The 72,089-nt window shown below is 36.3% G+C and overlaps 4 protein-coding genes and 1 pseudogene across 4 annotated transcripts; 3 read left to right on the top strand and 2 right to left on the bottom strand.

The window, feature by feature from the left end:
- The first annotated feature begins 16,016 nt into the window (after positions 1–16,016).
- On the top strand, positions 16,017–19,355 carry LOC131626113 (PHD finger protein Alfin1-like; annotated as a pseudogene).
- A 19,582-nt stretch (positions 19,356–38,937) lies between these two features.
- Positions 38,938–44,373, top strand: LOC131626102 (protein STICHEL-like). Its single transcript, XM_058896926.1, has 6 exons — positions 38,938–41,104; positions 41,238–41,457; positions 41,723–42,259; positions 42,792–43,473; positions 43,855–43,936; positions 44,036–44,373. The coding sequence occupies exons 1-6, from the start codon at positions 39,179–39,181 to the stop codon at positions 44,129–44,131; spliced, it is 3,543 nt and encodes a 1,180-aa protein (XP_058752909.1). The 5' UTR covers positions 38,938–39,178; the 3' UTR covers positions 44,132–44,373.
- Positions 44,374–51,835: 7,462 nt separating this feature from the next.
- On the bottom strand, positions 51,836–56,625 carry LOC131626084 (2-C-methyl-D-erythritol 4-phosphate cytidylyltransferase, chloroplastic). Its single transcript, XM_058896909.1, has 12 exons — positions 56,458–56,625; positions 56,294–56,379; positions 56,037–56,129; positions 55,880–55,935; positions 55,490–55,569; positions 55,324–55,406; positions 54,906–54,983; positions 54,316–54,384; positions 52,983–53,051; positions 52,851–52,897; positions 52,567–52,657; positions 51,836–52,272 (listed from the first exon to the last, which is right to left on the bottom strand). The coding sequence occupies exons 1-12, from the start codon at positions 56,555–56,557 to the stop codon at positions 52,204–52,206; spliced, it is 921 nt and encodes a 306-aa protein (XP_058752892.1). The 5' UTR covers positions 56,558–56,625; the 3' UTR covers positions 51,836–52,203.
- A 134-nt stretch (positions 56,626–56,759) lies between these two features.
- Positions 56,760–57,407, top strand: LOC131626093 (NADH dehydrogenase [ubiquinone] 1 beta subcomplex subunit 3-B-like). Its single transcript, XM_058896919.1, has 2 exons — positions 56,760–56,981; positions 57,164–57,407. The coding sequence occupies exons 1-2, from the start codon at positions 56,796–56,798 to the stop codon at positions 57,182–57,184; spliced, it is 207 nt and encodes a 68-aa protein (XP_058752902.1). The 5' UTR covers positions 56,760–56,795; the 3' UTR covers positions 57,185–57,407.
- Positions 57,408–59,994: 2,587 nt separating this feature from the next.
- On the bottom strand, positions 59,995–61,368 carry LOC131645225 (F-box/kelch-repeat protein At3g06240-like). Its single transcript, XM_058915900.1, has one exon. It carries the CDS (start codon positions 61,366–61,368, stop codon positions 59,995–59,997), a length of 1,374 nt encoding a protein of 457 aa, XP_058771883.1.
- Between the last annotated feature and the right edge of the window lie 10,721 nt (positions 61,369–72,089).

Here is a 72,089-nt window from a genome sequence, read left to right as displayed (position 1 = left end):
TAATTGAAGTAAAACATAAAGATGACAAAGAAAAAATGATTAGTGTTCAAGAAGATAATGTTGCATGCAAGAATTGTGAATCACTTTCCTTCCAAATTGTCCAATTAAAACGTGTTTTAGAAAGATATGAAAAAGGGCAAATTGGATTGGAAAATGTTCTTAGCACACAAAGATACTCCAATGATAAGAGCGGACTTGGTTTCTCTAAATTTGATAAACCAACATCCAACAAGACTATCTTTGTCAAGGCTAGTAACCAACCAATTCAAGAGAAAGTGATCAAGCCTAAAGTAATGCAACATTATCCTAAAAGGAAGAACTTTGTTAAGAAGAAATCTTATCCTCCTAGATATAGAAGTAACTTTGAACCTACTTGTTTTTATTGTGGTATTATTGGTCACACACCCAATGCTTGTTATGTAAGGAACTTTAGTGTTCCTAGTGGACATTATGTATGGGTGAAGAAAGGAACTAACTATGATGGACCCAAAGCCATTTGGGTACCTAACAAAACTTAATTTGTTTTGTAGGTATGCTTGAAGACCACTTCAAACCTATGGTATCTAGATAGTGGTTGTTCAAAGCATATGACGGGTGACTTAAACCAATTTTCAGATCTAAGGTTAAAGGCCAAGGGTTTTGTCACTTATGGAGACAACATTAAGGGAAGAATTCTTGGCAAAGGCAAAGTGGGTGCACCACCTTTCACATCCATTGAAGATGTTCTTTATGTTGAAGGACTAAAGCATAATCTTCTAAGCATTAGCCAACTTTGTGACAAAGGCTTCAAGATCAAATTCACTAAGGAAGAATGCTTGATCATCGATGAAGTCACCAATGAGGTAAAACTCAAAGGTACAAGAATTAATAACATTTTTATGATTTCTTTAAATGATTTATCTTTGAAAGTAAAATGTATTTTGGTAAACAATAATGAATCATGGTTATGGCATAAAAGAGCAGCCCATATTCATATGGACCATTTAAATAAATTAACCAAACATGATCTTGTTATTGGCCTACCTAAGATAAAGTTTGTCAAAGATAAATTATGTGATGCATGTCAAAAGGGAAAGCAAACCAAATCATCTTTCAAACCAAAGAATGTGGTGACTACAACAAGACCACTTCAATTGTTGCATATGGACCTATTTGGTCCATCAAGGACAAGAAGCTTCGGAGGTAATGTATACGCTTTAGTTATTGTTGATGATTATTCTAGATATTCTTGGACTTTGTTTCTTGTGCAGAAAAGTGATGCTTTTAAAGCCTTTAAGAAGTATGCAAAACAAATCCAAAATGAAAAATCATTAAAGATTGTATCCATAAGAAGTGATCATGGTGGAGAGTTTCAAAATGCATCATTTGAAGAATTTTGTGAAGAACATGGTATCTCTCATAATTTTTCAGCACCAAGAACTCCACAACAAAATGGAGTAGTTGAAAGGAAAAATAGGTTTCTAGTGGAACTTGCAAGAACAATGCTTAGTGATGCAAATCTCCCTAAATATTTTTGGGCGGATGCGGTTAGTACGGCATGTTATGTTGGAAATCGAGTAATCATTAGACCTATCTTAAAGAAGACTCCATATGAACTCTTCAAAGGAAGAAAGCCAAACATTGCTCACTTTCACATTTTTGGATGCAAGTGCTTTGTTCTCAACAATGACAAAGACAATCTTGGTAAGTTTGATGAGAAATCCGACGAAGGTATATTTCTTGGTTATTCTCTTTCTAGTAAAGCATATAGAATTTATAATAAAAGAACCTTAACTATTGAAGAATCTATGCATGTATCTTTTGATGAGACTAACACTTCCAAAGAGGAAATAGTTGTTTGTGATGATGATGATCCTTTAGATTTACCCCCGGAAGAACCTTCAAATGATACAATTGTGAAGGCACCGGAAGAACCTTCAAATGATATAATTGTGAAGGCACCGGAAGTACAACAAGAAAGTGTTCAACAAGAAAATGTACAACAAGAATCAAACACCAATGATCTACCAAAAGAATGGAGAACTCATAGAGATCATCCTATTGATAAAGTTATTGGTGATATTAGTCAAGGAGTTGCAACAAGATTAAATCTCAAAGATGCTTGCTTACACATGGCTTTTGTTTCTCAAATTGAACCTTCCAAAGTTGATGAAGCCTTAGGAGACGATCAATGGATAAATGCAATGCAAGAAGAATTAAATCAATTCGAGAGAAATCAAGTTTGGGAACTTGTTCCTAGACCAAGTAACAAACACATCATAGGTACTCGATGGGTGTTTAAGAACAAACTTGATGAGAATGGTATAATTGTTCGAAACAAAGCAAGATTGGTGGCCCAAGGTTACAATCAAGAAGAAGGAATCGACTTTGAAGAAACATTTGCTCCGGTTGCAAGGTTAGAAGCTATTCGTCTTTTACTTGCTTATGCATGTTCATTAAATTTTCAGCTTTATCAAATGGACGTCAAGAGCGCATTCTTGAATGGCTACATCAATGAAGAAGTCTATGTCAAACAACCCCCCGGATTTGAAGACTTCAAGAATCCTTCACATGTCTTTAAGTTGAGAAAGGCTCTTTATGGATTAAAGCAAGCACCTAGAGCATGGTATGATAGACTTAGCAATTTTTTGTGTGAAAAGGGTTTCGAAAAGGGTAAGGTTGATAAAACTTTGTTCATTAAGAAAATCAAGAGTAACACTTTATTGGTTCAAGTCTATGTTGATGATATCATTTTTGGATCGACTAACAAAGAAATGTGTGAGGAATTCTCATTGATGATGCAAGGAGAATTCGAGATGTCTATGATGGGAAAGATGAACTACTTTCTTGGACTACAAATTAAGCAACTCAAAGATGGAATCTTTATCAATCAATCCAAATATTGTAAAGAACTATTAAAGAAGTTTGATATGGACAATTGTAAAGCAATGAATACTCCAATGGGCTCCGGTACATATGTTGATCAAGATGAATTCGGTACTCCAATTGATATTACCAAGTATCGAGGTATGATTGGTTCTTTATTGTATTTGACGGCAAGCCGTCCTGACATAATGTTTAGTGTTTGTCTTTGTGCTCGCTTCCAAGCAAATCCAAAGGAATCACATCTTATGGCAGTTAAAAGGATCATGAAGTATCTCAAAGGAACGACCAACGTTGGCTTATGGTATCCTAAAGGTAGTGTTTGCAATTTAATTGGTTATTCTGACGCGGATTATGCAGGATGTAAAACTGATCGTAAAAGCACAAGTGGTACTTGTCACATTCTTGGAAATGCATTAGTATCATGGGCTTGTAAAAAGCAAGCATGTGTTGCTCTTAGTACGGCCGAAGCAGAATACATAGCAGCGGGTAGTTGTTGTGCACAAATTCTTTGGCTTAAGCAACAACTTCGTGACTACGGACTTGATCTCGGATGTATTCCTCTTCGATGCGACAATACAAGTGCTATAAATATTACAAAGAATCCGGTCATGCATTCAAGAACCAAACACATAGACATTCGACATCATTTTCTTCGCGATCATGTGCTTAAAGGAGATGTTGAAGTCACTTTTGTAGATACTCATAATCAACTTGCGGATATCTTCACCAAGCCTCTCCCAAAAGAATCGTTTTACAAAATTCGACGAGAGCTTGGAATTTTAGACGAAGGTGATGTTTAAAATTTTTTCGTCATTCTCAAACATCAAAGGTACACGTTTATAAAATTTTTAAGTTAAAAAGTACCTTATAAATGTTCATTCATTATGTCTTGGTAAATATGTATGATATGTATGCTTTATATTTCATAAAATAAAAGATTTTGGAAATTTTCAGTCCAGGAACCGGTTCCCATGTAGGGACGAACCGGTTCCCCATACTAATTTCCAGAGGCGTGTTTTCTTTGTGTCTCAGGAACCGGTTCCCATGTAGGGACGAACCGGTTCCCACGTACATTTTTCAGATTTTTGCTTATCTTTTAGCTGTTACGAAAATGTTGTGTGGCTAGTATTGTTTTGTATATTTTTTTCTTTTATATCTTATTTTTATTTAATACACATTATATCACTTCACACCACACATTTACACTCATTCACTCACATTTACTCTCATTCAACATTCATCTTCATCTTCTTCAACCTTCCACCTCCATTGTCAACCCAATTCAAAGCTCCACTATCTCACCATAACTATCAAAATTAAATACCCACTACCTCAAAACACTATATAATCCTCCACTCTTTCACACAATTCACTCAAATCCTTCTCCACTCACCAAATCCTAAAACCTCAACTTAAACCCTAACTTTCAACTTCTTTCAACAATGGCACCCAAAGTTTCAAGAAGTGCAAAGGGAAAGAACAAAATGAGAGAGACAAGTGAAGATCCTCAAGAGATCCAACCAACGGTCAAGAGTCGGAGACTCACATTCAACATCTGGAGTCGAAAACTCCTTGCGGCAAAATACGGTAAACTACCCGATTTCCCTAATCACAGCTTCAATTTTCCGGGTAGACTAGCTAATGCAGGGGTCGCTAATTTTGTGCTTGACCATGGTGATTATTATCCGGATTTGGTTAGAGAGTTTTACCACAATCTTAGGATAGTAACCGATGAATTTGATGATTTCACATTATTATCAAAAGTTTCAAATAAGGATATATGCTTAGATGTTGAGGAATTTGGAAGAGTGTTAGGAATTCCATCTCAAGGCTTAGTGCTCCTTCAAGGTAACATACCGGAGGATTGGCAACCGTATAGTAAGATTGATGTTTTTGTGGATATGTGCCGACCAACTCAACGCGACTCAGTTCGCCAACAGCTTGCTATCAAGTTTAACATGTTCGGTTCAAGCTTATCGGTGAGTGATAGGATGCTCCATCTTATCATTGCTTATGTTTTATTTCCAAAGAATTCTAACCATTCCAGGGTCAATGAGTTCGAGTTGATGGTTTTGCTTGCTCTAAGGCGTGGCATTGAAGTCAATTGGGCGCTTTCAATTATGCGCCACATGCAGCTTATGGCTTCCCTTAAAGGAGGCTTACCTTATGCAAGGGCCATCTCTCATATTGTTCGGAATGCTGGTGTTCTCCTCCAACGGGAACCAAAGAAAAATATGGATGAACAAGAGTGTGCTATCACCACCGCTACCGCTCTTAAAAATACAGGAATAGTTACGGATCGTGAAGGTAGATTCGTTTACAAAGTTGATTTTGAGCCAGCCGTGCCACAAGATCCTCAACGTCCCGAAGGTGGATACACAATGGATATGATGTTTGCCAAGCTTTGTTCTATTCAAACATCCATTGATAACAACAAGAGGGAGAATAACTATGAGCATAACCTTATGAGAAGACAAATGCGGGAAATTCAACGGACTCAAAGGCGTATCTTAGCTCATTATGAGGGAGAGGAAGGAAGTGATGAAGAAGAAGAAGAACAAGAGGATGATGATGAAGAACACATGGATGAAAGTGACTAAATTATGTGCTTTAATTTCTATGTAATGTTTTCTTTCTATTATTCGTATTTTACTTATGCTTTCTAGACAATGTTCCATTTATGTTCGTGATGTTTAGGACTACTTATGTTTTGTGTTGTAATCGTAAAAAAAAAAACTACGTTTCGTATCGTTTAAATCATGTTATGTTTGTAGTATTTCATTTTTGTGTTATCTTTGTGGTATTTTACATTGTGTTATATTTCATACACTTTTTATCTTTTTCCCCATCCTTTTTGATAATAACAAAGGGGGAGAAGAATATGCATGTGTTTTTGTTGTTGTTTTGTTTCAAAGATAAATGCAGGCCATTGTTAAAATTATCAAATGAAACTCATCACCATAAATCAAGGAATCATGGATTTAGGGGGAGTCTCTAACATAGGGGGAACCTTGCATTGTTCAACATAATTTCAAAAGCAAAACAACTTTTTCAAAACATTTTCAAGACTTGGTTGTCATCATCAAAAAGGGGGAGAATGTAAATACAAGCTTCTCAAGCATAGTGTGTTTTGATGAAGACAATATGGACATCAAGCTTTTATAAAGGATGTGCAAAAAGAATTTCAAGTGTCAAGCAAAAATACATCATTTCAAAGTCTTGAAGAATTTGTGAAGATTCAAGGATCAAGCTAAAATATCAAAGGTATAAACAATACTCACTTTGACATATAATTGTTCACAAATATATTTTCATGCATATCATAATCATACTACAAAGTGTCATCCCTCAAAAGTTCATTTAAAACCTTTCTCATAGTTAAAATTCAAAGTAAAGGTTTTAGGAACCGGGTTGTCCCTATGGGGGAACCGGTTCCCAGCATTCTCAATTTTCAGCATTCTGTGGTTTACTATGGGGAACCGGGTTGTCCCTATGCAGGAACCGGTTCCCACGTTCAAAATTCAAATTTTCTGCTGTAACGTTCAGCAGGAACCGGGTTGTCCCAGGCAGGAACCGGTTCCTACTGAACCAGTGTGTTTTTTCATTGCATGATCTTATTCAAACGAATTCTTTTTCATACCACTTGATCATTGCATTGTTTCATGGAAAAATAACCATTCAAAGAGGTGTTTAACACACTATAAATTCTACATATTTCAAAATCATTATTCACCTTCTTCATTAACAATTCATAAACCATATATTCTTCATCTTTCAATATTTCCAAGTGTTCATCAAATCTTATTTTCAAGTGAAACTTTCTATACACATTTTCATTGAGAAATCCATTTAAAGTTTCATGCATACATTGTGAACACTTATATTCATTTTGAGAATTGTTTATTTGAAGAAGAAGATCAATCCAAGATTGATAGTGCTATACAAACTTCATCTAAATCTCTTGTAAAAGTTCAAAGAAAATTATCTCCTTACTATCCAGGATTGTTGGAAGTAAGTGGTGTGTTTGAAGAGGATTGTTCTTCATTCACATTAGTGTTGATTGATCTTAAAGGTGTTAAGAACCTTTGATCACCCTATAGGTTAGATAGTAGGCATAGGCTTGTACAATAATTCTAACTATAGTGAAATCTCTTTCGTGTTTGAAAGGGGACTGGAGTACTCTCGGATTGTGAGGGGAACCAGTATATATCGTTGCGTTCTTTACTTTTCCGCACTTTATTGCATTCATCACCATTACCAAAGAAAAGAAAAGAACTTTACAAAAACCTTCAAACACTTAACCAAAAATTATTAGAAGTATTCTCATAAAACCGATTAAATTTTTGAAAACCTAATTCACCCCCCCCTCTTAGGCGCAATCTTATACTTACAGATGCATCCTGACCTTCCTATCTCCTATTGAAACAACTGACGTGGTAAACAATATATTAAATAATGTTATGTTGAAACTTACGCACGAATCTTTAAGTATTGTTCGATCTAAGATGCTAACAATTATGACTTCTATGGAGATGAAGGCGGCTATTAGAGAAGTCTTTTACGAAGAAATGGATGAACTTGCTCTCACAACGGCTATCAAACCTATAACCGCTTTTGCTATCGATCAATTGTGTGATCAAATAGATAAAATTAAAATATAGATCAATTGTAAAATGAAATATAGGTGTAAGATTATTTTATATAATATCATATATTATGTTAAAATTATGTCAATCTTATATTATTCTTTCTTGAGAATAGTGATCGTATTTATTTCTTTTTCAAAAGTTTTTTTGTTTCATGGAGGATCTGTTCTGACATCAAGTGATTTCAGCCATCTCCCGATCGTTATTACGGGGGACCGAACCGTGTTCCTTCTTACCAAGTTCAGCGCAAAATTGAACCAACTAACAATTGGTTTCTTATCCACAAATTTTAATGTCAATATACTTTTTGGTTTATTTTTTTCTCTCTAATTGATGACCAATAAATGTTTTGTATAACAAGGTTTCTTAACATATTTGGGTAATTATATGAGTTATTTTAACAATTTTGTATTAAAAATTTGAATATTTTAATTCAAATTTAAATTTGTTTATATTTTTGAAGCAAATATATATTTTGAAAAAAAAAATTATTATCTAATTCTATAATGCTAATTTTTTTTTTAAATTTTGTTTTGGTTAAATAGTCTATTAACTAACAATTTACTTTTTAAAAGTGAATAAGTGAAATGTGGCCGCTACAAACTTTCACCTTACATTTCGCTTAACTATGTTAAATTTATTTTGATAACACATTATAGTCATCATGATTGATATTTAAAAATCATAAAATAAGAAGAATAAATTAATTTTAAAAAAAAGATTCTGAATATTTTATTAGTGGCATAAATTTATAAATGTATGTATTAATGTCAATTATTTAGATATAACAAATATTAAATTTAAAATTTATTTTGATGATTCTATTATTTAATTTGAATTCACCCAATTTAATAATTTAATCATAATATTTGGTTTAACTTTTAAAAAATTGCACATATATTTAGATTTGAGAGATCAGTCAAACACATATTTGTTTATTGAAAATTTATTGTATTATTTGGAGGGATCTCAAAAAATATATTTATTTTGATATTACATTTATATTATCACGATCGATAATAAAAAAAATCATAAAATAAGAATAAATTAATTTTAAGAAAAATATGAACCTTACATTTATATTTTATTTTTCACTTTTAACTATTCTTTCTTGAGAAGTGTGATCGTATTTATTAGTTTTTTTGAAAAGTTTTATTTATTTTTTGTTTTCACCACAGGTATAGTTTGGCACGGGGGACAGCTATGGCATTAAGTGATTTCAGCCCCCTCCCGATCGCTATTACGGGGACCGAACCGTGGTCCTCCTTATTAAGTTCAGCGTCAATCACCATTGGCCAAAATTGAAAATATTATATGCAAAATCAAATCAAAATTTTTTTCTTCAATCGATGGTTTGATTCTTTCCAAATATTATTGATCTGATCTCACCCTTTATATATACTCAATCATTCAGCACACAAGGGACGGATCCTTGCCTCAAGAACACCTCTCAAACTTTCAAAAACTCAAAAAACTATGGCAAGCAAAAAATCTTTGTAGGAGCCATTATTCACAAGTTCCAGGCACGTCATCATCATCCTGAGGATACATGGAGTTCATCCCTACCCTTTGTAAAGCTCAGAACGATCCAAATCGTCCCCTCAAAGACTACACCAATTGGTAAAGGTTTTTAACTTCAGGTTTTGTTATTTACATAATATGAATCAGTTCTATGCATGCACACATGTTAATAATGATCTTTAGAATCGTTTTGAACCTTTACTTTTGAGTTTACATGTAGGAATAATAAAGTACCAATGTTAGGGCACAAGGCTTGTATCTATTCGTATCACCACTTGCAGGACGTTGCAGATCAAAAGGACCTCACCATTGAATTTGTGAGGTCCGAATTAGTGGACAATGGTACTTTTGGTTTCCGTTTTGTAGCAATGTTGCAGGTGTTGGCTAAACCTCCCATCAAAAAATATGGAAGAAACCACCGCCGGTGGTGGTTTGGAAATTTCAGGATCCGGTAAAAGCACGCGTGGCACCTCCGTGTGTTACCATTGGTCGATCAATCCTTCCAGACTCTCTCTCCGTTTCTGATTTACTGGTCAATGCCACATGGGCCCCATGCTGACTCAGTTTTTGAATTAAGTAATTTGATCATTTATTTCTATTTATTAATTTGTGAGTGTCTTACTAACAAATTAAAAACGTAGCTCAGCTATCAATAAAGGGAGATGTACTACCGTTGAGACCTGGGTTCGATCCCTGGGTGTTGCATATAATTTCTTTTTTTTCAATTTGTTTGTTACATTTGTTTCACAGATCCAACGCCTATAATCAACAAGAGCCCATGGTACGCCCTCGCATCTCTGCCACTGGATCTTTATTGATCCAGATCTAAGGATCCAGAAAGCGCTTTCCATGATGCACTCCGAGGAACCAGCCACACTGGATCACACGCTTTGGGTTCTCCTTCAGCATTGGGCTTTCTGTTCACACCCCCTTTTTTTCCAATGCAGACCCATTTGCTTTTTCTTCGTTACTTTTATTTGTTTTTTTTTCCTTATTTTCACTAACTTATTTTAATTTCATATTAACCAATTAAAAATCACCAAAAAATATCTTAATTTTAGAATTAAGTTTTAAAAAATGTTTAATTAATTTTAAACACAAATAAATTTTATTTTTCTTTTCATTTCAATTATTTTTATAATTAACTTGTAATTAATTTAGAAATTGTTTTTCTTAATTAAAATCAAACCACAAAAACATCAAAAAATATTTTCTCTTCTAGTATTAGGGTTTTAGAAGGTTGTCATATTTTTTTAAAAATAATTTTCTCTTTATGCTTTATTTTTATTTTTAAAAATTAAAAATTGATGTATAGGTTGCATGGTTGTTTTTTTGTAATAGCGTAGATTTACTTTCCTCGCATTTTTCACTATTTTGTAACTGTTCATGGGATGTAATAGCTTAGGCAAATTTATTTTTCCGCACCTCCCGTTATGTAACTGCCCGAAATCCCTGTAATAGCGTAGGATATTTTACTTTCCGCACTTTACTTTCCTGCAAATACTTAACTGCTTAGATGTATGCTAATTAGGGTTTGCATGGCAAGATATAAAATCAATCTTAGAATAACCATAATCTCGAGATAAAATATCTGAAAACAACACACTCTTCACACTTGCACCTTTAGGGTACCCTCTCTTTGTTGCCTTTCGATTATATGGTCAAGTCCCTCGAGCGTAGGGGTACCTTTAGCAAACGTTGCCTACAATTAATATCATCATAGTCCCTTCGATATAAAGATCATAGTCCCTCGATGACCCTTCGACGTTGCCAACAAAATATGGTTTAGTCCCTCGAGTTGCCTACGAAAATGATAATAGTCCCTTCGAATTGATAAGGTATCCTTGCATGTTGCCTTCTATGACCATTCGATGGCCCTTCGATGACCCTTCACATCCAATGCATATGACTACCTATCCACTAATCGTATGGATAGTATTATCACTCAGGAAAAGCCATAAGTGCAAGAAAGTGTTAGAACAAGATTTGTTCTGATCAATATTCTGTGTTTCGATGATAACATTATATACGAATTTTGTATAAGATAATGTGGTACTCTGATCCTTTGCATTTTCCATTTCAGGAAATACATAAAGAGTATGCACAAATCAGCGCTCAGAAGCACTGACTCAGAAGGTTCTGGATGGCTACATCAGAACATGCTCTGGCAAGACATCAAAAGATGGTCAAGCAGAATCAGAACATGAACTGAAAGCATCAGAAGAACGAAGTCAGAAGCAGAAGCACTGAAGTTCTGATTGGTATCACGCTCAAGCTCTTCAAAGTCAGAAGACAACAAGATGCTCTGCACCAAGCTGTTGACTCTGATATTCAAACGTTGTTATATACAAAATATGAGTCCAAAAGAAAGTACAAGATGAAAGACTGAAACATCTAATCTCTGACTGACAAAAGGAACGTTAGAAGCTGCAAAAGGCAAAGTCAGTAAAAGCAGGAAAAACAAGGCTCGAGGTAGTTGACAAAAGTGTGAAACATTAAATGCAGAGTTGTACTATTCACGCAAAGCATTAAATGCTCCCAGCGGTCATTTCTTCTCAATGCCTATAAATAGAAGTTCTAATCAGAAGCAAAGTAGAACACTTGTGCATAATACTGAAACGCTGTCAAATTCAAATCTCACGAACTTCATCTTCAACCTCACAAACTCTTGTAATATTTAGTGAGTGTTAAGCTTAGAACTTAAGAGAAATATCACTGTTGTGATTACAGCTTTATTAGAAGCAATCTTACTCTTGTAAACATTATTTTACTTTGTTTGTAAAAGGTTCTTAGAGTGATCAAGTTGTGATCTGTAGACTCTAGAAGACTTAGAAGGTTACTAAGTGGATATTTCCTAGAGTGATCAAGTTGTGATCTGTATACTCTATAAGACTTAGAAGTTTTCTAAGTGGATAAGCATTGTAATCAATTGGATTAGTGGATTAAATCCTCAGTTGAGGTAAATCACTCTAAGAGGGTGGACTGAAGTAGTTTCGTTAACAACGAACCAGGATAAAAATAATTGTGTTAATTGTTTTTATCTTACAAGTTTTTGAAGTCACACTTATTCAAACCCCCCCCCCCCCCCTTTCTAAGTGTTTTTCTATCCTTCAGAAAGACCTTACAACTCAGGGTAAGTAGTTCCTAATTGCTTGCTGACAACCAATTCAAATCTTCAAATACTTTTCACACCTCATGTTTTTCAAAACATCTTTCAAGATAATACTTTGTATATGTTCATACAAGAACCACTACAAAGTTATTTCTTTTGCAACACTTTCTTTTCAAAATATCTTTCAAGATAATACTTTGTATATATTCATACGAGGATCATTACAAAGTTAATTCTTTTACAAAAAATGTTTTTCTAAACACACACCACATTTCAAACAAACCAAACAAGTTAAACAAATGTGAGCTAAGCAATTAAGAGCCAATGGACAACCATGGATACAAAGGGTGCTAATACCTTCCCTTTGTATAACCTACCCCCCGAACTCAAAATCTTTAAAGGTCTTTCCTGTTCTTTTTGCCTTTCCTAATTGGATAAAATAAAAGTCAGTGGCGACTCCTGCTAACCGCAATATGTTTTGCAAAAACAAAATAAAAAGTCAGTTCTCCCACCGTATTACACTTGGTATCCTTTCCAACTTTATTAGCTGGATCATGAATACTCTACCTAGTGTTTCTTACAGGTTCAATATTAATGGCTCCTTATCCAAGATTCTGATTGCTAAAAGAGGAATTAGGCAAGGGGACCCTATTTCCCCTTACCTTTTTGCAATTCTTATGGAATATTTGCAACGATGCCTTCACCAAATGCAGCTTGACCCCAATTTCAACCATCATGCTAAATGTGAAAGATTACACTTGACAAATTTAATGTTTGCTGATGATGTTTTACTGTTCTCTAGAGGGGATTTCATATCCGTGGGGATGATGTTGAAGACTTTTCATAAATTTCTGAATTCTACAGGTATGAAAGTTAACAATTCTAAGAGTAAATTGTATTTTGGAGCTGTCCATCCTGACTTGAAAGAGGACATGATTAGGTTAACTGGATTTAAGGAGGGCACACTTCCTTTTAAATACTTAGAGGTTCCCATTACATACAAGAAGCTATCTATTGATCACTACTTGAAACTAATGGATAAAATTCTGCATAGAATAAGGCATTGGTCATCCAAGATCCTGACTTATGCTGGGAGACTTCAGCTTATCAAGAGTGCCTCCTTTGCTTTGGCCAACTACTGGATGACTTGTTTTCCCTTGCCTAAAGTTGTTATTAGTAAGATTGAATCCATTTGTAGATCTTATCTCTGGATAGGTAAAGATACCATCAGTCGCAAGAGTCTTGTAGTCTGGTCTACTGTGTGTAAACCCTTAAAGCAGGGGGGCCTTGGTGTCATTGATCTGAGCCTGTGGGACAAATGTACTTGATCGAAGTTGCTGTGGAATATTTGTAATAAACTAGACAGCCTTTGGGTCAAATCGGTTCATGCCTATTTACTAAAGCATTATAGCATTCTTAAGGTGCAACACAAATCCACGAGCACTTGGATTATGCATGAAATTTTGAATACGGGAGAGGTTATGTAGGATCATCAAAATTTATGGGATGCCACGTGTCTAAAAGGTAGATTCAAATGTGGAGCTGACTACCATTCCCTCACCAATAATTCGTCTGTGCCGTGGAGTAGAATCTGTTTCAATAATCCCGCGAGACCGCGTGCTATCGTAATCCTTTGGCTTCTTTGTCATAGGAAACTATCTACCAAGCGTAGATTTCTGAGGTTTGGCTTCCTTAGCAATGATAAATGTGCTTTTTGTGATGAAGAGGAAACCACAAACCATATTTTCTTCGACTGTGCTGAATCTAGGAAAATTTGGTCAGTTATTTTGGAGTGGATGCAAATTGTGAACACTCCTAGGATATGGGTTGAAGAGTTGTCGTGGATTATAAGGCTTGGTAAGGGCAAGGGATGGAGAGCTAAGATTTTCAAGCTTGCTGTAGCAGAAACGATTTATGGTGTTTGGGAACATCGGAACAAAACCTTTTTTGGCAACCATAGTGATTACAATCAAGTTGTGAATGGGATTGTAGAGAAAATTGTGTATATAGGGTGGTTTTGTAAGGAAATTAAAATCCATATAGCTTCCCTTATGGCTATTTAGGTTGTCCTTTGTTTCCTAGTTGAATTGTTAGCTGGATCATGTGATCGCTTTGTACTTCTTTATTTTTTGGATTTATAAAGTATTCTTTCTTCCACAAAAAAAAAAAAACCTTTTTAATCAACATTTATCACTACTATTTTATAATCTCAAAATATTTTTTAAAATTTTAATAAATTCTATTGTAAAGACTATTCTTAACTATATAATAATAAATTTATACTTATAGAAAAGTGAGTTTACAATTTTTTATACTATGTTTAATTTCTTAATTATATATTTTTTAACTTATAAAATTACTAAAACTTATAAAATTACTAAAACAAAAGAAAATATTTTCAAATTAACTTTATAATGGTAATCATGATAAAAAAAATGATAAATGGTATTCATGAAAAAATATGTTAAATCGTATTCAAGAAAAAGTAATGATAATGAAAAAAAATATAGAAATAATAATTAAAAATGATTTTATGGATTTATTTAAAAAGTATTATGACATGATATAAGAAAAAAAAAATTAACTTCTTTTAATTTAATATGACTTATTTTTATTTCAAATCTAATAAATTAAAGCAAATATTATTTAATATTAAACCTGATTTACCTTAAATGTTATTGAATTTATTTAAGTTTTTCTTTTTAAAATTTTAGTAATATATTAACTATAATTAAAATTTTAATTAAAATATAATAAACTATATTAAAATTTCAATTTATCAAAAAATGTTTAGTATTTTTTAATGATAAAACATTATCATTTATACTAAAAAATATTATAAATATTTATTTTAGATAAAAGAAGATGAGGCAAATGATAGAAAAATACATAAATTTTTTATAAAAATTATTATCACTCTTTTTACATCTCTACAATGATGTATTATCATTTTATGTAATTAATACACATAACATAAAGTTTTATCACTGCATCAAAAGTAAGTTTTGTCTATTTATAAAAATATAGAAAATAAATTTTAACGAGATTTTATCATACATTTTAAATTTATAAATTTGAAATTTGATAGAGAGCTAAAATATATTTTAGGTTTGAAAAAATGAGCTAATATATAAAATAGGCTTAATAAAGTTTTAGAATTAACTCATTTCAACTATGGTTTGTTAACTCATCTGTATTCACGGGTAGATGTGAACGTATTTATGAAATATCAGCGGTAGACGGTTCATTTTAATGCGCATCTTTTAAATCTTTGGTTTGATTTGTTTAATATAATTGAAGTTAGAAATTTTATTGTACAGTTTATTATAAGTATTATTATATGGGTCATGCTAACGAGTGCCCCAGGGGCACTGGTTAAGCATTCATAATAAAGAAAATATCTATATTCAATGCATTGAATATACACAATATTCTTTAAAAAAAAGTTAATTATCTATGTTTTCATGCATTAATTACATATATTTTAGGTAAAAAACTTACATTTTTACTTTATTAAATAATGTTCAACTTACCTTTTTAATCTCTTAACCAGTGCCCCTGGGGCACTCGTTAGCATTACCCTTATTTATTTATTTTTAAATTCAGTGTATATTGGTTACAGTTTTCCTTTAAATCTAGATGGAATTGAATTTAATGTAATGTTTAATTATTTAATTTAATAATAGAAAAGTAATGTGAACGATGAGTAGTGGCACGAACGATGAGTAGTTTATTTTTGTTTTGCCTTACATTGCGTGCGTCGCCTTATTATTCATCATTCGGATAAACACACGACAACACAAACACCGTTTTCCGTTCAATTTTTTTTTTTTTGCTATCACGTTTTCCGTTCAATTTTATTTATTTAGAATTTAGAATAGAAAAAAGACAAAAAATAAAAATAATAATAAAACCCTAGGTAAGAAAAAGAAACGAAAAAATAGGTAGCGTAGTAGTAGTATATAATTGAAATTGAAATTGAAATTGAAAGCGTTGATTGGAGAAAATGGAAGGAATAGGTCAGGCAGTACCTCGAACTGTTGAAGAAGTTTTCAGCGATTATAAGGGTAGACGCGCCGGTTTGATCAAAGCCCTAACCACTGGTACTGCTCAACTCTACTACTCACTGCTTTTTCTTCTTCTCTCTTTCTCGCTTCTTTTTTACTCATTCCTCGTTCTTGATTTTGCAGACGTTGAAAAGTTTTACCAACTCTGCGATCCCGGTTAGTTCATTTTTGTGCTTTTCACAATTCATACCCATTTTCTGCATGCCTACTGTTCGACTTTACTTCACTATGTATAATTTATATTTATTATGTTATTGACGGAATTGGGGATTGCAAGTTTCACTTCAAAAAATTTGTCAAATAATAGCTATGGCAGAGTGTAATGGTAGGGTTTTTGCTAACCGCTATGGACAATTGCAGACAAAGAGAATTTGTGCTTATATGGATATCCAAATGAAACATGGGAAGTCAATTTGCCTGTTGAAGAAGTGCCTCCCGAACTTCCCGAGCCAGCGTTGGGTATTAACTTTGCTAGGGATGGCATGCAAGAGAAGGACTGGTTATCACTGGTTGCAGTTCACAGTGACTCCTGGCTGCTTGCTGTCGCGTTCTATTTTGGTGCTCGCTTTGGATTTGGTAAGAGTGAAAGGTAAGGATTTCTGTTCTCTATTATACTCAGGCAAAAACTATCAAGTCTATAAACCTTAGAAATTGCTTTGTTATTCTTATAGAACTCTCAACTTCTTCAACTTATTGATTTTTATTTTTCCCTCAAGTGTTTGACTTGCATACACCTGCTAGTTTTGAACTTCTTTAATACATCTAGGTGGTTTAGAATCATTCATTTCAAGCAGAGTGCCCAGCATATGCATTAAGTTTTGTTGTCAGTTTAATCTATTTGAAATTTGCAGTGTACTTTTTGTATGACTGAGTAGTAATCCCCCACACCCCTGTTGAGAAACTTATGGATTATGTTTTGCTTATAACACAAAAATCAACATCGGACATGCCTCTGTGATGTATATTCTTTCTCGTGTCTTAAGGTTTATGCTTTGTGTAAGTTACATATTTGTTCTCACATTGCCAGAGGTTTAAAAATATAATGATCCTCCATTAATCCATTCATTGCAAAGACTATGTATGTATTATACTTTTTGCTGTCCAATTAACTTTTCAGCCTGATAATGTTACAATGGACTAGTGGTTCCATATGATTAGGAAATGCGGTATAGTCTTGCCTTAAGTTGTTTTGAGTGTAGAATAGATGGTAGATTCTTGCCTTAAATGTTTTGGGGATGTGTGGAGAAGACCTAAGGAATCACCAATTAGAAGGGCAGACCAATTGGAGGATGGTCTCATTCTGATACATAGAGGTAGAGGGATAAAAGAAAAACTTTTGGTCAAATCATTTAGAGTTGCATGATCTATCGTTGGACTTAATTCATGAAAGGATACTATGGTGTTGTTTGATTCGTGTAAGTGACCTGCCTAGTGGAAAGAAGCTTTTTTGGTTGATTTATATCATTTGTAATGCTAGTCTAAAATCTGTATTTTTTTTCTACTTTCACTTTTTATCTTTCACCAGCTGTCTTATTTTGCTTTGGAGTCATGGACCTTGGAATTTTATGAGGTTCAAACTTGTTTATCTAAGTATTATAACTTTGGAGTTTGGTGATATGCAGCTGATCAATGTCTTAACTAAAAATTATTTTCACTTTTCTTGGATGCAGCTGTTATAATTCCTAAATCTCCATTTAGTATTTTTTGGTTTGTATGTGGTAACTGGTGATGTAGGTTTGAAGTATGGATGTAATTTCTCATTTCAATTTAACGAATATTATATAACATTATTCTGATATTGTCTCTTGAATGAAATAACTCAATGATTTAATTGTGTGATATTGTATATTTTCTTAATGATCTTCTGTGAAAAAAATATTTTGGATGGGTTCAAAGGGCGAAGTTGGGGAGGGTAACAGGGCTAGTGCTTCAGTTGATATTTCGTTCACCTAATCAATGGGAATAACACTAAGTCTTGCTGTTGAATCTCAAGATCTTAGAACATGGAAATGATTGAGAGTTTAATTTGAGATATAACATAGCCTAATGCCAGGATGGTCTTGAAATAATGCATTATTTACTGGTATATCAGCTTTCAGATCTCTAATATAGCTGACACATATCTAGTATGGGTATGTGATATTTTGAATGTTATCATTGCATTTCACTAGATTGTGTAACTTCATTGGGAGTCTTGAAAGTGCTTAAATTAGAAGTATTCTACTGGCAGTTGAAGGAGGGCAACCTTGTACTACAAAGCTCCTATGAAAAAGCAATATTCCTTAAGGAGCCTCAACAAGAAAATATATATTGCTAGAAATCTGATGAATGTTGTTGAGCTCGAAGATTTGTTTGTGATACAATACTTACGAGTTTCTTATAATTTTGGCTCAAATGGATATTTGCAGGAAAAGGCTTTTTCAGATGATTAATGAGCTGCCAACAATCTTTGAGCTTGCAACAGGAACTGCTAAGCAATCAAAGGACCAAACGCCTACTCACAACAATGGTAGCAATAGCAAATTCAAATCAAGTGGAAAGGTATGCAGTTTTCCATTTCATATTCTTATTGCTATGCATGGAAACTCACTTGTGTTTTTCTGTTTGGATGCATCCTTTTAACAGTCCCGCCAGTCTGAATCTCAGACCAAGGGTGTGAAGATGCCTGCACCACCCAAAGAAGAGGAGGACAGTGGAGAAGAAGAAGATGATGACGATGAAGATGATGAACAAGGTGCAACCTGTGGTGCTTGTGGTGATAATTATGGCACTGATGAATTCTGGATCTGTTGTGATATGTGCGAGAGATGGTTCCATGGTAAATGTGTTAAAATTACTCCTGCCAAGGCTGAACACATCAAGCAATACAAGTGCCCCAGCTGCAGTACCAAGAAGCCAAGAATTGCATAGCTCTGAAGCTTTGGACCAATGACAAGATTTAGAATGTTTGATAGCATTTTTATAAGTGAAAGTGAAACCATTGTTGCCTGTTCTAGTCAATGCACTTTAGTGGCTACGCAGATGTAATTTCAAGTTTTGTGATCGTTCATTCCTGCTGTCTACTGTTATTGGAAATTTGCGTCTTTAAGTAGTCACTGGCAACAAAAATATTATATAAATATATTATGCAGATTCTGGATTTAATTTTAATGAATATTTTGTTTATGCATTTTTTTAAAAGCAGCTTCATTTGGACAGTCACCTAGACGAGAGTCCTCAAACGAAAAACAGGATATTGATCATTCAAACATTTATTCTGAGGAGGCTGTTGAGGAAATTTTGAGGGGACTGAAGTATGACAGTTTCAATTGCCGGAATGCTCAGACTCCAATTTAAGGATTCAAATTCTTTTCTATTCAAACTCTTTCACCTTCAATGGATTTTTGGGAGATGTAATATAGAGATTGTAAAATATTAAAGAAATTAGGCTGTAATCAGATGATTTAGGTATGTAATTAGGGTGTACTAGTTCATGATGTCAATTCACGTGGTCTTTTGTCTTCATAATTATGCAATTTTGAATGTTCTTAGCATAACTAGCAAAAAAACAATATCATCGTAATCACTCACATCAACGTTTATTGCGAAGAAATCAAACTTTGTATTTAATGGGTGAAGAGAAGATTTATAGGAGAAACTCAACATCACTTTGAAGAGATAACGGGGTTTTGGGGTCTCTTTCAATTTAATAAAATATTTTGGTTTCTAATTCAGTCATGAACACGTAACAATGTTAAATCTTTTAAAAAGAGTTTGTCGTATTTTATGATACTATAAGACTCGAAGGTTAGTCTCTATGCAATTGCGCATAGAAGATATTTGATTTATAAAAAAATTGTAGGAGAAAAACGGTCCATTTTTTAGTTTTTTTATAGGAATGGTAAAAAACTCTATAATACAACATTATTAAATTAAAAAAAAATGAAGAGAGAGACAATGTAGTCCTTTAAGGATTTTTGAGAAAAATCCATTCCACTTTACAAGGTGTGCCCCATATTTATGAAAATTTGAAAATACACCCATTGTATTTTTAAGATGTACTAGTCAGAGACCCGTGCTGTCGCCCGGGTGTATTATTTATGGTGTAGTCTTTTATAAACGATCAGAAAAAAAGGTGAAGTAAAGAAGTTTGACCAAAATATATTTAAAAAATTGAAATTAACAAATTAAAAAAAGGTTTTACTAATAAGATATTAGTAGTATGAAAATTAGATTCTAAGTTAAAATAATAATTCACAAAAAAATTTGATAATGCTTGATAGCTTAAAAAAAAAAAGTATTATGGTCATAGTGACTCATGCAGCCGCACACATAAATTCGTTCATATCTTTCATCTGATAAGGTTTGATCACTTAAAAGAAACTAAGTAGTATGGTGCTAGTGACCCGCACGCATAAATTTTTTTTTTAAATTCAAAATAAAGATTTTTCTTTTTAAATAAAATTTATTGTTAATTAAAATAAAATAGACATTGTTTTGATATTGACCCGTAAGATTAAACGTTTTATTATCATAAAAATTCAATTATATTAAATAAACATACAAAATAAAAAGAAAAAGGACCAATGAAGAAAGAAAAAAAAGGAAAATTTTAAAGCACAAGTGATTAGACATCCATGATACAAAGTTTCAAAAACTTAAATTTTTGAGCTCCTCTATCAAATATGAAAATGATTAGACATTAGAAAACTTTGACATTATCATTCCAAAAAAAAAAAGCTAATGACAGTATCAGTTTTATGATGGCTAAGTATTTCCACTTATTTATATGTTACAGCACAAGTGTCTATCATAATTATGGACATGACTATAAAATGCAGTGTATACTTCGTATTTATGCCAAAGCCCTTGCAAACTTTCCCTTCCCATGAACATAGCAACCTACATGAAATTCATGAACATAGTAAAGAAAGTAATATGTAGAAAACATAAAGTTTTAAATAAAAATGAAATTGTGTAAAGGTTAGGTTGTTTGTGTTGTTGATGAAGTACTGTTGGCTAAATAATTCAGTTGATACCCTGGACACTGCAGAAATGTTAATAACCCATAAGTGAGAAGAAAGAGTAAAGTATAAAACAACCCTTGAACACTACAGAAATGTTAATCACCCATAGTGAGAAGAAAGAGTAAAGTATAAAACATAAGTTTAAAAAAATCTATTGTTATATTCAAACATATTGAGATAAGTGAATGTGTTTGGGCATCAATTTTTTGAATAGACAACAAACTGATAAAAATGGATTATTACCAAGTGAAAAAATCCAAAGGCAATGAATATAAGAAATAGAAAGTAAACAAAACTGAACCATAGAATATCTATAATCATGAAGTTCTTAACATTGGGATGGAGGATCAACTTCATATAGTTGATTACAAAGTAGTGTTTCACCATTAGCTCTAAAGTTGGTGTTAAATAATCAGCTATTAATACATAATGCAGAAAGAATCTTTCCAATATTAATATATCAACAGACTTGCACATGCACCTAGTTTTGTTACACCTTATGTTCCGGACTGGGCCAAGACTAGGCCCAACACCGCTTTCGGCCCAATAAGCCTCAGAGGCCCATGTATAGTTCATGGCCTTCCGACACGCCTTGCTCGGCACCAACACCGCGCTCGGCGTTCATTCTCCCCCGGACATCATCCTTGCCGAGGACCCTGCTCCGCGCAGGGCTCCTTCATATCCAATCCTCCGAATAACTCGGATCCCACGTGGCTCCTAAAAGACCACGTCCTCCCTTGGACTTCGGAGCGGTTAACCAGGACAGAGGGCGTACACGCACCTCCGATATTTCCGCTCAGGAAACCTGGCAGTCTCCTAGTTGGGCTTGGGAATCCAACCCAATAGCGAGATCATGGCCCAGCGCTGGGGGCTATATATACCCTCTTTAACTAGAGGGTCAGGTATTCAATTCTCACTCACTCTTAGCTAGTACTTGCGCTCCTTTGCTCGTCATCTTACTTTGGCATTGGAGTACCTTGCAGGTACACCCCCCTCCTCCTCCTTCCTAGAAGATCCAGTCCGAGCAGCCTACGACGATTCTTCTGATCAGGTACGATCAGTGGCGCCGTCTGTGGGAAACTTGCTTCCCCATCTTTAAAGAACAAAGATCAAAGCTAATCATCTCCAATCGTCATGGCTGACAACAACAACATCCCAAACGCTGACCCTTTCCTCCTTCACGAGCTGATCGAGGAATCCTCCCGCGAGCTAGCTAATCATCGTCGGGGGGATCGTCGGCGACAAAGGTCCGGGCATGAAACCCAGGACACTCAGGTGTTGCAGGTCCTACAACAGGTCCAGAATGTTGACCATGTTCCTCCAGAAGGGCACGTTCAGAACGGCGAGCAGATCAGAACGACCAACGTGCCGGAACATGCCCAGAATGTGAATGAGACCGACCTCCGAGACGGGCAACATGCTTCCTCATTCACCCACACCTCCGAGAGGCGGAGAGCCCGTCACGGAGAAGAAGAGGAACCGCTCAACATTCCCGAGGATGCTGACCCCATCACCGTCCGCTTGCTCAAAGAAATACAATTGACGAACAGCCTCCTCAGAATTCAGGACGACCGAATTCACGAACTGGAAAGACAGCGACGACGTCGCCCCTCTCCGCGGAGGCACTACAGGTCACGCTCCTATTCCTCCTCGCGCTCACCGCCGAGAAGATACCGTCGGCGTTCCCCGTCCTCTTCAAGGTCTCCCCCGAGAAGACATCGCCGCCGGAGGACTCGTTCCCGTTCTCCACCAAGAAAGAACAGGAAGAACCAGAAACCTGAAACCGCTGAACAAAGAAGCCCCTCCCCCGAACAGGGCCGTCGGGGCCCCTCCAAAGCTGCGTTGGGTGACAACCAAGAGGATTCCCGACGAAACAGGCACTACCATTCACCAGGACCGAGCGACGAGGAGGACTTCCGCAGCCCCTTGTCCGCCAATATCCGGAGAGCCCACCTCCCTCGGGGGATGGAAAAACCGCCAGTATTGGACCAATACGACGGAACCACTGACCCCGACGACCATATTCGGAGCATCGAAGCGGTCATGGACTATCACGTCGTCAGAGGCTCGATCAAGTGCCGCATTTTCCCGACCACCCTCAGGAAGGGAGCGATGAATTGGTACAGGAACCTCCCTCCGAACTCCATCCATTCCTGGACCGAGCTCAAAGAACTCTTCTTGAGCCACTTCACAGCCTCCCGACGACAACCGAAATCGGAAGCCAATCTCGAGGCCGTGGTACAAGGACCCAACGAACCTCTTCGGGATTACCTTGAAAGATTCAACAAGGAGGCCGTCCAAGTGCAGACGGCCGACTACATGAAGAGGTACATCTTGGAGCGAGGACTTCTCCCCGGCAGTGACTTCAAGAAGGCCATTAAGATTGAGAAGGTGCACTCGATGAATGCCCTCCTCCGCAAAGCAAAGGCATTCATCGACTTTGAGGAAGGCGAGGCAGCCGCGATCAAAGCCTCGAGGGGCAGTGATGCCGTTCGCAGCTCAAACCTCGAGGATCCAGGGTCACGCCGAAGACAAGACAAAAGAAGGGACGACAGGTCCCGAGATGTCAAAGAACGGCGAGGACCGGCAGGGCGTTTCAACGACTACACTCCTTTGAACACCTCCCGGGAGAAAATCCTGGCCGACTGCCAGAACGCCGAGTTCAAGAAATCCAACATCAGGCCCCCGAAGTCAAATCCTACAAGACCGGGGACGGACAAGTCCAAGTACTGCAAGTACCACAAGAGTCACGGGCATATGACCGACGAATGCATAAACCTCAAAGATGCCATAGAGACCCTGATCAAAGAAGGCCACCTGGCAAGATACACCAAGAAGGGAGAACCCTCCAGAAGAGACATCCCTCGAAATTCTGACGAGGGGAACTCACCAGACAGCAGACCGCTTCAAGTCGCACTGTCCATAACCCGACCGGAAGACTTCATCCCTTCTGTCGGCGTGACGACCGCCCTCAGCACCTGGGAACATTTCCCCACCGCAATGGTCATCTCCAACGGCGGCGACCCCGGCTCTCTCACCGTCAGTTCAGTCAAGAGAAAGTTCGACGAGCTACTCAGCGCCAATGCCGATCTCGGCCCTACTCTGCGGAAATTCCGAGGAAAGTCAGAGCCAATCACTTTCTACCTCGAGGAACTGCCCGGCGGAGCTCCAAACGCCACCATTCCCCTCCTCGTCCGAGCCAGAATGGCAAACTTCGATGTTCGACGGGTCCTGGTAGATGAAGGTAGTTCGGTCGACATCATGTACTCCCACCTCTTCCAAACACTTCAGCTGGACGACTCGCACCTCACTCCCTATGTGGGTTCCGACCTCCAAGGTTTTAACGGAGCCACCACCAAACCATGGGGCTACGTCGAGCTGATTGTCACCTTCGGGGAAGGGGAAGCGTCCAGGCAAGTCAAAACCAGGTTTTTGGTGATCGACTGCAAAACACTGTACAACTGCATCATCGGACGCCCAACACTGGCCGAGCTAACCGCCGTGCCCTCCACGGTCCATCTGAAGATGAAGTTCTACACGAGGACAGGGAAAGTGGCCACCATCAACGCCGACATTGAAGCTGCGAGGAGGATCTTCGATGCATCCGTCAAAGGACTAGAGCTGATCGCCCCTCCGACCAGCTCCAACAAAAAACCTAGAGCCGAAGACAAGCATCCTCGGGAAGATCAGCTTCCAACGGCCAACGTCAGCTCAGTCGACCTTGACGCAAGGTTTACACAGGAAGAACTGAAATCCGGGGAAGAGACACTATCAAAAGCCCCTCATCCCGTCCGGCCTGTCCCCGACGGAGACTTCGAGCTGATCCCCCTGGGAGACAACCCCGACAGAGCAGTGAAGATCGGCAAAGGCATCCCTGACCTGCCGAAGAAGCAACTCGTAGCCTGCCTTCGAGCCAATGCCGACCTGTTCGCCTGGAGCGCCGCAGAGATGCCCGGACTCGACCCTGAGGTCGCCTGTCACCACCTCTCCATCAATCCAACCGCCAAGGCCGTAGTACAACGTAGGCGTCGGCAGTCTCCCGAGAAAGCGGAGGCTGCCGAGAAAGCTGTAAAAGACCTCCTAGAGGCAAAATTTATTTCCGAGGCCAAGTATTCAACTTGGCTCTCAAATGTTGTACTTGTTAAAAAATCTAATGGAAAATGGAGAATGTGCGTTGATTATACTGATGTTAACCGGGCATGTCCAAAGGACGCCTACCCTTTACCTAATATTGATAGACTGGTCGACAACTCGGCCGGCTATAAACTGTTGTCTTTCATGGACGCTTATTCTGGTTACAACCAGATTCCCATGGCGAAATGCGACAAACAATGCACGGCTTTCATGACCGAATCGGGCAATTATTACTACAACGTAATGCCCTTCGGACTCAAAAACGCCGGAGCCACTTACCAGCGGATGATGAACAAGGTCTTCCGAGGAGAAATCGGCGACACGCTCGAGGTGTATATGGACGACATGATCGTCAAATCTCGAGAAGACTCCGACCACACGCTACATCTCGAGCGGGTTTTCGAGCAGGCCAGGTCCTGCAAGATGCGCTTCAATCCAGAGAAGTGCACCTTCGGAGTGCGGGCGGGCAAATTCCTCGGCTTCTACTTAACAGAGCGAGGAATAGAAGCCAACCCTGATAAATGCCGAGCATTCTCAGACCTCCCTACTCCCACCAACAAAAAATCCATCCAGGTGCTAAACGGAATGCTCACGGCATTATCCCGCTTCGTCGCAAAATCCGCCCAGCATGCACTTCCATTCTTTAAGCTTCTTCGGAAGGAAGCAGCTTTCGAATGGTCCGAGGAATGCGAACGAGCATTATCCCACCTCAAACAAGTGCTCTCCAAACCCCCGGTGCTATCCCGACCAGACAGCAACGAGGTTCTCTATCTCTACTTGGCCGTTTCTGGCGAGGCGGCCAGCGCGGCCCTGATCCGAGAAACGGAAGACGGGCAGAAGCCAGTGTACTTCACTAGCAAAGCCCTACAAGGACCCGAGGTCCGCTATCAACAGATAGAAAAAATCGCGCTGGCCCTAATAACGGCCGCCAGAAGACTGAGGTACTACTTCCTCGCCCACACTATCATCGTCCGGACAGACCAACCGATCAAACAGCTTCTCAGCCGACCAGATATGGCCGGAAGAATGCTGAGATGGTCCCTCGAACTGTCCGAGTTCGACATACAGTACGAGGGCAGGAAAGCGCTAAAAGCCCAAGCACTCGCCGACTTCGTGGCCGAGATGACGACGATCTCCAACTCCCCAACGCCCACCGAGAATAAGTGGACCATCTACGTTGATGGCGCCTCAAGCCACGCGGGCAGCGGAGCCGGTATCATCTTGGAGAACGACGAGGGGCTCCTCATCGAAGTATCCTTAGTCCTCTCCTTCGCCACATCGAACAACCAGGCCGAGTACGAAGCCCTCCTAGCAGGCCTACGCCTTGCCAAAGACGTAGGCGCTCGGGAAGTCGTGATTTATACCGATTCACAACTGGTCGCGTCGCAAGTTAGCGGCGATTACCAGGCCAAAAACGATACACTAGCCGAGTATCTATCGCTCGTCAAAGAAAAGATGAAAGGATTCGCAAAGGCAGACGTCGCTCACATCCCTCGGGAACACAACTCGAGGGCCGACCTCCTATCCAAGCTCGCAAGCACGAGAAAGAAGGGAGGGAACAAATCGGTGATACAAGAAATCTTGTCCGACCCGAGCGTAGGCAAAAACGCGCAGGCCATACAAGTGTTTGCCATCGGAGACGACCATTGCTGGATGACTCCGGTATACAATTACCTCATGAACGACGAGCTCCCCGACGATCCAAAGGAAGCTTCAGCCATTAAAAGGAGAGCCTGCTCGTACACAGTCATCGAAAATAAACTCTATCGGCGCGGCTTCTCCATTCCCCTCCTCAAATGCATCGACGACTCGCAGGCGATGGAAGTACTACAGGAGATCCACGAAGGGATTAACGGCCAGCATCTCGGCGGCCGGTCGCTGGCAAGGAAAGCCCTCAGAGCCGGCTACTATTGGCCGACCATGCAGCAGGACGCCAAAGAGCATGTTCAAAAATGCGACAAATGTCAGCGGCATGCCGACATGCACCTAGCTCCTCCCACCGAGCTCAAATCCCTCTCCTCTCCTTGGCCTTTTTCCACCTGGGGAATGGACCTCCTCGGCCCTTTCCCGGTCGGATCGTACCAGAATAAATATCTCGTGGTCGCCGTCGATTACTTCACGAAGTGGATAGAAGCCGAGGCGCTTGCCAAGATCACATCTCAAAACGTGCTCCGTTTCTACAAACGAAACATACTTGCCCGGTTCGGGGTCCCCCAAGCCATAATCACCGACAATGGCACCCAGTTCACTGACAAAAGATTCCAAGAGTTTGTGGCCAAGCTCGGCACGAAGCAGCACTTCACCTCAGTCGAGCACCCTCAGACGAACGGGCAGGCCGAGGCAGCCAACCGAGTCATCCTCCGAGGATTAAAGAGAAGACTCGGCGAAGCCAAAAAAGCCTGGGTCGAGGAACTACATAGTGTACTCTGGGCGTACAGGACGACACCCCATTCGAGCACAGGCGAAACTCCTTTCCGACTAACCTACGGCACCGAAGCCGTAATTCCCGTAGAAGTCCGAGAGCCTTCTCGGCGCACCGAATTCCCCCTCGAGGAAGAACTTAACGACGAGGCCATGAGGGAAGAACTCGATATGGTAGAAGAGATTCGAGCAGGGTCAGCCCTCCGAGAAGCTAAACTAAAACAGCAAATAGCTCTTCGCCATAACGCCAAAGTTATAAAGCGCGAATTTGAAATCGGCGCCCTGGTACTTCGCAGAAACATGAAAGACTCGCGCGAAGGCAAGCTAGCCCCAAACTGGGAAGGCCCGTACCGAGTTTATGACAAAACCGAGAACGGCGCCTACTACCTCGAGAATCTTCTCGGCGAAAAACTTGCTCGACCCTGGAATGCTGAAAAACTCAGACGTTATTACAGTTAAACATAAGCTAAAACGCCCGGCCTCTAACCCAAACTCGGGCAACGGACGGGCACGGATCCACGTCGTCAGGACGGACGTGAGTACTCCACGACAGCAACGATCGGTTCCTCTCATCGGATAGATGGACCGACCCCTCGGCGGATTCTACACCTAGACCCCCCGTGGAAGTACCTGCATGGCAGAACCCCAGCTCGCGATGGGATCGTTCACGCCGCGAACGCTTGCCCGCAACCGCGGTCTCGCGCTCGCTTAAAGCGCATACCCGCTCTGCGCACCCGGCCCGTACTCAACACGCCCGGGCAATCAATCTAGGTCGAGCATAGCCCACAAAACCAATAATATCACAAGTATACTGGTGACTCTCCGGCATGTCCGAGCATAAGTCATCAGTCACCTAAAACAACCGCAAATACTCTAAGTATAGAGGAAATACCTCGTCATACAAGCACGGCAGGAATGTTATCAAATAGAACAAACATACAGTGATAACGCCGAAAGTAAAAATAAACAGATATAAGCAAGCAGAATTGTAAGACATTAAAATTGCCGACCAACTTGGCCGGCGATGTCAAAGGTTACAATCATTACCGGGCACGCAGGCCCCAAAAATTATCCGGGCATAGCCCAACAAAAAGAATGGCACGCAGGCCGAGAAAAACGGACACGCAGGCCCGGAACTACACTTCCTACTCTTCGCTCCCCGGGGACTCAGGCACCAACACGCCATCTACGATCCTCGAAGAGAGCCCGACATTATCCTCCTTCAAACCAGGGTTCAGAAGCCTCAGCTGGTTAAGAGCACGCTCGAAACCGACGTCGGCCATGTCGGCCAGGCTTATTTTCAGGTTTTCTATCTTCTCCGCAAACTCAGCCCTAGACTTCAGAGCTGCCACATCCGGCGACTCGTCAGCCGAGGGAGCCCATTCGAGTCGAAGGTCAGCCAGCTTCTTCTTCTCAGCCGCGACCTCCGCATCTTTCTGCTTCAGGGCCGCGTCGACCTTCTTCCTCAACTCCTTGCGCTCGACCTCCATGGTCTTCACCTTGTCCTCGGCCACCTTCTTAGCCGCCTCGGCCTCCTTCAGGGCCTCGGTCGAGCCCGAACCTCCACTAGCCAACACTTGGGCCATCTCCAAGACCCTCACCACGGCGGCACTGTCGCACGCCAACTGTTTCTGAAGGGACGGGGGATCCATATCACTGATCCGACGAGCTTCATCCGGTGAGGTAGCCAAGGGGAACTTCTCAAAATAGCCTCCATCCTTGTAGCAAGAAGGCAACACGAAGGCGCGCCCGGGACCTAGGTTCGACTGGTCTAGACGTCCCCCCTCGGAAGCACGAGGTCTCTTGGGTAACCTCTCGTCGACATGAATCTTGTGAGGAGAGCCTGCCGAGCCTGAGTTCTCTCCAGCTCCGGTACCCTGGTTCTTCTTCTTCTGATTCTTCCTCGCATCCAATGCCTGTTTCAGGATATTATCCTCCTTCTCCGGCATAGCCTCTGCAAAGAAAAAATAAACGAGTTAGCAAAATACCGGACAGAGATCACAAAGCAAGGGTAATGGACACAACCTAACAACGCCCAGGTCTCCTCGGGAGTCCGACAAGCTAGCAAAGCCTTAGTATTAATAGGCCGCTGCTCCGTGATCGGCACCCCGTCCTCGTTCAATATGGGATCTCCATTCCTCGTCACCCAACGAGACAGGGTAAAGCTATCCACGTATTTGCAGAGGACCGAGTACGACTCCCGGTCTTGATCATCCAAGTCATCGTCCTCCCAAGCGTAGTATTTCGGAGGAGACGCAAAATGACCCTTCCACCAGAAAAATGGAAACGTTGTGCAGAACTCCCTTACTTCCTGCCCATGTTCATCCCTTACTATCTCCCCCTCGGCATCCCGCTCGGCCACCATATCCGACACCGAAGAATAGGCCGTTGGACTTAGGGGGCGGACAACGAAGTATCGATCCTTAAAACCCTTCACGGAGTCAGTATACATTCCGAAGAGTTTACGCTCGGCGTTCCTGAACGAAACCCAGCTGTACCGCCCGTTTGACGCCTGCCGTTGAACACGAAAACACCTTCCGAACAACGCAGACGTTGCACCTATACCCAAATACTCACAAACAATCTCGAATGCCCGCATAAAGGCAAAGGCATTCGGATGAATTTGGGACGGTGCCAGAGATAGAAACGCCATGACCGAAACCTGAAAATCAGAGAAGGGTAACCGGAAGCCGAGCTCCCTGAACACGTACTCGTACATCGCAAATCCGTCCCCGGCAAACCGAGAGCACACGCGTTCGTCTGGAGACGGGCAACCTATTTGATAATTGGGCGGATCTCCTTCCCCCAGGACCTCAATTTCTGTAAACGCCCCATCCAGAGACGCGGTATACCGAGAAACAACAGACAGAGCCTCCTCGGCTATCCAATCGGGCGCAACGGTATGTTCATAACTGAATAACGGCATAGGAGAAACCCCTCCCTCGGCATTCGAACCAGGGGATCCCGTGTGAACGCTTTCGGCCGCGGGAGTGCCATCTTCCTCAATAATTTCGACGTCGGAACTAGTTGCCGTCGAGCTGTCGGAATCACTGGTCGTCGAGTCGGTGTCCGAGCCAGTTCCTGAGGTAGCGCTCGAATCTGATTCACCTGCACGCAGAAGGGAGAAGTGAATTCGATGGTCTATCAAATCCACCCTTCCACCGCAAGGCAAGCGAAAGGGTAGAGCAGGAGCAGCAGAGCCCCCGGCCAAACCCCATCGAGGAACAACACTCGTCAGCCGAGGACTCACAGATGACACGACAACCGGAAAGCTTATCTTAAGCAGTTTAACGCCAACGTGCTCCGGCCTACCAACCCACGCTGACCCCCGGGCATCGCTTAGATAACCCGGGGAGGATGACGTTGGCGAAGACCTCGGAAGCGAAACACAAATTCTATGAAAAATAGTAAAGCAACGACAGGCTAAACGAACTTACTTGCAGACATGATATAGATGGCCGGGGAGATTCCTTCGCTAAGCAACGATCTTGATATGACGAACGAGCTGGGAAATTATTCTCCGAGGAACCCTTGATCGAAGCCGAGCAGATAAATAGAGAAAGGAAAACTCCCTTATGAGAGAATTCGCCCCCTTTTATAGGAAAAAGGCTCGGAAGGCGAAGCGTCACCTCTCCTGACAGGCGCCGCCTCCTAGACCCTAGGCCATCAATGCCTATGCCACGTCAGCGCGTGCTTCCCACGCGCGACGTTTCGCCCACCACTGGATTTTCCTCCGAGCGCGTATATGTGACGAGGACCGATCCACCGAGCAGCCTACCACGAGAAATGGGGGTCCGAGCGTAGAAGCAAAGTCACAGTTTCTTAACCAGAAAACTCCGACTTGGGGGGCTCCTGTTCCGGACTGGGCCAAGACTAGGCCCAACACCGCTTTCGGCCCAATAAGCCTCAGAGGCCCATGTATAGTTCATGGCCTTCCGACACGCCTTGCTCGGCACCAACACCGCGCTCGGCGTTCATTCTCCCCCGGACATCATCCTTGCCGAGGACCCTGCTCCGCGCAGGGCTCCTTCATATCCAATCCTCCGAATAACTCGGATCCCACGTGGCTCCTAAAAGACCACGTCCTCCCTTGGACTTCGGAGCGGTTAACCAGGACAGAGGGCGTACACGCACCTCCGATATTTCCGCTCAGGAAACCTGGCAGTCTCCTAGTTGGGCTTGGGAATCCAACCCAATAGCGAGATCATGGCCCAGCGCTGGGGGCTATATATACCCTCTTTAACTAGAGGGTCAGGTATTCAATTCTCACTCACTCTTAGCTAGTACTTGCGCTCCTTTGCTCGTCATCTTACTTTGGCATTGGAGTACCTTGCAGGTACACCCCCCTCCTCCTCCTTCCTAGAAGATCCAGTCCGAGCAGCCTACGACGATTCTTCTGATCAGGTACGATCACCTTATATATTAGGAGTTTTTTATAGTTTATTCCTGGGGGATCGAATCTCTAGTAGCATCATCTGAAAACTTATGAGAGTGTTCTAAAGTTAACAGACCAATTTAGCAAACATAAAAAGGATTTCACTTCATGTGTTGTGCATATGGCCAAAAGAACCGAATTGAAGAGATGTAATAATTCTAAGCATCAATACTTGTTGAAACATGCATGAGAATCTAAGTTCTTAAAGATTTGTATGTTCTCATCATTGATAGAAACATTACACATTGTCACATTTTAAAAAATCTATTAAAAGCATAACTTTTGAGTCATATTTTATCAGTGGGGAGGAGACAGATAAGCTTATTGTACAATACCTGGTATGCATCCAGCAGGCAAGGCTGACAATTGAAAAGATGAACTGTTATAACACAACTGAAAAGATGAACACAGAAGGGAAACTCGTCGATACCTTGATTGGCAAGAAATGATAAGAAAATTGTATTGCAAAACCTACCTTGTCACACTGACAAGCCTCGAGCAATGCAACTGTAGGCTCCGTTTTATCAGTAATCAAACTCCATGAATGCAAATCCAAAGAACTTAATGCTTCTGGTGCTGCTTCGTGTGTTGCCCAATCACTACTGGAGATGCAATCATGAATGCTAGATAGCAAATTATCCAAGCTTTATGGTGTAATTGCCCCAGCCTGCAATTGATACTCAATTAACTCTTAATCTTATTTCAATAGTAGTCTTTTATCACAAAATGATAATTTGGTAATCTATGAAAGACAATAACTAACAGCAGCCTGCCGAGTCCAACAAACACATTATGAGGTTAATAGAGCTGAAATAAATTAATATGGATTTCTTTTGTTTTACCACCATGTAGTCAAAAATAAAATTAATGGAGTTGGGCAAATCATCAACAAAAATAACCTTCACCATTAGAATAATTACTTGCAGTCACCAAAATCACTCTCCCAATCCCAAAATCATCCTCGTTGCACATGAGTCATGTCATGGCCATGTCATAGTGAACTTTCTTAATGTCAGGGCTCTAATTTCAATATGTCTATCCAAAACCAGGGCCATTGAAAAGATACTGAGTGATGAAACTATATATAAATTCATAGTATGAATATAATTGTGACTCAAACCTATATATAAATTCATAGTATCAAAATTCTGAAACTATATATAAAAATTCATAGTATGAATATAATTGCGCCACAACTGAATTTTAAAACACTCACAGCAATGCAAATTTCCTTGAGGAAATAGACCATAACCAAACCATATTGTGGCACTCAACGTGAGAGTAAATGACAAATTGAAAGGCATAAACTCAACACTCTTTGTCCTAACAACTTGTGCCTGCATAAAAAATTCAAGAAAATCATTAGCTTCATTAATCAATTCATAAGCTAGGTTATATATATTAATTATATTTAACTATATCTACATACCACAATGCTTAGTGGTGCTGCAAAGACACTAACAGATAGAGAAACACAAATCCATCCAAGAACTTGAACACGAACTGAACCATGCACGACATAGTTTGTCACTAATAGAATCAAAGCAAAGGATCCAACGTTCATTGCCGAAAGCAAGGGATTCCATAATCACTGTCAATCATATTTGTCTTTTCTATAATTTTATCAAACACATGGTGTACGTATATAAAACTGAAAAATAGGCATATATAACATGAAACTAAAAGCAAGAAAAGTCGAACCTTGATTTGGACTGTGATGCCAATTAGGACCTTTAGAGCTACTCGATTGTGATGCCAGGCTTTGAACATAGAGTACATTAAATGAAAAAACAGCAAAAAGAAACACAATTATCAAAGAAAATGAACAACAGTTAATAAGAAACAAAAGGAAACTCACGTTGTAAGATACACAAATCAGTTGTTCAATAGTTCAACATTCAGAAATAATAAGGAAAAACATGAGAAAACGATTTCAACAGAGGAACTCACATTTTTCATATATGGATGTAGCGATGCTCAAACCATGTTATTCCTGCAAATTAGAAATACAGAAAAATCAAAATCAAAAATGTTGAGAAATAACATGAAATGAAGAAAACACTTGTTGCTTACTTGTTTCTTTCTTCTGAAATCAAAACCCCTAACAAAAAAAACACCACAAATGAGAAGAAGTAAACGAAAATAAAATCATAACATCGTAGATCTAAGAATATGAAGGAGTGAAAACGAAAAAGAAATCAAACGAAAAATGAAATCAAACACAAACAAATATTTATCCAACTCTGAATAAAATGAGAAGAAGTGAAGGAGATATTGAAATGGAAGAAGAGTTTCTAAGATATCACAAAATCGGAGACAAAGATTGACATGGTTATATGTTCAACACTGTAGTTTCAGCGGCGCGGAGAAATGGGTTGTATATAGGGTAGAGAAAGGGGTGGTTGTGCTAGGGTTTGAAAGGAAAAGGAAGAAGAAAAAAGAAAACTCATGAGAGAGAAGACGCAGAAAGAACGCAGAGAGAGAAAGAAAAAAGGTTTATGCAAGTACAACAATTGAAAAAACTGACCAATAAGAACACAACGTTTGGCATGTTCTATTTTTTATTTTGTTAATTACATGATTAACCTTTTGTATGGGTAAAGAAATAATAAGGGAAGGGCAAAATGGACAGTTTGGGCAATTTCTTAGTATTGGGTAGATAGTAGATTTAAGATCACCTCATTTTTTCGGATTTCATTCAACCACTTTATTTTTGTTTTTGTGTAAAAATATATTTCGGAGATGTATCTCTATAATATTCTGCGGTGAATTCAAAGATATATAGTTGTAAAATACCTTGGATGCATCATATGCAACAATCTCCTAACTGTCTTTTTTTTTAGGCCAACTTATATTTAGGCCATAAATTAAAAAAATACATACATTAATTGTTTCAAACATACTATATATACATTAAAAAATCATACATTTATTAAACCAAAATTAAAATGTATAGAATATAGATAATTTGTTCTAAAGAGGCAAAAAAATAGATAAACTACACCTGTACTGGGTATGTCTGACCCCTGACTTCTCCTCCACCTGTACTGCAAGACATTACGTGTTTGGGCAATAATGTCTTCTACGAGGGCCAATTAGGGCCTGTCTTCCTCAAAAAGTCCAGCCTCTATGCTCGATATCTACATATCTATAATACGCGGACAGGCCGACAACACATCCTCAATATGGTCATCCCTAGCCTCCATATCTCCTGATTAGATGATATAGGTGGTCTTTCTGGAGCGTCTGATGTCATGACATAATGTGACACCCTATACAATCATGTGATGTAGCTCTCTGCATAAGCCCTACGATAGTCCTCTAGTACTATATGACTATCAAGATCCTCAATTATGGCATCAAGATCTTTACGACGGATGGTGGGAGGAGCACACTCTAAGGGATATCTCAAAATAACCTGCAAATATCAACAAGTGCATCACTCGCTCGGACAGTTACGCATACAACAAACTTGAACCACAAGCCAACCATTCATAATATAACAAAATGATGTCCAGCTGACGTCTGGTGGTGACCGCCGTATGGGCAGAAGGCAATGTCATATGCTATAATGTGGTCAAGATACACCCAAAAGGGATCGATTGTTTGATTCCCTTTATAGGGGAAAAAATGACAGCACGTGGCCAATCATCAGTGTGGTTAGGCACAAATTTCTACCCAAAAATGCGAGGAAAGTGAGAGATGATTCATCCCTAAAAATGGTTCTGATAAAATATTAGTAACGTATGTAAAAAATAGTTATAAAAAAATTAGCAACACTTATAGCCATAATGCTCTAATAGTTTATTTTTCCTTGTACCACTCAAAATAATTGGAACAAGTCTTTTAATGATTGATAACAGATAAATATTAAAACCTCCACTTGTGGCTTGAACAATCAATTATTCATACACAATAACTGATCATCCCAATCAATTATCTACTTAATTCTGCCAATGAATTGGTTCCTTTTTGAGCCACGTTATCTTCTATATACAGGAGGTCTCGCCTCATTCTAAATCAAACTAGAACTAAAAGTTTTCCTATTTCTTACTGTATCACTTTCCTTCTTTCTCAATGATGTTCTTCTTTCACCAAAAGTTGTGAAAATTACTTGTGAGGAAAATTTTGTATTGATGTTGTGCCTTGTTTATTGTTTCAAGAGTGCGATTCTCTTGAAGGTTCTTATTTTGGTTGTAGAGATAAACTAGTGAAAATCTCTGTTTGGTTCTAGAACTTAGCTCGATAAAGGTTATATTTGGTTATTGAGATTAGTTCGTAAAATCTTTACTTGGTTCGTGAGATCAGCCAGTGGAAAATCTCTTGTTTGGTTGGGGGATATAATATAAACTAGTCTCTTGATTCACTTGTAATAATGGTTCGTAAGCATAGCCTGTAAAAGCTAAAGTCATTATTAAAACTTTCAAGAAGATATCTTAGGGACAAGAGTAGATAAACATTAAGCAAAACCTATATACATCCCGGTGTAATCTCTCTAACTCCATCTCTTTTATCTTTGTTATTTACTATGTTGTTTTTATTTTTTTTGCTGCTTTTCTTTGTGTTATTTCAATATTAACACAATTTGTTGTTTTAAGCAAACAAATTTGTAAATTAATCACGAATTTTAAATACCACAATTCACCCCATCTTATGATTGGAGTCACTTGTTCAACAACTTTGACATCTCTTAGATGCTCATCAACGACAACAACTCCTATGACATCTTGTACTCGTTTTTTGTTGTTGAGAAAATGAAACTGAAAAAAAAGAAGTTATGGCCCTATGTAGGATTTGACCTACGAGCTTTAAACGATACATTAACTTATCCTTGGAAGCCAATGGTTACATTTAGCTCATGGTTATCTTGGAAGAAGGATGTTATTTCATGAAAGTAGACGATTTCGTCCACTATAACTTTGCTGGTACCCTAGATGAATCAGATGGTAAACATTGATCCACGTCCAATTCCACGCTTTCCATTGGTAACCACTTCTCTCATTTAAGAGGGAAGGTTCGTCATTTTTGAGTTATTCAAATCAATTTTCATTCTCACACCACTTTTCACTCTTTAACTGAACACAAGAACAATTTTTTTTTTTGCTTTCGCACTCTAGGTCTCGACCCTAGTAATCTATATTGAAAGGTCATGATACTGGTCAAGCCATCACTCCTAAGTAGGAGCTCATTTACCACTCGAGCTCATATAGAAAAAAATTATATATATATATATATATATATATATATATATATATATATATATATATATATATATATATATATATATATATATATATATATGAGTGAGGTTATTCTTACTACAAAAATAAGTTATTAACACTTACTCTAAATCTAGACCATTGATTCTTCTCAATCTAATGGTTAAAAGTAATAAGTAATAATTTTTTATCTCCACATTTAATTATTTAATATTTTTAACTATTAGATTGAGAATAATCAATAGTCCAGATTTGAAGTAAGTGTTAATAACTTACTTTTGAAATAAGAATATATATATATATATATATATATATATATATATATATATATATATATATATATATATATATATATATATAGGGGACGACTCAAGTGAGAACACTTGGTTATTAGGAGAAATGAGAACAATGAATCACGACGATTAAATTTTGATTGTGTTGATTTTAATGGACTGAATTGGTTTCTCTTTCTATGATCCTTAATATTTATTTTAAATCAATATTGAAAGAGAAACCAATCCAATCCATTAAAATCAACAAAATCAAAATTTAATGGTCGTGATTTATTGTTCTCATTTTTCATAATAACCAAGTGTTCTCACTTGAGTCGTCCCCATATATATATATATATATATATATATATATATATATATATATATATTAATATATATATATATATATATATATATATATATATATATATATATATATATATAGAGAGAGATAGAGAGAGAGAGAGAGAGAGGAGGGATCAAATTACACCCGAAGAGTTACACCACGAGTTACACTCGTTCAATAACTACATCTCGAAATAATATTTTTTAAATTCAACCGTTGGATTGAAACATAATATCATATAGATCATTCCTATAAAATTTGAGCTTAATCTATAATGATTTACTATGTCATTGAATAACATCAAAATTAACGTTATATGAAAGCTCATTTTGACGTTAATCTTTGGATATCTTGATGATATAGTAAATCATTATAGATTAAGCTCAAACTTTATAGGTATGATCTATATGATATTATGTTTCAATCCAACGGTTGAATTTAAAAAATATTATTTCGAGATGTAGTTATTGAACGAGTGTAACTCGTGGTGTAACTCTTCGGGTGTAATTTGATCCCTCCTCATATATATATATATATATATATATATATATATATATATATATATATATATATATATATATATATATATATATATATATATATATATATATATATATATATATATTATAATATATATTTTTGACAAATAAATATGCATTAATAATAAAAAATGGATATTAATTAGTGGACCATAGTAACAACATTACCTATTTCTCTATATGACCGTGAAGGAAATAAAATTATGAGATGAAGCTAGATATTGAGTATGATTGATCGAGATAAGACAGGATAATCAATCCTTTATTAGTAATTATTAATCACAATTATTGTAATTAACTCTTTTAACAAAATGAAAACAAGAATAAAAGGAAAACTAACGCAAAACCCACCCAATACTAGCATATATTTAATTATGAATCCTTTAATAGTTAAATGCATATGATAATCGAGAGCGTAAAAAAGGAGAAAGAATCAAAACAATGAATAAATAAAAACAATTTCGAAATATAAAAATTTCCAACAGCAACAAATGCCAGTGTCTTCTTTCTCCGTTGTGTGAAGTTCAGATCTGCTATGGCCGTTTGTAGGTGAACTCGTCCCTGTTATCGTGAATGTAGCAGAGAGAAGAAGAAGATGAATGATCCAAGTAATCTTCATTTGAAGAAGGAGCTTACTCAAATTCGAAAAGCTGCTCGTGTTTTGAGGGATCCAGGTACCACTTCTTCATGGAAATCTACTTCGAGATCTGTTCCTGTTGCTGCTGTTTCTGCTACGACTCCATTGAGGAAGAATCTCAATTCATCTCATGCTTCTGGTAATGGTAACAAGAGTGTTTTCTTGTATAACTGGAATAACTCTAAATCTGTCAAAGACGAAGAACAAGAACAACAACGCATTGAAGAAGATGAAGATGAAGAAGATGAAGATGGAGATGGTTCTTCCTCTTTACTTGGAAGTTTGAGCGATGCACGCAACGGTTGTGATGATTCAAAGAGTGACGGTGGGACCCGCAGTTCGTTTCTCCGAAATCCGAATGCTAGAAGAGCGGTTCCTCTTCATGTTAATAAGAAGAAAAAGAGTAAGAAAAATCGTTATGCTTTGTCGCCGTTGGTTAATAATGATGATTCTGATGATTATTGTAACTCCTTTTCTGGTGCTTCTTCGCTTCTTCTTAAGCTTAAGAGTAAGAATAAGTTTGTTAGAAGGACTAGTTTGAAAGAGGATGATTCTTATTCCTATAGTACCCCTGCATTGTCGACTAGCTCTTTTAATAGGTATCTTCGTCGTTATCCTAGTACTGTTGGATCGTATACGACTTCTATGAATGATGGGGATGATGAAATTGATGAGGGTTTGGATCTGCCGGGGAGTCGGGGGTGTGGGATTCCTTGTTATTGGTCGAAGAGGACGCCGAAGCATAGAGGGGGATGTGGGAGTTGTTGTTCTCCTTCGTTTTCGGATACTTTGAGGAGGAAGGGTAGTAGTATGTTGTGTGGAAGTCAGTCTATGTATTCGAGACACCGAAGATCGTCTTCTTCAACTTCGCTGACGCAGAAGAGGAGAATGTATTTGAAGAATGGTCGTGGAGGAGGAGGAGGAGGAGGAGGTGTTATTCCTTTGCTTAATAGTACTAGCAGTGGTGATGTGAGACAATGTTCGTCGTCAATTGGTATTGGTAGGAGTAGGACAGATGATGAACTTTCTAGTAACTTTGGGGAGCTTGATCTTGAGGGATTGAGTAGACTTGATGGAAGAAGGTGGTCATCAAGTTGTAGGAGTCAAGAGGGTCTGGAGATTGTTCCTCTCAATGGAGGTGATGAAGAAGGCTCCTCGGAAAGTGGTAGAAGTTTCAGCCATAAGTATAAACCTTTGTTCTTTGGTGAACTCATTGGGCAGAATATTGTGGTTCACTCACTCATCAATGCTGTTTCAAGAGGCAGAATTGCTCCTGTCTATCTTTTTCAGGGTCCGCGTGGGACTGGCAAAACATCTACTGCTAGGATTTTTGCCACTGCCTTGAATTGTGCGGCTTCTGATGAAGGTAAGCCTTGTGGTTACTGCAGGGAATGTGCTGATTTTATTTCTGGTAAGAGCAGTGATCTGGTGGAGGTCGATGCGTCTAATAAGAAAGGAATTGATAGAGCTAGGTATCTGCTGAAAAGATTGTCGGTTGGGTCTTCTTCGGCGGCCTCCTCACGATATACGGTTTTTGTTATTGATGAATGTCACTTGTTAACCTCCAAGACATGGCTTGGATTTCTCAAGTTTCTCGAAGAACCGCCTCAGCATGTTGTGTTCATACTTATAACATCAGATATTGACAATGTGCCAAGAACAATACAGTCTCGATGTCAGAAGTATCTTTTCAATAAAATTAAAGATGGGGATATTGTGACAAGGTTAAGGAAAATATCTACTCAGGAGAACCTAGAAGTCGACACAGATGCCTTGGATCTTATTGCCATGAATGCAGACGGTTCACTTCGTGATGCAGAGACAATGTTAGAACAGCTTAGTTTGCTGGGAAAAAGAATCACTACTTCTCTTGTCAACGAACTTGTGAGTTTGCTGTGACTATTTTTCTTTGAAATGTAACGGTTCTGACAATGCTTTTTTCTTCCACATAAGTTTTTCTTTTGGTTATATGTGTATATCATTTACAAATAATGCTCTTTTGTATCCCCTGCAACAGGTGGGAGTTGTTTCAGATGAAAAATTATTGGAACTTTTGGAATTAGCAATGTCAGCAGACACTGCAGAGACGGTGAAAAGATCCAGAGAATTGATGGACTCCGGAGTTGATCCAATGGTTTTGATGTCTCAACTAGCTGGCCTTATTATGGACATCATTGCTGGATCATACGCGGTCGTTGACACCAAACCCGACGGTTCATTCTTCGGTGGTCGGAGTTGTGAGTGCAATCTCTGTTTCCATTTCATAAGATCTTTATTTTTGTTCATCATATTTTTGCATTGATATCGTGGTTAGTCTTCTTTTTTGTGGACCTTAATCTTTGGTACATATTATCAATACACGACATGTTTAGAGAATGTTATATCTGCTTTGGTCATTTTCTCCTATATGTTTTGGGTGCTTTTTATCCTTTTTCATTGTCATACAATGAAAATCATACAATCCGATGATTATTGAAATATGCAATTGGATTTCATGCTCAGTGAATGAAGTGGAGTTGGAGAGACTAAAAAATGCTTTGAAGCTTCTCTCAGAGGCTGAGAAACAGTTGAGGACTTCTAGTGAACGCTCAACTTGGTTTACAGCAACTCTTTTACAACTTGGTTCCGTACCTTCTTCGGATGTTACTCAGTCTAGCAGCAGCAGGAGGCAGAGCTACAAGACAACGGAAGATGAACCGTCAAGTGCTTCAAGGGACGTTACTTCTTTCAAGCACAAGTCAGGCCTCCAATATATGTCTCAAAAATCAACTCCCACTGCTTCCCACCAAAAAGCAGTAAATGGCAGTTCCGGCCTTCAAAATGGCTTGAAATCAAAGCCATCAAATAGCCCGGTTATAAATGATGGCTCCACAGTGGTCTCGTCAGACGATCTTATAGTTGGGAATACAATGTTTAGATGCATAGATTCAGAAAAGTTATGTGACATATGGGCATGTTGTATTGAGAGGTGCCACTCTAAGACATTAAGACAGCTGCTACAAGATTATGGAAAGCTTGTGTCCATATCTGAAGTTCAAGGTAAGCTGATAGTATGCACAAAAAAGATGTTCTTGCTTTGTACTAAGCTCCTTACATTTAACAAACCTGATACAAGATGCTTTTTATTGCTATGATTTTCAAATTCTGAAGCTGTCAGTGATTCACTTACGCGTTGTTTTTAATCATGAAAATTATCCATTGATTGCTTGATATTCATAAATGTTTCTGCATACGTCTCTTTTTCAGTTCAGTTATGCCTAGTTCTATCATTAAAACAAGCTAATGACTCTTTACTGGTTACTAGATATTTTGTGAAATATTATATACGCAAGAGTAATCTTGGATCTATTATTTATTCATCATTATTCCCTCTAATACAGTTTATACATATTCTAACAGCTCTTTCATCTAATATTTTCATTTTTGAAGACCTTCTTTCTCGTTCCTTTGTAGTATAACATCTCTCCCTGTTCTTTCCCCTGATTTAATTCTTTTACACCTTATTATTAAAGTCCGGCTTTTGTTTTGTCATGTATTGTTCCCTCCTCCTAATGTGTAGTTCTTCTAGCAGGTGTTCTTGTAGCATATGTTGCATTTGGGGATGAAGATATTAAACTCAGGGTTGAAAGGTTTTTAAGCAGCATTACAAACTCCCTGGAGATTGTTCTTAGACGCATTGTGGAGGTCAGAATTATCCTCTTGCCAGATGGTGAAGGTGAAAATCAGGTTAATTTGCCGCCAGGTCTAAAGCAAGCTGCGTCATTACTGGCAAGTGAGGACGAACAAAGGCGAGGCCATATGAATGGAACCGTGTCATATTCAAGTTTGCATCAATCTGCCCTAGGTTCATCAGATATTTTGACCGAAGGAAATGGCGTGAAGGAAAGAAGACGGGATAATCCAGTGCAGAGAATTGAATCCATCATCCGTGAGCAGAGGTTGGAAACTGCCTGGTTGCAGGCTGTAGAAAAAGGTTCCCCTGGATCATTGAGTCGCTTGAGACCTGAGAAGAATCAAGTCCTGCCTCAGGATGGTGCTTATTGTGTAAGCTCAATGGAGTCCATGGATTCATTAAGATTTTCCTCTCAACAGCATAGAGAAGATGGCACAAATAGTGATCTTAAAATTTTGGGCCTTAAAAATGGAAGGGTCCTACCGAAGGATCAGATAGGTAAAAGGTCCGACAGTCATCCGATGTCCCCAAGTATATTGCATAACAGCAGTTTAGCAACAATGTCTGTAAAAGATAACCCGTAAGTCTTCCATCAATTGTGCAATCTATTTCTCTTGTACAATATGATTAGAAACTGTATCAAATTGCTTGGTGAAGTCATTGCATGATTGGTGGACAAAGTAGCTGTCATGTTTAGAGTGTGTTTCTTGGATGCACAAACTAATAATTTCTTGTAGGATAGTGGAATAATTTTGTCTTTGAAGAGTTAAAAAACAATTCCAATGCTTTAACTAATCATTTGGAAATAACAATAGAATGTAGAATTTAAATGAAAAATATTGGGAAAAAAAATACTAATGTGTGTAATGAGTGAGATATCTTTTGGATTTTTTGGTTGTTTTTGTCAAAATTCAGTTTATATTTGTTGCTTACTGCCATTCTTAATTGTTTTTTTCTGCAGGGGTTATGAATCGGGTTCAGGAGGTAGAGGTTGTGGATTTTTATGTTGGAATAGAAAGTCCAACAATAAAAGGACAGGGAAGGTAACTACAATCTGAGCTTACATTTTCTGAAAATTCATCTACTTATATAAATAACGAATCAGATGTCTGATCAAACTTGTTTAATTCTGTTGGAAGTAGATAAAGGGCACCCCAGTTGGAGGATCGCGTAAAGTCGGGCGTTCTTCAGTGTTAGGTGACTATGGTAAGCGGAAGAAAAACGAGCGGAAAAGATAAGGGGGCATTATTATACATTCTTTTTCCTTAGTAGAAAATTTCCCTACCTTTACTTTCTTTATTCGATCGGGGCGATTCTTCAAGGATGTGAGTGTAAAAATGTGAAAGGTTTTGTTGTTCAACAGCTTCTGATTATGTTCCTCCTTTGCTCCATCCTTTGTTTATTAAATTAATAAAGAGAAACAGTGTAGTAACTTTTTTTATACTTTCTTCATAATTATAATCATAATTGCTTTAATAATTTTTATCCTTCTAAGTTGTGTCTTGTTAAGAGAAGTATCATTTACTTTTTCCAAATATAAACTGTTAGAAATGAGAAAACCTCACAACACTTAACACATAAAGTTGTTGAAATTCAAATGGCATTCTTTTCAAGCAAGCATAGTAATACTATAATAGTAGAAAAAGAAGAGGGAAATGAGTTGAGAGTAACGTGGGAAAAAGTGATTATAGTTTGAGTTTCAGGAAAAGCTGGTTTGGTACTTGGTAGTAGTGAGTGTGAACGAGCGTGCATATATAAAGGTGTACTTTGACCATAGTAGGTAAAGTTTATGCTACTTTTACTAGTAAATTGAATGAAGGTTGAGAGCTGTTATATTGGTCGAAATGTGACAAGTGTCCATCAATGTAGTTTTTTCAATCATCTCATAACTTTTGTGCTTTACAGCTAACAGTATAGTAATTGAATTGACTCATAATCTACTAGCAAGTTCATAGAAGAATGCGGTGCACCAATATAATAATATTATGATTCATACAAAAACATCCCGCCAAAATATACCAACCAATCAATTTCTCTGGAAATTGAGTTAGACATTTTGTCATTGTCGATGCGTCCACCACTATCACTCACCATATCCAATGCTTTGAATTTCACTTCTTGTCTTTTTATTCAACATCGCTTGTTCAGCTATAGTAATTATTTGAATTTTTAACCTACGTCCCCTCTTAAACCTCAAAATTCAATATTTTTTCCAATGTCTTATTAAGCTTTTCCATTTATAATTTTTTAATTATTTAATAATTTGTATCAAGTTATTAAACTAAAATAACTTATAAATTTTGAGTAGAAAATAAAAAATATTAAATAAAAAAATAAAAAAATATTACAAAGAAATTAAAATACTTTATTACAAAAAAAAAATGAATCTGTCTTTGTTTGGGTCCTTGTAGGTGACACCTGATTCAACATCGACGAGATACTCTTTGCCGTTGACCTTTACAAGGTACCTTTTGGTTTGTGGTGGTTGAGAATAACTCTCCTTCATATTTGCTTTCAAAATCTAACTTGATGTTTGACGTGATATGATTGTGTTGTTTGTGGGTTTGATGTTTCAATGAAGGAGTAGTAAATAGAAAATATGTTGAGAAATTTAATAAAGTGTAACTAGTTTGCAATTTACTTGGTAGAAAATAGATTGACATATGAATTTGAATTTTCTAGTACTATAGATTGCAATTGTGATCATTCCATAGTTGGAGAAAGACGACACGTCGAGTCGAGTAAATGTATCTACATCTTTGTACATGACTTTAAACATGCCTCTGTATAGTTGTGATAAACAAACATATCGCTAAGTGTATTGGTATATTTGTAAAAGACCTACAAAAGGCAACATAGAAGGTTCACTAAAGGAGGGTGATGTAACATATCGCCCATGACTTCCTCGTAATCTCCTATTTAGTGAAACATACACTTATTTAGTAGTTGTTTCTACCATTTTCGGAATTAATCGCTCGATTAGTGAGAACGTAGGAAGTGATATGTCCCAGTTCTCAACAGTCCGAAGAAGGAGTCAAAGGAGAATATAAGTCCTCCTAAATAATAGGAGAGTTGTTTGCCCACTCCACTACCTCTATAAGCGATTACCACTTCCTAGGAGCCTGAGGTCCATGCCTATGGACTTATATAAATTCCTCAACCATAAGGTTAGAAGGGGACCCGAGGGAGAACATAAAATACCCTACACACGAGCTTTTCACCTTCAAGTCATCATTGTGGGTTAAGTTTGATGGGTTCAACGACCCGTATGACCATTTCTCCTCCATCAACATACATATGAAATTCATTTGGAGCTCTTGATTTTTAAAAATGCAGGTTCCTCTCTAGCACCTTTAGAGGGACGACCCTAAGGTGGTACACGGGCCTTCGTCGATTATTTATCACTAACTATCAAGACTTGGTTGAGAAACTAGTCCACCAGTTTGCAGAAAGTAGGCAGATAAAGATGGCCACCACCAGCCTTTTCAACATTCACCAAGGCCCCTCTAAGTCTATAAAGGAGTACCTCACCCACTTCAATAAGGAGACAATTAAGACCTTTCACCCAACTAGGAAATGTTTGTGGGAGAATTTCAAAATGGGCTCAAGGCAAGACATTTTAATGAATCCCTTGCCTTAATGCACGTGTCTTCTTTGGATGAGGTGGTGACACGTGCATAAAGCTATATAAAGGGTGAGGAAAGCAATGTTGAAAAGAAGGCCAAAGATGTCAAAAAGCGTACCTCCAGTAATCCTGATAGATATACCAATTATAGAAGAATTAGTACACCTTGCTAGGGGTGGCAAAATGATATCGGCCCGTCAGACATGCCCATTTTTCCCATACTTTTATGCGGGCAAGACAAGGTTTTAGGTTCGCACCCTCTAATATTCCCGCTTCGCCCCGTACTTTTGCGGGCTTTTGCATTAGCAGGCATTAACATGAATTGTGCAATTTTTAGGCTTAAAAAGTGCAATGCCTGTGGGTATGCCTCACTCCGCACTCATTTTTTACAAGGCGGGGCAAGGTTTTAGACCCACACCTTAAACAAATCCCACTCTGCTTCGTTTTTTCCGGACTTTTGTGGGGAGGGCCTAAACGGGGCGGAGTACTCTCTCCCTGATGGACGGGTTGGGGTTATGTGGGGAGATAAAGAGATCTACTGGAAGTGTTACATAGAGAGTCTGAAGTTGAAAAAAAATGAAAGACACAGGAGTAAATGTGGTTGGCGTAAAGTTGGGAGTCAAGCCACGAGAAGTAACTCTCAAGAGGGTCTGACCTCTCAAATATAAGAAAGCACTAAGGCAGCAGGAGAAGATTTTTGTTAAAAGCTTATTATTTAGGCGTTCAACCATGTTTAGCTTAGCTTCATTTACTATTTTAGTATATTAGGAGAGTTACAATATTTGTCTCTTATATGGTTGAATTTATGACAAATTTTGTTTTTTGGGGAGCAGTGTTTTCCCATATATTGACAATGAGGCGCGAGGTGCTTTAATGAAGCCCCTCACGTTATTATTGGGAATATTATTGCTTCATTTTGCAGGAAACCGACGAGAGAAATGTATTTTATCGAAACGAAACTTCGAGGAGACCATATATGTTGGATCCTCATGAATGAATCATAGTCACCCTTCGAAGTGACCGCACATGTTGGATCGTCATGTAGGAATCTTTGCCACTCATCAAGGCGATTAAGCATGTTGGATCCTTATGCATGAATCCTTGCCACCCCTGGGGAAACATTTTCATCCTTATGAACAAATTCTTATTCCTCAAGATTAGAACAACGCTTAAACATGTTTGAAGAATATTTTAAGACATGTCACACAAAAATAAAATAATGATAAACAAAGGCATTTGATCAAATCCCTATGGATGAAAATGGAAATGACGCCTTCAAGGGTATATTTTGCCATCAAGGGCATGATTGAAAAATAAAGTCAAAGAGGACCAAAAAGAAACATAAATACTTCTAACCCACTGGTCTTCCTTAGGGGCCTGTATTTTCTCATAAGCATCCTTTTGCGGATTCACCGACGAATTAACTTCCTTGACCTCCTTGTATCCCTCAGGCCTAACTTGGGCGTCTTTATCAGGGTAAGAAAATGGATTATTAGAGGAAGTACCCTTATTTTCTTCCACCAAATGACAATCACAAACCACTTTGAATATGTCTAGAGGGCTCATATCCAACTTAAGATGAATGAAAACCACCAGCTCTTACGCTCCCTAAAAGAAAAATAAGAGGTATCCACTAAATGTTTCAAAGATAATGTAACAAGGAACTTGAAGATTCACAATGGTGAAAGAGAGGAAGTGTGAAAACTCGTCTGGTCGACTGTGCGCTTAGTGTTGTATTAGAGTGACCCGAGTATTGTAAAAGTGTTAGATTAATTCATAATTAACTAAGGTAACTTTCACAAATTCATAAATATTTTTTAGGACCCTCCCTTTTTGGTAAAATCACTAAAAAATGTTTTAAGCAAATAACTAATTGGTTACTAACTCAAATAACCCCTTATGAGTGAAATTATACTAGATAATCGATTATCACTTGAGAATAATTGATTATCTCTTTTGTAATTCCTTATAATCGATTATTAACATCATAATGTGAAAACTTTCCATATTTATACTACTTAATCAATTATATCTATGGCCAACTTCATGTTAAGACTTCTTAGAAATTAAGTGTAGCCAATGACAACCACCTCTACATTGTCGAAAGATGCATTATCCATCATTTCCCGTAATCATATACAAGGGAACATAACCATATGACATATATTAATAGAGGGTTCATTATAAAATTAGATAATTTCATATCTTATCCTAAAATACACTATATACCAAATATCCACATCCTGAATCCTTGTCCATTAAATCTCCTTATTAGGATCCCCACTGAGTTCAATAAGAATGGGTATACCTATAAAAGATAAAGTACATCTTCAGACACACCCATATACACCAATTCAAGACGTAATTTAAAAACACCCTCATTTTGCCATAATTTAGTCCGGAGATACATCTCCGAAATAACCCCTTATGCACTTCATCCCTTCGTAACTGAGGCACATCCTCATTTTGCTATATTCCATCCATCCAATATTTAGGTAGTAAATTTTGACATTATTTTTTAGAAATACACTAATGTATAGACCATGTATTATAACTATACTATCTTAATAATTTTTATCAATTAAACTATACAATGATGTAACAAGATGAAAATAACATATATTAGAATCAATCAAGAACCATAACACTGTTAAAATAACAAATTACAAACGATAATACTATCAATAATCCATAATACAAATACTATCCAACTGGATATATCAAACCTCCTTGTTCCTTCGTCGCCTCTTATACTGCAATGTTGTTCATGCCTCAGATAGAAAGACATCTACAATGGAACTCCCAGAAGTGCCTTCCGAAAAGACTCCTCTCCCTATACCCGCTTGCACAAGATCCATAATACAATGACATGCAGGTAACCCATTAATGGAATTGATTGTCCAGCCTGCTCCTCCCTTAATATCTTCTGAAGAGCTAGCCTAGGTGGATCTCCTTGAGCATCTTGTGTCATGTAAGTATGCGACATCCTGAAACACCACTGGATGTAGTCAAATGCACTACTCCATTCGCTAGGAGCTACTGCAGCTTGTGTTTCAACCGATACCAAATGATTAAAGAATCATCATACACGACATATATATCTTTGCGGACCATAGTAAACAAAAAAGACACTAAGGGTTATCTTGGAACAACCTGCACAAACCCGAATTGGCACGTGACTCACTCTGGCTGACGTGGATACATCAGGCATGATCCACAAGCTGACCATCAAGAGAAGAAGGTCATGTCATCCAAAGGATGTAATTGATAGTGATTGTCGTACATCTGAAAGCGTATATCATTGACTGTTGTTCGCTTAAGATACACTATGAAGAGCTTGATCGACTGATTCTATCTGAACGAGACGAATGCACAAGCATGTGGCATATCCTCGATGTAGTTATCAATAAATGACCAGCCAGAGATACGTAGAAAGTGTTGGAAGATCCATGCCTGAAAAATGATATTGATGAATTATTAATAATGGTGTAGCATAAATATTATTAAAATGGTACAATAAAAATGAATAATGCAACCATATCTACGTAAACAACATGCAACTAGCTGTCATTCGTTTGGTCTTTCAAAGACAGCCTTCAGCTAACTTGGAGTATATGTAAATTAAACAAGCGCCCCCAGTTGTACTCTTGAATCTGCTTCAAATCAATGAAGTATCTAGGGTAAACCACATTGACGTGATAGACACCCTTGTCCACAAATATGGACGTGTGAACTAGGTACATGAGGAATGGCCTCAATGCACATGCTTTATGATGCACAATTTGTGCATCATCACCGTCGGCCTCCATTGACGTAGTCAGAAGGTGTACATATAACTTTTCAATGAATGCAAATCTAGCATGCCACCCTCACGTGTCTTCTATCTCCTTTAGAGCATCCTCAAGGCCAACTCCCAAATAGTTAACCATCATCTCCAGTGCATCAAGTCTAGTCATTCTAGAGTGGTATGATAATTTTTCCCTGATCCGAAGATGTAGCAAGCATGACACATCATTCAGTGTGATGGACATCTCAGCAGCAGGTGACATCTGTTTTTGAGAAGACGAAGCCGGAGACACCTGAACTTCAGAAGTCGGCGCTTCCGCATCAAATGAGATGGCACCGCCACCGACCAATAGTCACAAGGATCAGACTCTTTCTATGCAAATAGATGCATGCTAGGACACTCCACCAAACCTCAGTCGATCTTGGTTGTCAGCTATGTTATCTATAATTAAACTAGACAAGGCAGACAAAACAGAAAAAATCAAACCGAAAGTGGGTGACATTTAAAATCAAACCAAACAAAATACAGAAGTGCACTTCCGTATTCTTGGAAAATCAAAATCTAAAATAATACGAAAGTGCATTTCTCTAGTTACCCGCAACTTAGAAAAAATGAAAATGACAGAAGTGCAGTGAAACCAAAAAGAGACAAAACATATTGCACAATTATATACCTAACAATAACTAGAACTATATATATTGATGTATATTACATAACCTAAAGTTCCTATTTCTGAATGCATGTATAGAAAATCAAATGTGAAAAAAATTGGATTGAAATACTTATCAAATGTGCAATTAATGTTGAGAGTAAAAATTGACAAACTACTTGGATTGGATGGAGTAGAAATAAAACTTGGATTGACAATTTTTTTTTTTGAAAGTGAGAAGAGTTTTAGTGTGTTTTGCTTGAAATGAGGAAGGGGAAATATTTGACGCGTATTTGATTAAAACCCTATCCAAAGCTTTTTGATTATATGAAAATACATTACCGAACTAATTTGAAGTAAAATGAAAGTGTGACTCACTTAAAAATGATTTAAGAGCGTGGACAGGGGTACGTCCAAAAATATATTTTTAAAATTTTAAAATAAATTAGATTTTTCACCAAGAGTGCCTCTAACACCCCTAAATTTTTCACCAAGAGTTTGTTAACACGGTGGAAAAGTAAACCTTTGCTTAAAGCAATTAAAGGGAGCTGAGTCAGTTTAGTATATATGAAAAAAGTAGGGATGAGGGTTGGGATGAGGCTTCAGAGACTTTGAAGACCCATGACTTTGGTGACTTTAGTTGTTTTTGATGATAGAAAATATGAAAATTGGAGGGAAATCAGAGGAATTGGAGGAGAGAGATTGATGCATAGGTGAGAGAAAGACTCAAAGTTATGGCAATGAAACCTTACCCAAAAAGTAGGGTACTTTGAGAGTTTAGGGGTAAGATGTTATTTGAGTGAAAAAATTTAGTTATTTCATTTATATATAAAATACTAACATCCAAGTTACCAATCAATCATAGTTAACTAAAACTATCATTTAAAAAGATTAAGTGCATCTTAAATTTTATTATATAGTCAGTCAGAAAATGGAGATACATGACTAGTATATCAAGTTCACATTACAGTTTCTTCTAAACAATTGAAAATCGAGACCTTTATTACGTTTGTCAAACATGATCTACAGTAACTTTAGGAATATGATCCCATTGCATGGGGTTCTTGTGTGTGTGGTAATGAAAGCAGGTTTCTCCTACCATGCGGAAACATTTACCTTGTTTTAAGCAAAGGGCCATGTGTTATTACACAAATCTCAATAACTAACTCAGAAACAAATGATAATCTATTGCAGAAAAAATGTTTTAACAATGACTTCTCTCTTCAATGGTGGAATTGGCAAAACTTCATTAAGAACTTTCCCCAGAATTTATATTCAATATTCTCTCTGCCAGTAATAAATCATCAGGCGTAGTCACCTGCAAAAACATTGCAAAGAGTTAACATAGTCCAGCACAAGATAAGTTATGTCAGAAGCCCAGAAATGCAAAATTTTAAGGCAACATGGGGGAATTTGCATAACTAATTCACGGCCAAAACCCATGTTGAACCATAAGCAACACTAACCAGCTTCTCAAAATCACGGTGAAAAGAGCCTTAGAAGTGCGGCAGTGGTAATCCACTGGGTTACCAAACAAAGGCTACAAAGCTTTGTATAGTATAAGAATAAATGGCTAGCCATCAAATATCCAAGAGAGAATATAGTTGACTACCTTGATGTTGGTATAAGATCCTTCAGTGATATAAACAGGCTGTTTAAGGTGCTCAACAATGGACACATCATCAGTAACTTCAAGACCTTCTCTGTGAGGAAGGAAGGTTGTACATAAAATACCAGTTAGTTTCCGATAGGCAACATATCGTCTCAATATTGTTACGAATAATGAAACCAAATTGTCTAAACTTGTTACCACATATTTTTCAATTTTGAAGGTTCATAAATAACTGAAGAATAGGATACTTCGCAATTAAATTAAGCATACAACTAAGAAACTACCTATTTACAAGCTCAAAGCCTTTCCTCAGCAACTCGGGTTTGATAACCTGCAAAAGTTAGTAAGCATTGTAAGTAGTTGACTAGGTTTCCAAAAATAATTGAGATATAAATTGTCAACTTTTGCAGTTAGACCTGTGGGGTCTGCATCTCCCATAGAGTTTTTCTGTCCAGTGTTCTGACCACAAATGAATCAGCATTTGCCTGCAGAAAGATAAGTTTACAAACATCATCATTTTCAAGTCCACCAAGGGAATGCGACGAAATTACATGCATATATCCGCCCAAGCTCAAAATAATAATTTCATTATTGATTAAAAGACATTCTTGCATGCACAACTATATTCATAGTTATTGATACTTAATCAAGTATGAACAAACAAAAATAAAACAGATTAAATCATGTCCACATTTGTAAAGCTAACTGTAAATTGAACAACATAATTTAATCTCTAAACAAATTTTGAACTTAAAAAAGTATCAAAATGGTTTTAGAAGAATGTTAGCGGTGCAAAAGTACTTGGTTTTAAAGTCAACAAAATAACTAATTTCCCTATACATGATAGCTTGTGTATTGATTTGCAAAGAAAAAACAGGTTTAAATTAGTTTAGAAGAAATCCGTGTTCATTAGTATTTTGGAGCTTTACTAGTTGTTCTGTTTTGTCATTTAAGTGCACCTTGATATGGTTCCGAAGTCTCTTATGGTTTTGGCAGGTAAATTTGAAAGGAATAAGCTTTAAGGATCAAAGCTAGAATTTTGGAGGGCTAACAGATAAATTCTTAGGTAGACACAAACATAAGAAGTACTTTTACACACAACCAATCATAAAATTTTAATTAATTAAACAATAAGTACAAATTTTTTTCTCTCCTTCATAATCACAACCACCCCATAAATCCAATTAAAAAAGAAATTAAAATTTAAATAAATTTAAAATTTTCTATCTTCTTATTAGATGCTTCTATGAATATGGATTTAGGTGTGTTTCCATGCAAGAATTTCTCTGGAAAAAAGATGAACCTGCCTCTCCCAATTTAGTGCCTAGGCACTAAATTTTCAATGCCTAAGCACTTAGGCTCCCATAACAGGTATATAGGCACTCCGACCACATATCAGAATCTTCTTATCTGCGTGGTGTAAGCTTAGGTTCTCAAAAATGGGTGCTTAGACAGTATCCACCCAGAAAAATGATAAATGTCATTTAGAGTTATAAATATCACTTTTCTGCATTTTTAGAGGGGGAGTGCACATCATACTCATGGGCAAGGAGACTGAGATTTTAGGGTCATTAAAGGAAGTTTTTGAAAGACTTTATCTTCACTGTATTCATCACCTATTTCTTGAAGATGGCCAAGTAGTTCTCACCTCTTTTGTTTGTCAATTGTCTTAAAAATTATTAGATAAATAAAATTCACCAGCCACCTATAATAATAGTAAGAATAGTACATGCAAACAACTAGGAATACCTCTTTGATTGTGGCCTTCGAAGGAACACCGAGAACAGCAGCTCCATTCAACAATCCATCTTTAAGGACCTTAAAAACATAATATAGATAAGTAATCTAAGTAGGCAGGTTAACTGAATATATGTTTGGATTCATTTTTTATAACAAAAGAGATCTGACCAAAATATGTCAAAAGTGCATTTGAGTCTAAGTCTATTATAAATGTACTGGCACAAAACATGTCATCATGTCAAACTAAACAACACGACCCCTTATATAAAGACTCAGCCGTTGGCAATGGTCGTCATTTAATTCCAGAGATAAAAAAGAGACTCAGCATGATTTATGGATTTCTGAGTGATTAAAGTTCAAATACTAAAGCACATAGTGTTCTTTAGCTCTTGTTCCATATAAATCATCGACAATAACAATAACATAAATGTCAAGTTGGTATTTTCCTGAAATATCACTGCTTGTAGGTGGGAATTCTTCCATAACACTCTCAATAAGTTAATATAACATGTTTGATTTTCTCGATGTATGCATAACATTCAGAAAAATTAAGCGGTGAACTTAGTAACATATGCGAGAGAAACTTATTAAATCCAAACCTTTTTCACATCTCCTTGTAGCACCAAAGGTCTTGCAGAATCATGGACGCAAACAAGCTCAGAGTTAGAATCAATAACCTGTAAAGAAAGGTAACTATGAATATATAAGGAGAGTGTAAAAAGGATAAATAAGTGATTAGAATTTTATTTACATCACATCACTGACTGACACTTAGCAATGTGATTCAGCGCTTCTGATAGTCTGGCCTAGGTATATCTATATTTACTTGAGTTATCCAAAGTTTCTGAGAAAATTGTTTGGCAAGGTGCAGGTTTTTCACATACAGCTAATCATCATTGTTTGGAAGGAAGAGGTAAGAAAAGAAGCACTGGCCTAAACTAATATAAAATTGAGCTAAAGAAAATGCATGAACAGATAACTTAATCACAGAATTAAATAAAAATAAACAGCACATACCTGAAAGCCATTGTAAACAGAATCCTGTCTTTCTTTTCCTGGCAGTGCGAATTTGAGTTCTGCTTGGGAATTTCCTTTCACATCTGAGGGATAAAAAAAATAATATTAATAGCAAGAGCCAAAGGCATCGTTTAAGGAAGAAACCAAAGGTGAAGAAAGAAGAAACCTTCGAAAATGTCCCTGTAGGAAGGATCACAAACAACAACAATTTCTTTGACTTCAGGCATGCGAGAAAAAGTCAAGAAACTGCAGCGGATTGACAGATTCTCTAATTAAGTTATAATAAAAGAAATTAAACTCATTGCAAAGCACATAAAGTGAGTGAAGATATGAGCCAAATAAAATGAATACATGATACTACATTATATTATATCTCTCAGAATCATGTTCTTTCTTTTGCTGTTAAATTCAATGACGCCCCCTTCCGCATAAAAAGATAGTAGATTATGTACATTGAAAATCAACGGTCGTAGTTATTACTATCACGATTTCATTTTGCAGGAAACATAGAAACATAGGTGTTATTATGAAAATGAGATGAAAACATGAGTAATACCTATAGAGTGCAATGGGTTGACCCAGAAGAGGAAGATACTGCTTTGGCATAGTAGCCTACAATTATACAAACAAATAATAAACACAAAAGAAACTGATTCATGTAATAGATTTTGAAGAAAAATCAAAATACTAATAACAAAAGATAAAAATCATACTCCCATCCTCTTGCCCTTCCCTCCTGCAAGCAAGACAACTGAAACGCTTCTGTCTTTGACAACAACATCAGACTCAGCATCTTTCTCCTTCTCCTAAGAAAACAAAACACCTCAACCTCTTAGTTTATTCATTTCAATAATTGGAAGCTATATAATTCAGATACCAGAGACACAGATACCAGACAGACACGACACTAACGCTAACTAACAAGATCAAAATGAATCAAATCAAAATGAAATGAAATTGAAGGACTTACTTGGACGGGAAGTGCAGAGCAGAGAATTAGCCTCGAGTTTGATTTTGCAACAGATAATCGATTTTTGTTTAAGCAGAATTTAGGACCTGAATACAGATAACAACATTGAGGTACAAGTAAAAAAAAAAAGCTATTTTCAAGAGAATTGAGAAAGATTCAACTACCTGTAGCAGTAGCTATAGTTGCAGTAAATGGTTTATTGATTATTGTTGGAAACGCCAATCTCGAAAGAGAAGAACAACGTTCAAACTTAATCAACTCCATTTCAAAAAAACAAAAAAAACAAGAGATAATAAAATTTTGGATGCTAATTACACCTGTATATTTCTTCTCCATATTCCGTATATTTTATTTGGTCGCTACTGACAGAGTAAGAAATAAAATGGAGTAGCTTATTATTGGGCTTGGGCGAACGTTATGGGCCGGTCCGGGCCCATTAAGTTAGTTTAGAAAAGAAAAAGAAGAGGAGAGAGAAGGAACTATCGATCGATCTCGGAGAAGAATGGGTGCAGGAAAGAATACGGCAGAGTTCTTCAGGAGGAGAGATGAATGGAGGAAGCATCCGATGCTTGGGAATCAATTCCGTCACGCTACTCCTGGCCTCGGCATCGCTCTCGTCGCTTTTGGTGTTTATCTCGTCGCTGAGCAAGTCTACAACAAGACTAATGCTTCTTCCTCTTCTCACCATGTACGGTTAGGGTTTTTTCGATTTCATCAATTGACGATTCGATTTGATATTCTTCCTTCACAAATCTCATATTGTCATATAAATACATTTTAATTATGGTTCAATACATCAACATGTTTTCGTTTCGTAACTCGTTGAATTGAAAATGGTTCTGGATTACTAATTGACTATGGCTGTTGCAGGTGAAGGCTGGGGAGCATTGAGGAGAATCGTCGATTCATCATTTTCCTTGTTTTTTTGTTTGTTTATTTAAAGCGTTGGTTGAATAAGCTTTTACTTTGCAGGGCTTTCCCTTCCTTGTAATATGCTTAGGAGAAATTTAAACTCTGTATAATGAATGAATGTATGTATGCTCACATTTATGCTTCACTGATTTCTTTCAGTGAGTGAATCTTTACTACAATTTCATATTTTGATTCCAATTCAGACGTGCTCTTAAATTTTTTATGCGTTGTGTTTGATTGGATTTTAGAGCTGCAGAAGGGGGAGGGAGATGACACTTGGTTGATTTGGGAATGAATTTTACTGTTTTGAGGATAATAAGGCCGCCAATTTGCCAATTTATTTGTTTTAGCTGGTGATTTAGTTGTTGTGTTTCTTCTCTATGAGTTCTGATATCATAACAGTCACTGACACATGTTGGCAATTGGTTCATTGAAATGTTATCAATCATTCCATAAGCAGACATAGTGTAAGATTTATAATGTCCATGTATATTGAAAGTGGTTTAACAGTCAGTAGACTAGAGGTCTGGTTTTTGGTTGTTTGTGTGGTTATCCACCACCAGATGTTTCATTTCAATGGTTGAATGCTTGGGAGAAATAAGAAAAACAGGATATCTCCCAGCATCACTTTACTTGTTCTAATTTTTTGGGCTCCAATAACTTGTTTTAATTCTTAATAACCACCTTCCAAATTCAGCGCCAATATGTAAAAATTCATAGTGAGATGCCCAGTCTGTCATCATATCTCTGGTGGACAGCTTGTTGTGCTGCAAAATCATTCTTGCCATGTATTTTGTACAAGTCAAAAAAATAATTGGCTGTTATGAGATTCTGATCAATTGGTACAACCCAATGATGGCTATGACATAACTTACAAGGCTAAAGCTGCAGAAAGGGGGTGTGAGGGGGAGGGAAAGAGCCCTTGGCTGGTTTGAGAATTGAAATCTTCTTGTTTTAGAATGATAAGGGAATCAAGTTATTTGGTTTTGCTGATGCCTTAGTTATGATGTTTCTTCTCTGATTCAAAAGGCAGGCTTATGCAGAGTATATTCTGTACATTTCTTTTGTAACAAGTCCATATATCCCAACATTTTAACTATTGTAAGATAATAATTTCATTTCAATGTTTGGGAGAACTAGCAAGATTTCAATTTTTAACTAGCATCACTTGTTCTAATGGTTTTTTATTTGGTAAAAACTTGTTTGTAGCAATATTTTGGGAGTTTGCGGGTGTTTAGATTAATTTCCTTAAGATGTATTTTTAATTTTGATTGATTTTCAAGGATTAATTCCTTTTACATGGTTTTTTAATTTTGATTGGTTTTCAAGGATTAATTCCTCTTTTACATTTTTTTTTAATTTTGATTGGTTTTAATGTATTTTAATTTTAATTTTAACTAGGTTTTAAATATTTAAATTATAAATTATAATTTTTTTATTAATAGTGTGGTTGACTATCTTATTCTAGAAGACTCTTTAAGAAATATCGATTTCAAATATATCATACTCTCAAAGAAGATAATGTTTGTGTTATCTAAGAAAATATAGATTGGTAATAGTAGGGAATATTTGTGCGGACTATCTAAAAAGATACAGATTGGTAATGGTGCAGCGAACATGAAGTCTTAAGTTAAAATCATAACTATTCTACTACTATCTTTTACTAAAATAAACCTTTATTTTTAAAATAATTGTTTTTTTTCCTCTTTTTCTTTAATCATCTGTACCAAAATATATATATATTTGATATTATATTACAAAATAACAAAAGACGAAATAAATAATATTAAAACACAAAAAGTTATTGAGTTGATATAGCTATCTTACATTAATTATTATATTAATTAGTATGTAGTGTAAAAAATTTTACACAATGCTTCTTAACTATTCAAATATGAATAGATTACTTTAATAAATTTAAATAATTTTAATAAATCAAGATTCACTGAGAGTATAAAATTTATTTACACTATATGTGTATTTCAATTGAATTCTATTTATATATTACAAAACAACAAACGAATAAATAAGTAATATTAAATCATAGACCTTGATTACCTCCCTAAAAAAAATGTATGTGACCATTTGATTCAATTAAAATCGGATGAGCTAATAATTTTAGGAATATTTTTATCATGTACTTCAGTATATATTTTTATAAGTTTACACTGTCCATTAAATAAGATTATGTCCATTAAATAAGATTAAGATCAAACGATTAATAATATCTTGACAGGTTGAATACAGTAAAATTCCTACTGATTCAATATTTTTAAAATAAAATAAATATCCATCAATAAAAGATTAATGCAATATATCATACTAAAAAAATTAAAATATATACATGCATCACTTCTGTGCAGCTAAATCCGTACGAGGTGCTGGACAATCAGAACCGGAATTAGGAGGTGCTGGACAATCAGAACCGGAGTTTCTATATGACCGAGTGATTTGTTAAGGAGCGATGTGATTGGCATATACTGCAGCACAGATTGTTCCATATGTTGTACTTATGTCAGAAGTAACCGTATATTGTGACTAAAAAACAAGAATTTCATAGAGGTATAAACACAATTAACAGGAGAAAAAAAAAGACAGAGATCCTTGTATCCAAGAGAGAATTCCTATAGTATTATAACTACAACAATTTTGTAAAACCAAAGCCATACTGTAACAGAAAAAAAAAAACAGAGATCCTAGGGGAGAGAAATCCTATTTATTATAATAACACTACAACAAATTTGTAAAAGCAAATCCATACTGTAATAATACATCTGTAACAAATCTATCTATCTAAAGTTTCCCATTAGAAGCATATTGAATCCAAGAGGATGATAGTTTTTCCCTGGCTTCAATGACTGCAGCTGGAGTTGTCTATGACGAATATCCACCATTTCCTTGATCGAAACATAGCTCAAAACCTGAGGAGTGGCTTGAACATTGGATGCAACGCCCCCAATATCAATGTGTCTGAATACACCAGTTTCAGGGCAAAATGAGACCAGACATTGGGAATGTGAATGTGAATCAGAATCAGCCCTGAGCCACATGTCTCCACAATTGTTGAATCCAATTGGTCTGTGCTTGTCCTGAGGACTCAATCCACAGTAAGACTTTATATCAATACTGAACGCCTTTCTCCATGACTCTTTCACACCGTAATCCTCCATCAACCATGTCTCGAATTTCGCACCCTCGATTACGTAGCACAGACACAAACAACCTTTTAACACACCAACACTGATTCCTGAGATCTTACTCACATAGTCCTCGTCGAAGTGCGACGGCGGTGGGACGGAACCGAATGTGTTACTGTTGAGATCAAATGAACATATCAATTCAGAACCGGTATCCTCAGTGACCCAATGAATTGCACCATTGAATGAGGGATCAAAGGAACAATTTTTAGACTTAGGTTTTGCAGAGGGAGCATTTGGAATCACAGTCCAAGTACTAACCCTTGAATCAGATTGGTACATTTCAGCCACCATTTGATCCGATTTCAAAACAAGCTGAATAATTTTGAAATTCTTCTTTTTAGGATCAAACCCAAAAGCCGAAAAACGGAGATTTTCATCTGCAGCACTTAGGGCAGGAGGAACAGGAAGAACCTCACCCAACAAAGGATTACATACATAATAAAGAGAGCGAGAGTGATAATTAGAAGCGCGTAAACACAAAAGACCGTTGCTAGAATTGATCAAATTCATACGCCGATTGATATGAAACGTAACAAACCTGGTTCTTCTGTTCACCGATCGTTGATTAGCAAGATGAATTGGGGTTCTGGTACCGGTGGCAGTGGCGGTTGTGGTGGTGGTGTTTTTGCTCCGCTTTGAATCGGATGAATAAGACGGTTGCAATTGCATGGCCATACAAGACGATCCATGACACGAATTGGGAACGGATTGAATTTGAGTAGAAGACGAATCGATACACGTGAGAGAATTGTGATCGGAGAGAACGACGAACGAAATTGGGGCTTTTGAGAAATAGGATTGTTGAAAGGAAGTATCGGAGACGATGGATTTGAATCGAGAACAAACGGAGGAGCATCGAATTAGGGTTACAGCGGGTAGTTTGAGCATGATATCGAAGAGGATGTGATGGGGAATGTCGAGGATGTGAAACCCTAGGTCTGGTTCACTGCCTCTTCTCACCATTTTCGTTTTCTGTTCCAATTGCTAACAACACCCCCCCTTTTGTTTCTCTCTCTAGTTTCTCTCTCTAGTACAAGTTTGGAGTAAGAGTTAACACGCACAACGATGGTTCTTTTTTCTCTGAAATACATGTAACTTGTTATGGTTACTCTAAGCATTCTCTAATCTAATTTATAGACCAAGTCAAGTTAACCTAATGGTTAAAATAATTATAATTAATCTACATTTTAGTCATTATATAAATTCATAATTCATAAAAATTATATTTATTAATTTGTTTATGCTAATAATGTATTAAAATAAGATTTATGGAAAAATATTACTATGTAATGTTTGAATATTGACTGTTTTTATATTTTTATTATAAGTAGAAATATTTAATCCCAAATATTAAGAAATTTTATTTAGTAAATTTACTTTTCTTTGACTAAATTTAATTAAGTTTTGTAAGTCATACAAATATTATTTTTTTTCTTAAAATTGTTATTTATGGAAAATTGTTTCCTGGTCAAAACTCTAGAAACATTTAATATCAAAATATTAAGAAAATTTATTTAATTATTTTAATTTTCTTTTGACTGAAATTTATTTTAATTTTGTAGCTCATAGAAATATTTATTTTTTCTTGAAAATTTTATTTATGGTGAATTTTCTGTATATAAATATGATAATAAATTGTTTAATGAGGGTCAAAATAATAGAAATATTTAATATTAATATATTAAGAAAATTCATTTGATAAAAATTATTTTTATTTGACTATAATTTAATTTAATTTTGCAACTCGTACAAATATTTTCTTCAAAAATGCCATTTGAGATAAAAAATTTATATATAAATATAATAATAAATTGTTTCAAGAGGATCAAAGAGTTATTAGAATATAAAATTTATATTTTTAAGCCTAAATGTTAAAATAATTAAAATAATTATATTTTAATCATTATTATTATTCATAAAAATTACATGTATCATAATTTTAATTTATTGATATATAAATATTTCTATACTAATAATGTATTAAAATTAAACTTGTTATAAAATATTACTATATGTAATATTTGAATGTTGACTGTTTTTGTATTTTATTATAATTGGAAATACTTTTTTTTTTGGATTAAGAATTGGAAATACTTAATTTCAAAATATGAAGAAAATTTATTTTTCTTTGACTAAAATTTAATTTAGTTTTGTAACTAATACAAATATAATTTTTTCTCAAAATATTACTTATAGTAAATTTTCTATATATAATTAGGATAATGAGGGTCAAAATATTAGAAATATTTAATATCAAAATATTAAGAAATTTCATTGAATAAATTTATTTTTCTTTTGACTAAAAATTAAAATTAATTTTATAACTTATACAAATATATATTTTTGTTTTCTCAAAAATGTTAGACATGATAAATTATATAATTCACTATCGCAAATACTACATTTCTTAACAAAAGTTCATATCTATTAACCCACCAGTTGAGGTAAAAATAATTATATTATTATTATTATTATTATTATTATTATTATTATTATTATTATTATTCATAGAACTTACATGTATCAATAATTTTTATTTATTGACATATAAATATTTTTATACTAATAATGTATTAAAATTATATTTAATAGAAATATTAACTGTTTTTATATTTTATTTTATGTAATATGTGAATATTGAATGTTTTTATATTTTATTATAAGTAGAAATATTTATTCTCAAAATATTAAGAAAATTTCCTTAAATAATTTTTTTTCTTTTGACTAAATTTTAAATTAATTTTTCAATTCATGCATTTTTTTCTCTTCTCAAGAATTTTATCTGTGGTAAATTTTATATATATATATATATATATATATATATATATATATATATATATATATATATATATATATATAATAAATTGTTTAATGAAGGCCAAGGTATTAGAAATATTTTTTTTTTGGAGCAAAAGAAATTTTATTCCAAAACAGGTTGAGCACAACAGCTGATCACAGATTCAGGCTTCTACATAACACAGTCAAAACCAAAACCTAATACAATAGATTATTACAACTTATTGCAATATGTTATCAGTTTATAGTCTAACTCAGCCTTATAGGTGAGGCATACTCCGGGGAACTGGAATGATGAACTCAAGTGAATTTGTGAGCAGACAAAAGGGAAAAGTGGGCGTGCTCGTCTCTTGAAGCTAAAAGCCACAGAGATGATATATGCTGCTTGGCAAAACCGTAACAAGATTATCTTCAAGGCGGGAAGAAAAGAAGACCTGAGGTATTAAAAATATTTAATATCAAAATATTTTACTTAATAATTTAATTTTTCTTTTGAATGAAATTTAACTTAATTTTATTTTCTCAAAAATATCTTTTATGATAAATATTATAATGAATTGTTTTATAGCTTATAAAAAAAATTGTTGTATAAGGGTCAAGTAACTCCTCAGGTCACTATTATTTTGAAGAAGAAAAAAATGGTACTAGTGTTGCACCCCAATTTTTGACCTCTGAGATCCCATCATTTTTCTAAGTATCATGATCATTATCATTATCATTTATCATCATGCATATTTTTATTTACTAACAAAAAATAAAAAGAAAAAAAGTTTGTTGCTTGTGTGTTAAAAAGACAGGAGAATGATCAAGAGAAAGCTGAAGAATTCAGGGTTTTGAGGCCCACAAGAGGTTCAACATTCTCTCAAGATTCAAAGGTTCCTTCAATCAATATTCAAGTCCAAGGATGGCTCAGTTTAAGGCAGACAACTCTCAAGATCGCCAGAAGCGCCAAATTAGGGTTTTTGTTTTTTTTCCAGGAGAACGAGTTTTTGAGACCTCAAATGGATTTCATGGATCTTCATATGTCTCAAAGTACCACCAGACAAATTTTCAAACTTCAATTCGCTCGGACGCACAGTCAACAGCTCAAACAGTCAACAGACGACCAGTTTGACCAAAAAGTCAACAGACAGTCAAAAATGCAATTTTTTGTCAACATCCATATTTTGTCAAAAGATTCATCATGTGATCAATGGTTGATCATAATTCATCAAGAAAAGTTCAGAAATCGACAAAACTCAAAATTGCAAAATTAGAGTTTTTTACCTAAAAGTCAACTGAACTTTGACCGACCATAACTCTCTCATAATTTATCAGAAAAATTCCAACCAAAGCTCATTCTCAAGGAAATTCAATTCTCTACAACTTTGATGTTGGGACCAAGGTCAAGAAATGCTTCCGCCTAGGAGATATAAGCCAAAACATTACAGGTCATTTTCAAAGTCAACAAAAAGCAGTTTTTTGTCAAAGCCCATATCATCAAGATAACTTATCCAAATGCAAAAACGCTTCCAAAGTGGCTTGTAGAGGACATCTTGGGCTTTCCAAAAAGTACAAGAACACTTTCATAGGATCAAAATTGAGGGATATATGCCTTGATGAAGTTGACCTTTTTTGGAAGAATGCATGAAACAAGTAATGACCAAAATTTGATTTTTTTTCAAAAAGGCCAATTCTTTTGTGATTCAATCTTGATTCTCATATGTTTAAAGGGCATCCACGACCCATACATCATTCATGACATTTTTATTTCATTTTAATTAAATTTTATTCATTTAAAGTTTAATTAAAGTGAGATAATTCAAAGATATTATCAAAGATGCTTATGGTTGCCAATCAAGACCAATTCAAGATGCTTAAATATATTATTGCAAGATTGAAGAGAATAATACTTGAGTGTTTTAACCATGGTTAAGAAATACACTCATTGAAAATATTCCATTATCATATTTTTTCCACAAAATCAATCATGACAATTTCCACTTGCAAGGCTTCCAAGATCAAACTCTTTGCCTATAAATAGAACTTCATTTTCTTCATTCAAAGAGAAAAAAAAAAGGAGGAGGAGGAACAAGAGAAGAATAACAACACACTCCAAAAGCATAGCATAAGTTTTATATTTTTCAAAAGTTTCAAGAAACTTGTAAAAATCAAGGCTCATTCAAATAGCCACTTTCAATCAATTTCAATCACTCTATTCCACTCTTGGAACATCATAGAGTAAGTACAATGTAATTTTTAATATGTAGTAGTGTTAGGAGTTCATGAATTAAAAACTCCATATTTATGCATATTTTCAATTTCTCAAAAAAAATGTTTTAATTTTAGTTTTAAGTTGATAAAATGTTTATTTAATTTTTAACATAAAAATATTTTATTTCTTTTCATAATTAATTTATATTGCTTAATTAATTAGTAATTATGTAAATATTGCTTTTTTTAATTATTTTAACCAATCAAAAAAAACTCCAAAAATATTTTCCTTTTAGATTTAGGTTTATATTTTTTTTATAATCTAATTTTTGACATATAAAATAATATTTTTCTTGTTAAGTTTAATTATTTGTATAATTATTTGTTTAATTAGTTTGTTAATTAACTAAAAATCAATTCCAAGAAAATCACAAAAAAAATATTAAGCTTAAATTGTTTTATATTTATATTTATTTATTATTTGATATTATTTCTTATCTTTTTCTTTGTCTTGAATTGGGATAAAAAAGATCAAACATGGAAGAGAATTGTATGCGGTTGATTTAAGACTTATGGAATTTTATCGTGTAGTCGTGTGGACCTCCGATTTTTTTCAATACCGGGCCATACCTCTGATCTGTAGAGATACGTGAACTGACTCTTTTTTGTCGCTTAATGCTTTCGCATTTTTTTGAAAATTCACAGAGTCGCCACCGACCTTTTATTTTATCCAATTAAGGAAAGGTTTATAAAAGAAACAGAAAAAAGACCTTTAAGAAATTCTGGGTAAGGGGGTAGGTTATACAAAGGGAAGGTGTTAGCACCCTTTGTATCCATGGTTATCCATGGGCTCTTAAGTTTGCTTAGCTCACTTGTTTTTCGATCACTTTTCAATTGCTCTGAAATTGCTCATATGTGGTTTCAAATACCTTTGTAATTTGAATTTTGTAATGATCCGTGTATGGATGTATACAAAATGCTTGTTTATCTTTCGAAAGATGTTTTGAAAAGAACGTTAACTTTGTAATAATCCGTGTTTGGATGTATACAAAGTATTGTCTTATTTGAAAGTTTTGAAAAATCAACAGTGTATGAGAATTTTGTTTGTTTTGATTTGAGCAAGCAAACTAGGAGGTCTACCCTGAGTTGTAAGGTCTTTATCCTGTTTCCTTTAAAAATCTATCCTTTCACCGGATATAAAAGCAAGGTTCGATCTTGTACTCAAAATAGTAGAATTTGACTTTGATTTTGAAAGAATGAAAAGGATTACCTGAAGAGGTGCAAATGTGATTGTGATTGGATTCAGATATTTATCTTTGAAGTTAGTGATCTAACGGTTCAATTTTATCTTTGACATACACGCAGTTTATATTTGCTGGAAAGTAAAATGCGGAAATGTAAAGTGCGGAAAGTAAATCTACGCTATTACATCGATTTTGCAGGAAATGTAAACTAGCCTATTTACATGAATTTGACATCCTATACATTTATCTAGGAATTTTAAATTGCAAGAAAAATAAAAGGCATGTTTTTGGATTTTTTATGATTGATTTTAATTATAATTAATGCATAATTAATTAAATTAAAATGAAGAAAAAAGATGAAAATAGATTTAAACCTAGAAATAAGTTCAAAATATGTACAAAATATTTGTCAATTAATTTTAAAACAAAACTAATTTTTTTGGAATTTTTGGAATTGATTTAAGTTAATTAAAACATAATTATGTAAATAATTATACAAATAATTAAAACTTAAAAAAGAAAATTATTCAAAATATGTACAAAATTAGTTTATAATATATAAACAATATTTATCACAAAGAACAATTTTTTTTATGATTTTTTTGATTGGTTAGAATAATTAAAAAGCAAATATATAAATATATACTAATTAATTATACAAAATATTGAAATTTTGAAGAAAATAAAAATATTTTTATTTCAAAAAATAATATATTATTTTAGAAGTCTAAAAATATTTTTTGTGTATTTTTTGGATTTTTAAAACTATTTTTAATTAATTTAACAAAGAAATCAAAATAAAATAGAAAATAAAATAGAAATAAAAGGATACTGATCCTGTGTGGTTGGATTGAGAGTCCATGATAAGGATGGTTTGATCTGGCACGTTGGATTATTCATTAAATGAGATCAGGTGGTCCAGATGGTGAGGCACGTGGTAAAAGCTACACCTGCAAAGCACAGAATCAGAGGACAATTTAAAAAAAAACGCGCGCGTCTGAACCAATGAGGTGGGGACACCTCATCATCTTCAACCTCTCGCCAGGGCCTTTTACAGCGTTTTTATGAAAAAAGCGCTATAGTAAGTGAACCTCAAACCTGCAAAATAGCGAATAGGGGTAAACATGCAAAGATTTTTGGCGCGATGGTTCCATTCGTTTCGTCTTGTTCATGCGAATCTAATGGTGCTAATCAGAACTTCTAATTTTGCCTAATTTGGAAAGCCCTAAATTTGAAGCTATGAACCCTAAAATGGTAGTTTCGTTTATACGTGTCCAAACTTCAATTAAGTTTCCAGAAATGATCTACACCTCAAACCAAACTCAATAGTATGTCTACATCTTGTTAAACATGTGTGAATAACCAGATACGAATTGATTTTAGTTTGAACAAATTTTGACCTGTGTAGCTCGATTCAGTGAGCTTCAAGGCTTGTAATTGATTGAGATAGTTTCAGTGATGTTTAAGGAAGGTGTATGAATGCTTAGTTTGTATTGAAATGGAGTGAAATTACAAATTCGAATTTGAGTTTTTCTTTGAATTTTTTGAAGTGATTACAAGTGTTATATGCTATGCTATGCTTCTGAATTCGTGTCCTCTTCTTTGCTGAACTAAGATAGCTTATTTATAAGCTATGTGTGCTTAGAAATGAAGCTAAGATGTGTCTTAGTTGCCTTTGTTGAAACTTTGCATTTTTTAATATAAAAAAACTTGAATTCTTGACCAAGTCATCTTGCCTTCAATGCACCTGCCTTGCCCTTCAATTCTCTGCAGAAAGATGAAGATTCTTTGAGGTGAGTCATGCTTGATTTGTAAGCTAACCTTTATCCATGCATTTTCCTTTTAATTTTAATCTTAAAGTAAGATAAAATCATGCAAAAATGGATAAAAAAGGTATGGGCTTAGTCTTGGTCGTGGGAGGCCCATAGTAACATGGAAATGATGTTTGAATGCTGAAAACTTGGCCCCATTTGGAAAAAATACATTTTTGAGCAATGTTGATTTCATGCATTTTCCCAAAATTTAGCCAACTTTAACAAGGTGTAAATCCTTCAATTTTTGTCATATGAAGGAGATCTTGCACTTTTTGGAAACCTCAAAGAGTCCTCTAACCAATGTCTTTGGTCTCATGTCAAAATGATTTTTGAAGCTCCTTGTGTGTCCTTTTGAAAAAAGTGTCTTTTTGTTGACTTTGAAAATGACCTGTAATGTCTTTGGTCATATTTTTCAAATGGTGAATCCAATGATCATGGGATCAATGGCATTTGAAAGATAATTGAATTTCCTTCAAAACAAGCTTTGGTTTGAATTTTTTGGATGAAGGATGAGAGAGTTATGATCAGTCAAAGTTGAGTTGACTTTTCAGGCAAAAACCCTAATTTTGAATCTTAGGGTTTTGTTGATTTTTGATCTTTCCTTGATGAATTATGATCATCCAATGATCAAATGATGAATCCTTTGACAAAATATGGACTTTGACAAAAAATTTCATTTTTGACTGTCTGTTGACTTTTTGGTCAAACGGGTCGTCTGTTGACTGTTTGAGCTGCTGACGGTGCGTCTGAGTGAATTGAAGTTTGAAAATTTGTCTGATGGTACTTTGAGATATATGGATGTGTATGAAATCCATTTGAGCTCTCAAAAACTTGTTGCTCCTGTAAAACAAGAAAAACCCTGATTAGGGACTGTTTGTGTAGGAGACAGTTATGCGTACCTGATTTTTGTGCAGTGCTGAGTTTCTGCTAATCGCGTGATATTCAGAAGACTTCTAACACAAAAATCTTGGAAATTTGAATTGTGTAAGATTGATTTGATTGATGGTACAAAACACTGAGAATTGTACTGCCAGCAGTTTGGCTGTCAACTGACTGTTCAGGTACTGAAGCAGCAGTTAAAGTGAAAAATCAACAGTCAAAGTTAATTTTCTTTTTTGTTGTTTTTTTTTGTTTTTGTTTTATGTGAAAAATGAAAGTTTATTTACATGACTTGTTAGAAAAACATAGACATAATAAATAACTAATATTTACGGTATGCGGGCAAAATTACCGATAATAACCCTGAAAATCATTTAATGCACAGAAATAGGAATATTTGACTGGCAGAAAACACACAAAATATTATCTTAGTAACTAAGCAATATTATGACAAATAGTACAACATTTAATACTGACAGTACAAATATCACATACTATATTGAACAGTACGACGAATAAACGGTACATTTAAGAAATAAGAAATACGGCAAATTTTAAGAATGACGATTAATGACCCATGCTATGAACAATAACATGTAGATGATTGGGAGTGCAACTATTGCAGGTCCACACTCCTCAGGACTATGCAGGCAGAAGAAAGTCATGATCACCGTAGCAATGGTGATGACTGTAAGAAACAGTGTCTCTATCCACTTTGCCATTCTTGTTAGGGAAGAAGAGAAAATATATATGAGATAGGAATTTGAAAGATGAATTGGAATTTGATGTGAGATTTTATGAAAGAAAATGAGAGGTATTTATAGAATGGAAAGAAGGAAAGAGACGTTGGGGAATGATGTGATTCCGTACAAAAGGAAAATTTGAGTGGAAGTAAGATTTGAAAGAAAGAGTATGATAGTGTTGGAAAAAGGAGAGATTTGATTTTTGAAAAAGAGATTTGAAAAGATTTTTGCAAATAATGGAATATAGTACAAAAATTAGTGGGAAACAAAAGATAATAATAATCTAATTGTTACCAGTACAGTCTGAGTTTCCTGATTCTGCGCCTGCAAAAAGATTTAACTCTGTACCAATTGTGTCAGTACTATTTATCTGTAAATAAATAAATAGCATGTGTGAAGTAATAAACAGTATTTGGCGTTTGCGTAAGAATAAATTCAACTGCAGGCCAAATTACCGTATACGAAAAATTCTAAAAACTAAGTGTTTCATATGTTAGGACATTTGTTGAAATAAAAATCCATGATTATATGAGACCCTTAATTTTCAGATTGGAGTTTTCTTGAAAAATATGTGGGCAAATTTTGGGGTATAACAGTTGCCCCTATTCAATCTTCTTAAACCTGAAGAGATTGTCTGAAATCTGAAGGTAGAAGATGATTGAATATATAGATGCCCTGAAAATTTGCACTTACCTTGATCGGAAGAGATGTTGGAAGTTGCATTTGAATGTCGTCTGCGAAATGTTGTTGGCAGATTGAAACATTACCTGAGATGGGCTTTCAGATGCCACCTGGTGAATGGGTTGATGGTTTGTTCATCAGAATGAATCCATTGATTATATCTTGATGAAGGATTTGAAAGTCTTTGTGTTGACTGTTTCGGAACCGTCCAAGGTTACCGCTTTAAGTCTTGGAGGATGATTGCTACGGAACTTGTCCAAAGTTTTTTCTGCTTTAGATTTTGAAAGTTGATCATTGTGGAACCGTTTGAGGTATCAGCTTTAGATCTTTGATGTTAGATCATTCTGGAACCGTCTGAGGTATCGCTTTAGATCTGCAATGTTAGATCGTTTTGGAACCGTCTGAGGTATCGCTTTAGATCTGCAATGTTAGATCGTTTTGGAACCGTCTGAGGTATCGCTTTAGATCTGCAATGTTAGATCGTTTTGGAACCGTCTGAGGTATCGCTTTAGATCTGCAATGTTAGATCGTTTTGGAACCGTCTGAGGTATCGCTTTAGATCTTTGATGCTAGATCGTTCTGGAACCGTCTGAGGTATCGCTTTGATCTTTGATGTCTGTTTTTGAGTTGGTAGGTGATCAGAATGAATCTTCGGCTTGATTATATCTGAGAGAACCGTTCATGGAATTCAGGTGAACACGGCATGTGATTGAGAACATCTTTGTTGAAGATATCTGCCTACCTGAAAAATCAAGTTAGTGATATGCAATGTTTATGATGTATGTAAATGTGAGATATTCCCGGAGAAATATGCATGTTATGTTGTGTATGAATATGCGCATGATGCATGATGTATGATGTATGATGTATGAATATGATGAATGAATATGTGAATGTATGAATGTATGAATGTATGAATGTATGAATGTATGAATGTGAGATGTCGAGCTTCTATTTGGGAAAATAAATTTCCGCCAGTCAGCTGGACATGAATGTATTGTGATCGTTGATGATCTTTTGTCTTGCTTGAGTACCCTCGTCTGGGGAAATTTTTTTGAGAACCCAGGTATCCCGTTGAAGGATCTTTGACTACTGCTTGGGGAACCAAAGGTAACTGGAAGTTCTGATGCCCTTTCAAATGGGAATGAGGAAGATGCATAATCCTCCGATGCACTATCTGACCAAGTCCGGGTGCGGGGATCACATCTTCTGAAGATAGTAATCTGGAACAACCCTGCTGGGGAATAAGACTTCTTTTGAAGAGAAAATCTTTTTGAGGAATTTGCTGAGAAATGCGTTTCTCTTGGTGATTTCCTTCTGATGGAATGATGTCC

This window comes from Vicia villosa, linkage group LG1, assembly GCF_029867415.1.
Source record: "Vicia villosa cultivar HV-30 ecotype Madison, WI linkage group LG1, Vvil1.0, whole genome shotgun sequence".
NCBI lineage: Eukaryota > Viridiplantae > Streptophyta > Magnoliopsida > Fabales > Fabaceae > Vicia > Vicia villosa.
The sequence above is the reverse complement of the archived record's forward strand: the minus strand, read 5'-3'. Positions and strand labels throughout refer to the sequence as shown.

Excerpts from the sequence above, each read along its gene's own strand:
- LOC131645225 (XM_058915900.1), bottom strand. The coding sequence starts at position 61,368 with ATGGTGAGAAGAGGCAGTGAACCAGACCTAGGGTTTCACATCCTCGAC.
- LOC131626102 (XM_058896926.1), top strand. The coding sequence starts at position 39,179 with ATGAATGATCCAAGTAATCTTCATTTGAAGAAGGAGCTTACTCAAATT. Across the intron at positions 41,458-41,722 it reads ATTCTTCGGTGGTCGGAGTT|TGAATGAAGTGGAGTTGGAG; the intron begins GTGAGTGCAATC and ends TTTCATGCTCAG. Across the intron at positions 43,474-43,854 it reads ATGTCTGTAAAAGATAACCC|GGGTTATGAATCGGGTTCAG; the intron begins GTAAGTCTTCCA and ends TTTTTTCTGCAG.
- LOC131626084 (XM_058896909.1), bottom strand. The coding sequence starts at position 56,557 with ATGGAGTTGATTAAGTTTGAACGTTGTTCTTCTCTTTCGAGATTGGCG. Across the intron at positions 55,936-56,036 it reads GGAAGGGCAAGAGGATGGGA|GCTACTATGCCAAAGCAGTA; the intron begins GTATGATTTTTA and ends GTATAATTGTAG. Across the intron at positions 52,273-52,566 it reads GATCTTATACCAACATCAAG|GTGACTACGCCTGATGATTT; the intron begins GTAGTCAACTAT and ends ATGTTTTTGCAG.
- LOC131626093 (XM_058896919.1), top strand. The coding sequence starts at position 56,796 with ATGGGTGCAGGAAAGAATACGGCAGAGTTCTTCAGGAGGAGAGATGAA. Across the intron at positions 56,982-57,163 it reads CTTCTTCCTCTTCTCACCAT|GTGAAGGCTGGGGAGCATTG; the intron begins GTACGGTTAGGG and ends TGGCTGTTGCAG.